General features: G+C 42.5%; 1 pseudogene; it reads right to left on the bottom strand.

The window, feature by feature from the left end:
* Positions 1 to 6,214: 6,214 nt before the first annotated feature.
* Positions 6,215 to 63,616, bottom strand: LOC111962213 (protein phosphatase 1H-like; annotated as a pseudogene).
* Positions 63,617 to 66,533: the final 2,917 nt, after the last annotated feature.

Here is a 66,533-nt window from a genome sequence, read left to right as displayed (position 1 = left end):
GTTATTGATTGTGAGGTGCCTACTGCCTGCCTGGGCGTACCTGTACCCTCATCGCATTCACAGCGGCAGGCAGGGATGATGAGAATCAACCCTTGCCTTGCTTAGTCAGCTAGCTACTCCCTTGGTTCTGTTCTCTGRTGTGGAGCTATGTGACGACCTTGGAAAAACAATTCACCCAGACGAGAGTGACTGACTGTGTCATCGCTGTTAAACAATCTGGACCACACACGCATGGGGAGAGTAGGAGTGGATTGCCAGATCAATGCTGGTCTGACTATGGGAAAGGGTGGGGTAAGMGTTATGAAGCAGATGGCTTTCAGACTCCTGCAGAGGACCTGGGAGTGTCAGACTCCCACTACAGCACTTTGATATCCAATATAGATTGTCTGTGTGCATATGTACATGGGTGGATGGGTGTGTGTGCATATTTTAATCACTACTCAAGGATAGGATAATGTAGTCTGATAATAACAATACAGTATAATGGCCACTGGTGCTCCATAACTCAAGGTTACTTGCGTAACCCCAATTCTATGAGAATATGAGTGAGATGTCGCACTATGGGATTTGCCTGGGCGTGTCCAGAGGTTCAAAGTATCCAATCACACAGTGTCTGTTGAGACAGACAACTCGAGTGGCGAATGAGGTAAGCCCCTCTCCTCCATAAACGTAGCCACTCGCCCGCCAACTGGTCACTATCAAGCATGCCTCTCTTCCTGTGGTAAGACATCTCACTCATATTCTCATAGTAACCTTGAGTTCTATTTCAAATTCTCGTTTTGATGTCTAACTATGGYATATGGCCAACTCCTGTAACACAGATATGCTCTCCGAAGCCAGGGTAGTACCAACAGCATCGCTCCAAAGAAGGTGRATTGACATCAAGTCGGTAAAGACCTCATAAAAGTATGAGGGGTGGCCACACATTCAAAAATGCAAATCTCCCATAAGGAGATGCCTTAAAAACAGTGCCCAAGAGGTAGCCCTCTGAGCTGTAACTATTGCTATTACATTTTCCAATACAATATCCTCCACTATCCAAAGATAGCCGTTAATAAGGTAGGGGGCCTCCCGTTACAGAAAAACGCAGGGGTCGTAGCCGCTGTAGCGCAATACTCTTGCTTTTATCCAAGAAAATGCGCTGGACGCCTGCTGGACACAAACGGTGGAGACACTCTACTTCTGTAAACGGTAAGAGRGGTGGGTGTAACCACAAGCTCCAGCCTGCTACAAGACGATTGCCGCTGACCCTAGCCATAAAGGAGGTGTTTGGGTACCAAGGTATCCAGGAGGACCCCGGGGCAAACTGAAGGCACGAACGGTGGGCTGACAGTGCGTGCAGCCCACTCAGTCGCTTTGCAGGCATAAGATAGATGGCAAAGCTGGTTAGAATATAAATATTACAACTCACCGCTTTCCAGCGGCTCAAAAGGCTTCCATGGGAAAGCCTCAAGCACAATAGACGGTCCCATGTGATGGGCTAAAGGCTTGGAGACTGGTTTTGCGTAAGCAACGCACACCCTTAAAAACGACACAACAGTGTCACCCTACTGTGTAACAAGACCTGCATGACAGGCGAGATAGCAGTTCATTGGACCTTTGGAGATCTTCCCTCTGTTTCCTAGGGATGATCTACAGTTGAAGTCGGAAGTTTACATACACTGTGCCTTTAACAGCTTGGAKAATTCCAGAAAATGATTTCATGGCTTTAGAAGCTTCTGATAGGCTAACTGACATCATTTGAGTCAATTGGAGGTGTACCTGTGGATGTATTTCAAGGTCTACCTTCAAACTCKGTGCCTCTTTGCTTGACATCATGGGAAAATCTAAAGAAATCAGCCAAGACCTCAGACAAAAGAATTGCAGACCTCCACAATTCTGGTTCTTCCTTGGGAGAAATTTCCAAATGCCTGAAGGTACCACGTTCATCTGTACAAACAATAGTATGCAAGTATAAACACCATGGGACCACGCAGCCATCATACCGCTCAGGAAGGAGATGCGTTCTGTCTCCTTGAGATGAACGTACTTTGGTGCGAAAAGTGAAATTCAATCCCAGAACAACAGCAAAAGACCTTGTGAAGATGCTGGAGGAACCAGGTACTAAAGTATCTATATCCACAGTAAAACGAGTCCTATATCGACATAACCCGAAAGGCCGCTCAGCAAGGAAGAAGCCACTGCCATAAAAAAACAAAACCGCCATAAAAAAGCCAGACTACGGTTTGCACTGCACATGGGGACAATGATCATACTTTTTGGAGAAATGTCCTCTGGTTTGAGGAAACAAAAATAGAACTGTTTGGCCATAATGACCATCGTTATGTTTGGAGGAAAAAGGGGGACGCTTGCAAGCCGAAGAACACCATCCCAACCGTGAAGCACGGGGGTGGCAGCATCATGTTGTGGGGGTGCATTGCTGCAGGAGGGATTGGTGCACTTCACAAAATTGATGGCATCATGAGGGAGGAAAATGTATGTGGATATATTGAAGCAACATCTCAAGACATCAGTCATGAAGTTAATGCTTGGTCGCAAATGGGACTTCTAAATGGACAATGACCCCAAGCATACTTCCAAAGTTGTGGCAAAATGGCTTAAGGACAACAAAGTCAAGGTATTGGAGTCGCCATCACAAAGCKCCGACCTCAAATCCTATAGAAAATCTGTGGGCAGAACTGAAAAAGCATGTGCGAGCAAGGAGGCCCACAAACCTGACTCAGTTACACCAGCTCTGACAGGAGCATCTGACAACACTGGGAATGTGATGAAAGAAATAAAAGCTGAAATTAATCATTCTCTGCTATTATTCTGACATTTCACATTCTTAAAATAAAGTGGTGATCCTAACTGACCTAAAACAGAGAATTTTTACTAGGATTAAATGTCAGGAATTGTGAAAAACTGAGTTGAAATATATTTGGCTAAGGTGTAAGTAAACTTCCGACTTCAACTGTATGTAGGTCACACCACTTCTCTCAAATGCATCGGCTGTTTTAGTAAACAGTGGGCGGGCACTGGCACTCTGGACCATGAAAAGGTCTTGAGTAMCCGGCTTGTCGCAGGCAAATCTCTGCTATCGGCAAGTTGTTCAAGTCGCAGTAACTGTCTCTTATTCACACGCTGTTGCTGGTGGAGAACAGCAGGCAGGGGYAGCATTAGAGTCGGCTGCTAGTTGCTTAGCCACAGAGCCAGTCTTTCCGTTTATAACACCCAGATTGAAATGATCGTGTTACTTTCTGGCCCTTCCTTTGATCAAAGTCCCTAAAATCAGATGTTGGTCTTCCATTCCCWATCAACCCCTAGAAAATCCAACTTTGAAAACTGTTTCAGATGCAATYTGTTAGCCATCCTGCTCAGTTTACTTTAGCTAGCAGCAAATCGACATAACCACCAAAAGGCGGCAGATGACGTGTGAAGAGATGAWGCGTGAAGTCCATAGGCAGTAGTGAGCTCTGCCTAACCCATTACTTTTTACACACCAATATGCATTATTTGAGAGCAATGAAAATGAATGGGACATATTGACACATGAAAGGCATTGAAGCTCTCTGCCTGCCTTTCCCCGTCCGTTAGCTGGCAGTATAAAGTAAAAACAAGRTTGCGCAAGTCATGTCAATGCCTTGCATTGAGTTTGAAGGGGCGGGACACATGGCTAGGCTGTCTTTKCCCTGGCATCCTTGCGRATTTTGTACCAGATCACCGAAAATTTGGGAAGTATTAGAAATCGATTTTATCATGCAGAAAAAACATGAATATGACAAAATTATTGATAGAACGTATGTTTTTTTCATACATTTTCACAGGATAGACACTTTCCGGCAAGGAGTCTGGATGTGAGGAATCACGGAGAGACAAATTGAGAGCCCTGGTATCAGAACAGTCAGACAGTCGACCTCCCTCCTTCCAGACAGGTCTKCAGCACTCCAGCTGTCTGCTCCCCCAGGGGGCCAATCCTCCCTGCATGCCACACAGGGCTCACCAAAGCACTGCTCTACTCAGGAATCAATCACCACCTTCCATCTGTCTATAGCAAAACGTCTAGTGCCATCTGGTAATTGAGCCCTAAACACTCCCGAGACACAAAGGCTTCCTATACGAGTCCTGTGTAGTATGTACTGTATCCATCTGATTTACATAATGTAGGTCTATCTAAATCTGTTGTTGTAGATATACACAATGGTACGTTGTGTTGATGTGTGTACCCATTGTACATTTATTTTGACTTCTAACATTTACAAGAAAAGAGGCTTTGGAATGATAGCTCACACAGCATTTTTTATAAATTGTAAAAGCAATCCTTAATTTTTTAGACTGCACATACGTTTTGAAGACATTACCAATTCCCGATTACTTCATTTAGTGTTTTTTGGAGTCACAAAAAATGTCCAACACAGTATTACAAAGGATAGACTTGTTTCCGACTTGTGTCTTTTTACATTGTACTGTATTTACAATWATTTTTTTACTTTCTGCTTGAGTCTCTTTCTGCATTGTTTTGAGCGAGTCAGTCATAGAGCAATTGAGCAAAGTCTGTGTGATCAAAACAGAAACACTTTGAAACAGCTTGAAAAGAAACATACTAACACAAAAGTAAAAGGAACAGTGATAAGAGTTAACATGGAATATGCACGACTGGAGACTGATTTGTCTGGATTAGAAACCGTGCGGTTGTAGACGTCAACACCTCCCTAAAAACGTTTTTAAAACAACTCAGATACGAATCCACTTAAAACTCCACAGACACATCTTGCAAGTCCCAAGTTCTGACATCATTAGTGACTGTATGGGTTTATCTTTAGAGCATCAACGTCATCAGTAGAGGTCCTACGTGAGGTGGAATGCCTATTAATGTAGCTCCTGACTGGTCATCCAGGAGACATTGTCAGCCKACTGTATTGAATAAAGAATATACATACTACATTGACTGAAGTGCATCAAGCATTTAAATGGATGCTTTTTTTATAGATCCTCTGATCCATAAAAGGGGAAACAGGTGGGAACCCAAGACACTGTAGATCCTTCATACTGTATCTGAACAGAAATTGATTCAGGTCAATGCCATAAATGGTTAGTTTGCAGAGTATRGTTCAGCAAAGTCTAAATACCAGACTGCATAATAACACAAGGATACAGGATAAAATACACTCTGTACAGAGAAAACWTTCTATTCAACATCCGGCATGAGAATCAGTCACATAGCTCCCTGAGTTGTGTGACATAGGAACAGTAAACTACAAGTAAACATCATTTCAAAATGACAAAAAACACAGAGCGTTGAGTTTCATTCCAACATCCCAATGCATCTTTTGTGTTTCTCCCAAAAACTTCCTAATACATGTATCTGATGTAACTCTGGTCTGAATGTTAATTTGAGAGATACACACTTGTTGTAACTTGAACTTTTGATTAAATCAAGCATTTGTTTCAAGATAAAATTACACAACCATGTCTCAAGTAAATATTCTTCCCTCACAACATTCAGTAAACCATTTATACTTATGTCATATTCATGTAATACATGACAGATAGGGGAGTTTCCCCTAATACAGGGATGGGCAACTAGCAACCCTCCTTTTGAATGCCCTTTGATCACATTTCTTTTTTTGGGGGGGGAGGGGGAACCCAGTCGGGGTCTCAACTTATGGTTGAGAGTTAAAATAGTAAAATACACATGGTGCAATTTAAGAAATGTGGTTGTGCATCAACAGTTTTTATCTTATGTCAGTCAGAGTCAGTAAATTAGCCAATGACAGCTAAATAATTGTTGATTGCTAAGTTAGCTGGCTGCTAAACTATATAAACTTATTATGGTCGAATTACCATCAGTGGGCCCCGATGTACTTTGTTAAATCAGTCTCACTCAGTTATATATTAAAAACTACAAACTGTAGAATTGCAGCAAAGTTGCTTTAGAACTGCAACATTTTCTCTACACCCCATAGCAAAATGTGTAGATTCTCAAAATGAACTCTTAATTTTTTTATCTCCGCTCTCAGGGGGGGGGGGGGCACTAAAATGTTTTGTGTGTATGCGAGCGCAACTGTTGCCCCTCGTGATAAGTTGCCCATCCCTGCCCTTATACAATGTTGAACAGAGCTAGACTAAGCCATACTAGTATGAAAACGAGTGACATGACATTATTTAAGTAAAGAATGGCACATGCACTGTACCTATGCAGTTTCATATTTCGAAAGTAAACAAGCACGCAACACAGGATGATGCAGACATGTATTTGACATATAGAAAAAATGCACAGGTGAAACAAGGACAAGGGATTGGATCTCTTGTTTAAAACAAACCAAAAGCATGGTAGATGTTTCACTATTATGTATCAAATGTAGGGTTGCAAAGCTACCAGTAATTTACCAAAGTTACCACAATCTTCAGTAATTTGGATAATTCACAGAGAATCTTTCACAATCTATCATAACTTTGGTAATTGATACTAGAACTGTAAAAAAATATATATCATAGTATTAATTTATTTGATTTGTGTCCATATTGTCCATGGATTTCTAGTAGATAGATCTTATGCTTCAAGAGAAAATACCCTAATTAATTTWAAAAAAGCATCTAATCAACAACAGAATTTTTTTCAATTATAAACTGGGCGGTTGAGCACTGAATGCTGACTGGCTGAAAGCTGTGGTATATCAGACCGTATACCACGGGACTGATAAAATATTTATTTTACTCTTCTAATTACTTTGGTAACCAACTTATAATAGCAATAAGGCTTCGTGGTACAGTATATGGCCAAAATACCATGGCTAAGGGCTATATCCAGACACTGTGCTGCGTTGTGCTTAAGAACAGCCCTTAGCTGTGGTATATTGGCCATATACCACATCCCCTCGGGCCTTATTGCATAACTATACCATAGCATTGTTGAAAACTTGTTTCTGATTGGCATTCTAGAGCATGCATCATTTCCCTATAAAGGCACGGTATATCAACACCGTAAAATTCAATGGCTATAGTTCACTCCTACATGTTTTGTTTGAGCTGCTTTTGAAAGCAAAAGTCGAATTGAAAACATTATTGGCATTGCTGAATTCGATTTTCATAATAGCAAGCTAGGACTGATGGTTTGGTTAGCTAAACCAGCAATTCTGTTGGGTTATCACGGCAACTTGAACACATTTCTACCAGCAAATTAACACATTTCTGGCAAATGTGTTAAAATATAGCTATGGTATAAAATGGATAATCAACTCGGGGCTCTATGCATTCTCTGGGAAATAATCCAACTCCGTGGAAGGTCAGTTTACGCCACTATCGCGTCTTGGAACACACCTTCCACGTTGTTCATTATTTTGCATAGAACGCATAGCCCTTCGTTGATTATCCCTCAACTCTGCAACTCTTCCAACTTACTTTTTTCCCACAACTGACACCAGTTGGAAGCCAATAAATACATAGTAATATAAATACAAGTTTGTAAAATATTTTATAAAAATAAAGATATTTAATGCTGAAACCCTCATTAAAACACCAATGGTATTCTCTAAATGTATATTTAGGATAATGTTTTACAGCTTTCTCATTCTATACTTCATCATCTTATTCAATTATTTCATATATTGTACATGTGATAAAGCCACACAGAGGGCCAGAGATTATTACAGACCCCTGTGATAATCGAATGTACCCAAAATGGCCACTAAATGTCTTGTGATGGATAGGATAAAATACTTGAAAGATACCAAAAAACGTAGAACGTTTCCAGTAATATACATGCCGTTTGCAACCCTAATCGAGCGGGAAGATGTGTCCCTTCATAACCTCTAAGTAAATTCAGATTCAGGAGTACAGCAATGACAAAGAAAATACAAACTCATCAAAATGGAGAAAAGGTAAACAATGTGAGAAACAGTCACWGGCAATAAAACCAGTCTGACTTCATTCCTTTTACACTTGGAGAGAAACACCCAAACCATGGTTCTGACAGCTATAGTATGTTTGTGGTAGGATTGTACAGTCTAGGTCAGAAGAGTCAGTCATTTTGCTAGTCATATATTTTTTAATTATTTCCTAGCTGTCAAATTGTGGTTAAAAAAATTGTCCTCTATCCATTGTTTTTGGAATTTGATTCTCCCTGACTGTCTAGCTTTCATTTAGGTGATTATTAGCAAGTTGAACACAGTCAAAAAACTGTATAAAATGTAGATCCATTATCATTTCTAAACATAAAACAGATTTTTACTAAAACCACCGTCAGGCCAGATTGTATGTTTGACACCCCTAGTCTAGGTCAGTGATTTATGGATGGTTGACCTTAGTCAGAAAAGACACACAGAACATCATAGGAACAAAAACAGGTTCCATAACGTATACTGTACACACAACTCAAACAGGGTATATAACTGAAATCCACATCTAAAATCCATTCATGTTTAAGCTTATTTACATGTTCATAATCAGTAATATATTAACAATATCTCATCTAAATAGGCTAAAAACCAACACCATAAAGCATTGCACTTCGAAAGACGGTCCCTTTGCCCTTCATTTAAAATTGTCCCATGCGAGATCCAAAAGAGTAGGATCGCCTTTGTGAAAGCTATAGCCTTCCATTGTAACAGAAAATATTTGGCTATGCAGAAACCGTAGCCTACTGAATAGTTTCAAATACATGGCCCTCATAGGCCTCTGATTCCAGAATTGTCAATTTTTCATTTGCAGCACAGAAACAAAAGAAGAAACTGAAGGTACTGTATATTGTAACATCCTGAGAATTTCCTTTCACAAGAGAGAAGCACAATCATGCTACCCTGTACTGTAATACAACCAGGTGCCATTTTGCTTCCCCAGGAAAACAATCCAGGATTAAGCACGGTGTGAGCACCAGGGCATTGATTTAAGGAAAGGGGGGTTAGGATAGATGGGAGAGGGGGAGCAGCCTGTCTGGAGTCCCATGGTGGGTGGTTAGCTGGGCCTCAGCTAGGTCTGCCACTTGGGCGAGTGCCTAAAATTGCATCCTATACAGTGCACTACTTTTTATGGACTTGGCTAAAAGTAGTGCAGTGCACTATATAGGGAATAGGGTGCCATTTCAGACACAATCTATGTCTTGAGTCCCATGGTGGGTGCTGGCGAGCTGGGCCTGGGCTAGGTCTGCCGGTTGCCGTACATCAGACAGATGATGTAGACAGAGATGTCATCTCCAGAGCCCAGCCGGTCGTTGGCTATCCTCCAGCCTCGGTCCTTCAGAACCCCCCGCGCCCTCATGACCAGGTCCTGAGCTGCCATCGTGTACCTGGGGCACAATGGAAGAGACAAAGGACAGTATACTGAGACATAAAGCAGACAGCTAGTTGTGTTAATCTCCAGTGTGTGTACAAATAGCAAGAGAATAATGACATGACAGCCTACCTTTCAGAAAGTCTTTAAACTCTTCCACTAGCCACCTGAAGCGAACTTACTAATCCCCAAACTAAGAAAGACTTGAAGGGGTAGGACATTTCGGAAACGATTGGAATGTTTTTCCTGTTTTGATGACTGAAATCAACCACCATGCCATCCTCAAGAAAGGAATCTTTCCATTACTAGTCTCACAAGCTCTTCATCAACTTCAGAAAGTACTTATCCAAATGTTTAGAAAAGTGTGTAATTACGACAAGATAACAACGTTCATCCTCTCCAAATAAGAGCGGGGTGAGTGGAAGTTCAGGCTTGTGACAACAATATTTATCTGTCTATCTGACTGGGGGCAGCAGCTGTGCTACAGTAGAATGAGCAGAACATGCCTATGCTGGTCATCAGGGTCACAGTTGGCCAGGAAGCAGGTGACTGCCTCGGTAACCTCCTGGTTGGAGAGAACGTCCCACAGCCCGTCTGTCCCCATCACCAGGACGTCATCCGCCCTGTGTTCGTACTGAGTCAGAGGGTAAACTTTGACCTGTAGATGGGTGTAGAGGCAGGTAATGGTTATGTTATTCCAGAGAGAAGATCACAGAGGCACATCCTGTCTGTAAATCATTTGTAACATGTCTCCACCACTATCAAATCAAAGTTTATTGGTCGCGTACACAGTTCAGCAGATGTTGCGGGTCCAGCGAAATGCTTATGTTACTAGCTCCTAACAATGCAGTAAAGTGTCACAGTACACAATATTAAAACGTATGCAATTTTTTTTATCAAAATGTCAGAATAAATTCAATTAACAACCAAATAGCACTGTAACAGTAATCCAAATGCAATCTGTACATATATGCCCATGATGTACTAAGAATAATATGTACAGCAGTAGATAGAGTGGCTTATGAATCCAGTATAGAAATAAATATGCAGTGTGTACAAACAGTGTAACTAAAATGCAATGTACAGTAGTAGAAATATTAGAATGAGCTACAGTTGAAGAAGTCGGAAGTTTACAATACACCATAGCCAAATACATTTAAACTCAGTTTTTCACAATTCCTGACAATTAATCCTACAAAAAAATTCTGTCTTATTTAAAAAAATATTTAACCAGGTAGGCTAGTTGAGAACAAGTTCTCATTTACAACTGCGATCTGGCCAAGATAAAGCAACACAAACAACAACACAGAGTTACACATGGAATAAACAAACATAGTCAATAACACAATAGAAAAATTAAGTCTATGTACAGTGTGTGCAAATGAATTAAGATAAGGGAGGTAAGGCAATAAATAGGCCATAGTGGCGAAATAATTACAATTTAGCAATTAAACACTGGAGTGATAGATGTGCAGAAGATGAATGTGCAAGTAGAGATACTGGGGTGCAAAGGAGCAGAAAAAATAAATAACAGTATGGGGACGAGGTTGTTGGATGGGCTATTTACAGGTGCAGTGATCTGTGAGCTGCTCTGACAGCTGGTGCTTAAAGTTAGTGAGGGAGATATGAGTATCCAGCTTCAGTGATTTTTGTTCCAGTCATTCGTTCCAGTCATTGGCAGCAGAGAACTGGAAGGAAAGGCGGCCAAAGGAGGAATTAGCTTTAGGGGTGACCAGTGAAATATACCTGCTGGAGCGCCTGCTATGGGTGGGTGCTGCTATGGTGACCAGTGAGCTGAGATAAGGTGGGGCTTTAACTAGCAAAGAAAGGTCTGACTTAGGTCAGTTAGGATCACCACTTTATTTTAAGAATGGGAAATGTCAGAATAATAGTAGAGCGAATTATTTATTTCAGCTTTTATTTCTTTCATCACATTCCCAGTCGGTCAGAAGTTTACATACACTCAATTAGTATTTGGTAGCATTGCCTTTAAATTGRTTAACTTGGGTCAAACATTTCAGGTAGCCTTCCACAAGCTTCCAACAATAAGTTGGGTGAATTCTGTCCCATTCCTCCTGACAGAGCTGGTGTAACTGAGTCAGGTTTAAAGGCCTCCTTGCTCGCACACGCGTTTTCAGTTCTGCCCACAAATTATCTATAGGATTTGAGGTCAGAGCTTTGTGATGGCCACTCCATTACCTTGACTTTGTTGTCCTTAAGCCATTTTCCCACAACTTTGGAAGTATGCTTGGGGTCATTGTCCATTTGGAAGACCCATTTGCAACTGATGTCTTCAGATGTTGCTTCAATATATTCACATGATTTTCCTGCCTCATGATGCCATATATTTTGTGAAGTGCACCAGTCCCTCCTGCAGCAAAGCACTCCCCACAACATGATGCTGCCACCCCCGTGCTTCACGGTTGGGATGGTATTCTTCAGCTTGCAAGCATCCCCCTTTCTCCTCCAAACATAACGATGGTCATTATGGCCAAACAGTTCTATTTTTGTTTCATCAGACCAGAGAACATTTCTCCAAAAAGTATGATATTTGTCTCCATGTGCAGTTGCAAACAGTAGTCTGGTATTTTTATGGCGGTTTTGGAGCAGGGGCTTCTTCCTTGCTAAGCGGCCTTTCAGGTAATGTCGATACAGGACTAGTTTTACTGTGCATATAGATACTTTTGTACCTGTTTCCTTCAGCATCTTCACAAGGTCCTTTGCTGTTGTTCTGGGATTGATTTGCACTTTTTGCACCAAAGTACGTTCATCTCTAGGAGACAGAACGCGTCTCCTTCCAGAACAGTATGACGGCTGCGTGGTTCCATGGTATTTATGTTTGTGTACTATTGTTTGTACAGATGAACGTGGTACCTTCAGCCGTTTGGAAATTGCTCCCACGGATAATCCAGACTTGTCGAGGTCTACAATGTTTTTCTGAGGTCTAGGCTTATTTCTTTTGATTTTCCCATGATGTCAAGCAAAGAGGCACTGAGTTTGAAGGTAGGCCTTGAAATACATCCACAGGTACACCTCCAATAAACACAGTCATTTTTCCAGCCAAAGACAGGAGTCACAAAAAGCAGAAAGAGATAAGATGAATCACTAACCTTTGATGATCTTCATCAGATGACACTCATAGGACTTCATGTTACACAATACATATATGTTTTGTTCGATAAAGCTCATATTTATATCCAAAAACCTCAGTTTACGTTGGCGCCAATGCCTCAAATATCCAGAGAAATTGCAGAGAGCCACGTCAAATAACATAAATACTCATCATAAACTTTGATGAAAGATACATGTTTTACATAGAATTAAAGATACACTTGTTCTTAATGCAACCGCTGTGTCAGATTTCAAAAAGCTTTACGGCAAAAGCACAATATTCAATAATCTGAGAACAGCGTTCAGCCACAAAAGGAAGCCATATAGTTACCCGCCAAATTGTGCAGTCAACAAAACTCATAAAAAGCATTATAAATCTTCACTTACCTTTGCTGATCTTCGTCGGAATGCACTCCCAGGACTCCCACAAGAAATGTTCGTTTTGCTCGGTAATGTCCATCATTTATGTCCAAATAGCTATTTTTGTTAGCGTGTTTGGTAAACAAATCCAAAGTTAGAAAGAGCGTTCACTAAAAGCTGACGAAATGTCAAAAAGTTCCGTAACAGTCAGTAGAAACAAGTCAAATTATGTATTGAATCAATCTTTAGAATGTTTTTAACATAAATCTTCAGTAACGTTCCAACCGGAGAATTACATTGACTTCAGATGTGCGATAGAACAGAGCTCCCTCTCATGTGAACGCGCATGGTCAGAGCATGGCCAGGTCATGGTAGACCTGACTATTTCCTGTCTCCTTTGGCCCCCTTCACAGTAGAGGCATCAGACAAGGTTCTACAGACTGTTGACATCTAGTGGAAGCCGTAGGAAGTGCAAACTCATCCATATCCCACTGTGTGTTCTGTAGGGGCTGTGTTGAAAATCGACCAACCTCAGAATTCCCACTTCCTGTTTGGGTTTTTTCTCTGTTTTTTGCCTGCCATATGAGTTCTGTTATACTCACAGACATTATTCAAACAGTTTTAGAAACTTCAGAGTGTTTTCTATCCAATACGAATAATAATATGTATATATTAGCAACTGGGACTGAGGAGCAGGCAGTTTACTATGGGAACCTCTGTGCACCTTTCATCCAAGCTACTCAATACTGCCCCTGCAGCCATAAGAAGTTAACAATACATTCGTGGAGTGGTTGAAAAACTAGTTAATGACTCCAACCTAAGTGTATGTAAACTTCGAAAATACATTTACTGGAAGAACTAAACAGAATTTCAGTAAAATCTGTTTTTGTATGTGTCCACATTTACCCAAAACTCTTAAATATCTGATTCAATGATGTCTGCAGAAAAACATGGCACAATAACTTTGAAAAAATATATTTTGGTTATTGAACTACAGTAAGTGAAGTGGATGCTATTCCACACTGACTATTATTTTATTGAGCTCTGCCCCCAAACAAGACCAAATTTGGTTGGTCCAGACCAAATCTGAACCATTCATAGACGTCTATGTTTCACAAGTTTGGACATCAAAGTACAGCACAGTAGATCTCAGTAGAGTACAATATAGTGTACTCAACTAGTGTACACAAATGTGGTTGGTTGCTACTACGATTTCCCATTGTAGCCATTTCAATTGCATGAATTTTAGGATATTCTATTACAGATTTGGTAATGGAATTGAGTTTTAAATCACTTAATAATTCATAAACAAAATTGATATTACTAAAAACATAACTGATTGATGGGTCTACCTTTACTTATTACTTCTGTGAACTTTCATTATCCTCCCTCATGAGGATGAGACATTTGAAAAAAATCTTAAAGATATGCAGGTTTTTGGTAAAATAGTTTCAAACATTTCTCCAAAACTAAATATAAGTTAATATTAGTTGGCAGGAGTCTTCAACATTTTTCTGTTTCGATGCATTTCTAATACCTTAAGACTTTTTCTGCTAGATGTTTCTAAGACCCATTTTCCATCTGTTTGACCAGAAATCAAAGCCTTTGCTTATTCCAAATCTTCAGGATAGAAAATGGTTGAAAAAAGTATATATGCCTTCATTTCTCACAAATATAGACTCTTAGCTTTCATTTGACACCCAATTTGAGATGCTCCTATGAACTTCACGTTGGTGCTCATGGGTCCTTTTACATGGAAATGACCATATGGTCTTCCTTTCCTTGAGCTTGATCTCATCTTTTATGATAAGACAGCTAAAGCCTGCAGGTTCCACAAAGCGTTACTGCGTTACTGTGCCCATTACCTCTGCTACAGCACACTCTATGTATCTTCTGGAAAATATGCCGCCGACAGAGAGGGCTGCCTCGCTTCTAGTCCTTAGGAAACTTTGCAGTATTTCGTTTTTTGATGTTTACATTGTTAGCCCAGAAAATCTTAAGTGTTATTACAGACAGCCGGGAAGAACTATTGGATATCAGAGCACCGTCAACTTACCAGCACTACGACCAGGAATACCACTTTCCTGAAGCGGATCCTTTGTCCGAACCACGCAGGGCATTTGAATTGATTCCAGGGGCTGACCCAAAACAACGCCGCCAGAGAAGAGGCAGACGGAGCGGTCATCTGGCCAGACTTCGGAGGCGCACACACTACCCACCGCTTCCAAGTATATTACTCGCTAATGTCCAGTCTCCAGATAACAAGGTCGACAAAATTAAGGCACGGGTTGCTTTCCAGAGAGACATCAGGGATTGTAGCATACTCTGTTTCACGGAAACATGGCTCTCTCGGGATATGCTGTTGGAGTCGGTACAGCCACCTGGATTCTTTGTGCATCGCACCGACAGGAATAAACAGTAGGGTGGGGGTGTATGTTTCATGATTAATGTCTCATGGTGTAATTGTAACAACATACAGGAACTCAAGTCCTTTTGTTCACCTGACCTAGAATTCCTCACAATCAAATGCCGACCATATCACTGGACTTTATGTAATCTGGAAACTATATATCCTGAGGCTGCATTTATTGTAGCTGGGGATTTTAACAAAGCAAATTTGAGAACAAGGCTACCTCAATTCTATCAGCATACTGACTGTAGCACTCGCGCTGGTAAAACACTGGATCACTGCTACTCTAACTTCCGCAATACATACAAGACCCTCCCCCGCCCTCCTTTCGGAAAATCTGACCACGACTCCATTTTGCGCCTCCCTTCCTATAGGCAGAAACTCAAACAGGATGTACCTGTGCTAAATACTATTCAATGTAGGTCTGAACAATCGGAATCCACACTTAAAGATGGTTTTGATCACGCGGACTGGGACATGTTCCCGGGTAGCCTCAGAGATTAATATTGACATATACGCTGATTCGGTGAGTGAGTTTATAAGGAAGTGTATTGGATTATTAAAACGTACCCTAACCAGAAACCGTGGATAGATGGCAGCATTAGTGCAAAACTGAAAGCGCGAACCACCGCATTTAACCATGGAAAGGTGACTGGGAATATGGCCGAATACAAACAGTGTAGTTATTCCCTCCGCAAGGCAATCAAATAAGCAAAATGTCAGTATAGAGACAAAGTGGAGTCCCAATTCAATGGCTCAGACATGAGACGCGTGCGGCAGTGTCTACAGACAATCACGGACTACAAAATGAAAACCAACCACGTCACGGAACCTACGTCTTGCTTCCAGACAAACTAAACACCTTCTTTGCACGCTTTGAGGATAATACAGTGCCACCGACGCGGCCCGCTGCCAAGGACTGGGGTCTCTCCTTCTCCATGGCAGACGTGAGTAAGACATTTAAACGTGTTAACCCTCGCAAGGCTGCCGGTCCAGACGGCATCCTTAGCCGCGTCCTCAGAGCATGCGCAGACCAGCTGGCTGGTGTGTTCACAGACCTATTAAATCGCTCCCTATCCCAGTCTGCTGCCCTCACATGCTTCAAGTTAGCCACCATTGTTCCTGTACCCAAGAAGGAAAAGGTAACTGAACTAAATGACTATCACCCCGTAGCACTCACTTCTGTCATCATGAAGTGGTTTGAGAGACTAGTCTAGGATCATATCATCTATACCTAACCGGTCACCCTAGACCCACTTCAATTTGCTTACCGCCCCAGTACTGTAGATCCACAGATGATGCAGTCACAATCACACTGCCCTATCCCATCTGGACAAGAAGAATACCTATGTAAAAATGCTGTTCATTGACTAAAGCTCAGCATTCAACACCATAGTACACACCAAGCTCATCATTAAGCTTGAGGCCCTGGGTCTCAACCCCGCCCGGTGCAATTGGATCACGGACTTCCTGACGGGCCGCCCTCAGGCGGTGAAGGTAGGAAACAACACCTCCACTTCACTGATCCTCAACACTGGGACCCTCCACAAGTGTGCGTGCTCAGCCCCCTCCTATACTCCTTGTTCACCCATGACTGCCTGGCCATGCATGCCTCCAACTCAATCATCAAGTTTGCAGACGACACAACAGTAGTGGGCTTGATTACCAACAACGACGAGACAGCCTACAGGGAGGTGAGGGCACTCTGAGTGTGGTGTCAGGAAAACAACCTCTCATTCAACGTCAACAAAGGAGATGATCGTGGACTTCAGGAAACAGCAGAAGGCGCACCACATCGACGGACAGCAGTGGAGAAGGTGGAAAGTTAAGTTCCTCGGCGTACACATCACAGACAAACTGAAATGGTCCACACAGACAGTGTGGTGAAGAAGGTGCAACAGCGCCTCTTCAACCTCAGGAAGCTGAAGAAATTTGGCGTGTCACCTAAAACCCTCAAACTTTTAGACGCACAATTGAGAGCATCCTGTCGGGCTGTAGCACCACCTGGTACAGCAACTGCACCGCCCACAACCGCAAGGCTCTCCAGAGGGTGGTGCAGTCTGCACAATGCATCACCGGGGACACACTACCTGCCCTCCAGGACACCTACAGCACCCCATGCCACAGGAAGTACAAAAAGATCATCAAGGACAACAACCACCTGAGCCACTGCCTGTTCACCCCGCTACCATCCTGAAGGCGAGGTCAGTACAGGTGCATCAAAGCTGGGACCGAGAGACTGAAAAACAGCTTCTATCTCGAGGCTATCAGACTGTTAAACAGCCATCACTAACACAGAGAGGCTGCAGCCTACATACAGACTTGAAATCATTGGCCAATTTAATATATGGATTCACTAGTCACTTTAATAATGTTTACATATCTTGCATCACTCATCTCATATGTATATACTGTATTTTATACCATCAATTGCATCTTGCCTATGCCGCTCTGTCATTGCTTATCCATATATTTATATGGATATATTCTTATTCCATTCCTTTACTTAGATTTTTGTGTATTAGGTAGTTGTTGTGGAATTGTTAGATATTGCTGCAGTGTTGGAAGCAGAAGCATTTTGCAACACTCGCAATAACCATGTGTATGTGACCAATAAAATGTGATTTGATCTGGTATAATAAAAAGGCATCCTGCTGCATGTCACACTCCGAGAGCACCAAGTAATGCCTTGGGCTTTGGTCTCCGGACAAAGTGCCATGGTTTTGATGTATTGTTGTTTCTATGTGCTGGTAGAGGGGGTACTGTAATGGCAATGACCAGGGGCATTTTACAATGTTGTTACTTCATAAGAGGCGCGTCCTTCACCTCACAAATAGAGTACTAGTCAGTCAATGAACAAACACTGCATGATGACAGTGTTGTAAAAGTGGTTCTGAAAGAATCAAAGACTTATCGCAAATGTATCATCGGTCATCCGTGACATGTTGTTGACCTTATGATCACAAGTCAAAAAGCTATCGTCAGAACAATAATGCCTCTGTCTGACTGGAATAACAACCAGTCGGAGAAACAATAAAGAATCAATTTCACAATATACAAGAGAGACTCCGACATTGAGATGCCTTACTGTAAAACAATGATGACACTCCCACTAACCGCATCTTACTTTTGACCTACAAGCACCACTGTTTGAAAATATGATCAACAGGAAATGCCTTGAACTTGGGTTCACCGAGTCTGAAACTGCAGAAACCACTGATGACCGGATTCCATAGCAATTTACAACCTCCATCTTATATACAGTGCATTCGGAATATTCAGAGCCCTTTACTTTTTCCACATATTGTTATGTTACAGTCTTATTCTAAAATGGATTAAATCGTTTCCCCCCCATCATCAATCTACACCAATAACCCATATTGACGAAGCAAAAACAGGTTTAGAAATTTTAGCAAATATATAAAAAAATAGATATAAATAAACAGAAATATCACATTTATGTAAGTATTCAGAACCTTTACTCAGTACTTTGTTGAAGCACCTTTGGCAGCGGTTACAGCCTTGAGTCTTCTTGGGTATGATGCTACAAGCTTGGCACACCTGTATGTGGGGAGTTTCTCTCATTATTCTTTGCAGACCCTCTCAAGCTCTGTCAGATTGGATGGGGAGCGTCGCTGCACAGCTATTTTCAGGTCTCCCCAGAGATGTTCTATCAGGTTTCAAGTCCGGGCTCTGGCTAGGCCACTCAAGGACATTGAGACTTGTCCCGAAACCACTCCTGCGTTGTCTTGGATGTGTGCTTAGGGTCGTTGTCCTGTTGGAAGGTGAACCTTCGCCCCAGTCTGAGGTCCTGAGCGCTCTGGAGCAGGTTTTCATTAAGGATCTCTCTATGTAGCATTTCGCTACACTTGCATTAACATCTGCTAACCATGTGTATGTGACAAATAAAATTTGATTTGATTTATACTTTGCGTGGTTCATCTTTCCCCTCCATGCTGACTAGTCTCCCAGTCACTGCCGCTTAAAAACATCCCCACAGCATGATGCTGCCACCACCATGCTTCACCGTAGAGATGGCGCCAGGTTTCCTCCAGACATGAGGCTTGGCATTCAGGCCAAAGAGTTAAATCTTGGTTTCATCAGACCAGATTATCTTCACGGTCAGAGTCTTTAGGTGCATTTTGGCAAATTCCAAGTGGGCTGTCATGTGCCTTTTACTGAGGAGTGGCTTCCATCTGGCCACTCTACCATACAGGCCTGATTGGTGGAGTGCTGCAGAGATGGTTGTCCTTGTGGAAGTTTCTCCCATCTCCACAGAGGAACTCTGGAGCTCTGTCAGAGTGACCATCAGGTTCTTGGTCACTTCACTGACCAAGACCCTTCTCCCACGATTGCCAAACTGAGCAAAGGCGGCCAGCTCTAGGAAGAATTTTGGTGGTTCCAAAGAATGATGGAGGCCACTGTGTTCTTGTGGACCTTCAATGCTGCAGAAATGTTTTGGTACCCTTCCCCAGAACTGTGCCTCAACACAATCCTGTCTTGGAGCTCTACGGACAATTCCTTCGACCTCATGGCTTGGTTTTTGCTCTGACATTCACTGTCAACTGTGGGACCTTATATAGACAGGTGTGTGCCTTTCCACATCACATCCAAACAATTGAATGTACCACTGGTGCACTCCAATCAAGTTGTATAAACATCTCAACGATGATCAATGGAAACAAGATGCACCTGAGCTCAATTGAGTCTCATAGCAAAGGGTCTGAATACTTAAATAAGGTATTTATGTTTGATAAATTTGCTAGAATTTCTAAAAACCTGTTTTCACGTTATCATTATGGGGTATTGTGTGTTTTTTAGAATAAGGGTGTAACCTAACATAATAATGTGGGAAAGGGTCTGAATACTTTCCGAATGCACTGTACATACTGTCTGCACATGTATTTACAGTCGCTTTAAAGTTTAGAGCAACAGCAAGGGAAGATAAGACAGCAAGGATAGAGGTTCAAAACAAGAACTCTTCAAAACAAGCACACTGTCTGAACCATGACTGAACTCAGAGGGCTTTGAAATAAAAGATCAAGAGAGTATTGAGAGCTTGTGACTATCAGGAGTCAGAAGGTAATTGTTCAGTAGAAAGTTGGTTGGGAGCTGAAAACTCCTTTTAGGACGATGAGTTGAAATATTTGTATGTCATACGTCAATGTTGGTATGTCACTAACTTCAATGCAGACAAGATAATGGTTGGATGGAATGATGGGCCCTGATCAAAAGTAGCACACTGGCCAGTTGGTGGTTTTATTTGGCCCCCAAAAATGTGTGGAGTTTTAATTGTTGCACATAAGAAACTGTAAAAAAAAAGAAGAAATCAGCTCAAAGTTATTTTAATTTAAGAAATCTGTTTCCAAGTTCTCCCATGCATAAGAGAGACACACGATGTGACCGTATTCAAATGTAAGCAAGGTTTGAAATGATTATGTTTTAGTCAAACTGTTTGGGCTTTTTGTGGTCAATTTGCAGTCTACAAATGATTTGTAATTATGTTCCGGCCCCCCGACCAGCTGGCTGAATCTCGTTTATGATCCCTGATATAGAATAGGGAATAGGGTGCCCTTTGGAACACAGATGCAGTTTCCTGTCATTTGATCGTGATGACCTTGGTCAATAAGGTCTGATGCACTGTTATGGCACTATTATACTCTCCAGGTTATTGATAGACAGGAAATAGAGAATAAGTAGTACCGTACTCTACCTCTGGGCAGCAGGACAAAAAGGGCTTGATGTAGATGTTGGAGTCATGCACTTTGAGCTCGTGGTCTCCCAGGCCCCTGGTGACCCCGATGGTAGCCAACACACGTGCCTGTGGAGGGATGAGACCATCAAAGAGAGGAACTATAAACATCACCTCCCTCTGACTCTATGATCCTCACTCCCCGACTCTGTTTTGGCAACAAGTATTATTTCAAACCAATGTTTGGGTTCATTTGATCCATTGAAGTCCTTTGATGTGTTTGGACCTCAGGGTCAGAGTCAATTCTACCGGTTTTTCAATTCGGTCTGTCAACTTCACGGGAGAGGGAATTTAAATTCCAACCATGAATTGAAAGAATCCTCTTTGAAAAAAAATCTCCCTATTAAATACATGGAATGAATTTCAATTCACTGCTAGAATCAACTGAGTTGAAATTCTATTTACCCTGGCCCAGATGAACACTACTCTCCTCTGTCATTTAGGGAAAAACTTCAACTGGACCAATGATGGCCTCATGACTTTAATAATGATGACCCCCCCAATGATATCTCCCTGGAGACTGCTCTATGCTACAAGATACAGGACTACAAATCTTATCTTCATAAACACACACACCCTAGAGGTTAGAGAGGCGAGTCAGCAACCGGAAGGTTGCCAGTTCGAAACCCGGGAAGTGAGCCAACAACCAGAGGGTTGCTGGTATCTAATCTTAGATGCCATTGCCTGCTGTTGTGCCCTTGAGCAAGGTACTTAACCCCCCGCAACAACAGCTCCCTGGGCACCCAGCCCTCCGCACCTCTCCAAAAAAACTGTGTGTGTGTGTTTAGGAGGGGTTGGGTTAAAATTGGAAGTAAAATTAGTTGGACCTTGTGTGCAATTGACCAATAAAGTCATTTTAATCTTCACACACAAACACCATTTAAAAAAATAAAGGCAAATAAACACAAGCACTGCTGCATAATCCAAGTTGCCACCTCGAATGCAATGGAAGCGATTGTTCATTGTACAATGAAGCAAAGCACCACATCACGACATGTTCCGGTTGTGTGAATCCTTAATGATCTCTCTCCTCTCTACCTAGTCTGAGACACCGACGTTGTCTACGGTCTCCCTCATTTGTAAACTGTGTGAAATTCCTTTTGATTCCTACTGTCTGCACATATCGCCTCTGCCTCTGAAAAAGGCTAGCTGCTTGGAGCTGGGGAGCAGTGCTAATTGTATAAGGAGCCATGTGAGGAGAGAGAGAGGAAGGAGGTGGCGAGAGAGGAGCGAGGAAAAGGAAAGAGAGGAGGGAAGACAGAGGGGGCGAAAGAGTATAAAGGGGGAGAGAGGAGAGAGGGGAGCGAGGAGGCAGTCGTACAGTCAGTTGGGCTGAACTGTGATCAGTATGCAGTGCAGATGCCGCAACAAGAGCGAGATGAGAGAGAGGAGAAAAAGAGGAAGAGTCTAAGGGGTAAAGACAGAGATAAAGCTCCTCGGGTGGAGGAGAAACATCCTGGGATTAATTGTTGAGCGTAGGTACTGCCCCGACAGGCTGTGCCGGTCTTTGAAGTGCGGTGGTGTTTCTCCAGCACAACCCAATCCTCTCCCCTCCTATCACTCTATATCGCTCTCCCCCTCACTTCAAAGGAAGGACTCAGCTTGGCCGGCACTTGATGTCGTGGGCACAGCCGACTGTGATAGGAGGCTTACTGTGGTGTGGTAACAGACTGCACTTGGGTGACATCTGCCTGGTCCTCATCTAACGACACAGCTGACTACTGCCTGCATGCCAGATGAGTGGCAGAGGCCCTAATATGCAGGGTAGCATACGCTGATAACCAAACTTTGGCTTTGCATCTCAGGAACCACAATAACAGGATATAGGCTAGCAATCTTATTGGGTGTTCAGTGATACTGTTATAAAGATGGTCTGAAATGCCACCACAGTGAGCCTTCTTGCAGACAAAGACTGCTCCTTCCTCTACAGAGTGACAGTGGGCTGACTAATGGTGCCTTGGTGGAGCTGTGATTACAGCTCCTCAAAACAAGGCTGTGGGAGTAACCCCATTAACAGGCTGGGTCCGGGGCGGCTGAATCACGGGCTAACGGGTGAGAGCAGTCTTACCTTCTTCCCTTCGCCATAGATTAGGGGAAACTTCAGGTCATCGTCCTCAATGGTTTTATATGCCCTGCACACAGGAGAGAAGACTCATGTTTTTTTTATTTTATGGCAGCCAGGCAGGGAGGCAGGCAGCGGTTCGTATGCAGTGTGCTATGGAGATGCACCGCCTCATAGCCTCCCTCAGGGCCTGCAGCCTAGACGAGTGAGGAGACAGAGATAGGAAGAAAGGATCAGAGAAAAAAAACACACGCAAACAATACAGAAAAGGAGCGATGGATAGATTACTTAGCATATTTCTCTAGTTGATCTTGTGAAAATATCCCCTTGTGACAAAATGGTAATTGCCAATGAATGTATGAGATGAGGTGTTACCGTTTCAGATTGTTTTGGTGTGTGTGTGTGTGTATATATACACTGCTCAAAAAAATAAAGGGAACACTTAAACAACACAATGTAACTCCAAGTCAATCACACTTCTGTGAAATCAAACTGTCCAATTAGGAAGCAACACTGATTGACAATAAATTTGACATGCTGTTGTGCAAATGGAATAGACAAAAGGTGGAAATTATAGGCAATTAGCAAGACACCCCCAAAAAAGGAGTGATTCTGCAGGTGGTGACCACAGACAACTTCTCAGTTCCTATGCTTCCTGGCTGATGTTTTGGTCACTTTTGAATGCTGGCGGTGCTCTCACTCTAGTGGTAGCATGAGACGGCGTCTACAACCCACACAAGTGGCTCAGGTATGTGCAGTGTCATCCAGGATGGCACATCAATGCGAGCTGTGGCAAAAAGGTTTGCTGTGTCTGTCAGCGTAGTGTCCAGAGCATGGAGGCGCTACCAGGAGACAGGCCAGTACATCAGGAGACGTGGAGGAGGCCGTAGGAGGGCAACAACCCAGCAGCAGGACCGCTACCTCCGCCTTTGTGCCAGGAGGTGCACTGCCAGAGCCCTGCAAAATCCCTATATATATATATATATATAGGGAGGGGTGATCTACCACCCTTGTATATTCCCCCATATTCTCATTCTGTGGGAGTCGATGAAGGTGCTACGGAAAGGTCCCAACATTCCCATTCCATTTGAATCTGGGTATCTATAGTACATTAAATGTTAAAAAGTCCATACTTTCTCCAATGTACTCGTGAGTCATGAACACGACACTTACTTCCCATAATTTTTCAATGTAAACCTTCCACCTTCCTTGCTTAGCAGCAGTTATGACCATATCGAAAATAACCACCCGCTTGCCACAAATCACACACCGTTATACTGACTAAAATTATTTGGGGTTTCCTACTCTAAATTCACACCTGCGTGTTAATGTGAAAAACACCGGCTTGGTAATGGAAGCAGTCTCTCCATACCTTGTCAGATGCATTTCAGCTGTGCTGGTGTAGAGAGAAGAGGGTTAGACAAGACTGGAATGGTTTTCGGTTTACAGGTTCCACTCGGGGAGGGGAGACCATATGTTTCCACCCTGGGCCAGCAGGTCTCACACTCAGCACTTTCTGCAGAGTGCAGAGCTAGAGCTGAGGCCAGGTTATCCAATCATCCATTTGGCATTACATGAACTCTGCATGTAAGGCCGTGAACAGAAATGCTGTCATGCGCTTTAGCCCTTTAATCTATGGTCCTTTATGACTCTGCTGAACTAAAACTAGAATAGAGAATAACTAACTATTATAGTATCATACTGTAGTTCTTTTCATTCAACATTTTACCTGAATAAAATTTTGAATTCTGTACAGTTGGCAATGGAAATAAGTGGGAAAATTATTGTTGTCCATCAATAAAGAGAAACTACATGGTATTGACAATTTAGATGGAAAACTACGGAGGATGGTAGTGGACTATATTGCCACTCCTGTTTGTCATATCTTTAATCTGAGCCTCGAGAAAAGTGATTGTCCTCAGACCTGGAGGGAAGCTAAAGTTATTCTGTTACCCAAGAAAGGTAAAGTGCTCTTTACTGGTTCTAACAGCCGACCAATCAGTTTGCTGCCAGGTCTTAGCAAACAAAACAAAAATAAATTGGGACCAGATACAATGCTATTTCTCTGTGAACAAATTAAACAACAGACTTTCAAGCATGCTTATAGAGAAGGGCACTCAACATGTACTGCACTGACACAAATGACTGATGATTGGCTGAAACAAATTGATAAGAATATTGCGGGAGCTGTATTGTTAGACTTTAGTGCAGCATTTGATGTTATTGACCTTCATCTGTTATTGGTAAAATGTACACTACCGTGCAAAAGTTTGGGGCCACTTACAAATGTCCTTGTTTTTGAAAGAAAAGCACATTTTTTGTCCATTAAAATAACATCAAATTGATCAGAGATACAGAGTAGACATTGTTAATGTTGCAAATGATTATTTTAGCTGGAAACAGATTATTTTTAATGGAATATCTACTTAGATGTACAGAGGCCCATTATCAGTAACAGTCACTCCGGTGTTCCAATGGCACGTTGTGTTAGCTAATCCAAGTTTATCATTCTAAAAAGGCTAACTGATTAGAAAACCATTTTGAAATTACGTTATCACAGTTGAAAACTGTTGTCCTGATTAAAGAAGCAATAAAACTGTACTTCTTTAGACTAGTTAAGTATCTGGACAATTAGCATTAGTGGGTTCGATTACCGGCTCAAAATGGCCAGAAACAAAGATCTTTCTTCTGAAACTCGTCAGTCCATTCTTGTTCTGAGAAATGAAGGCTATTCCATGTGAGAAATTGCCAAGAAACTGAAGATCTCGTACAACGCTGTGTACTACTCCCTTCACAGACCAGCGCAAACTGGCTCTAACCAGAATAGAAAGAGGAGTGGGAGGCCCTGGGGGCACAACTGAGCAAGAGGACAAGTACATTAGAGTGTCTAGTTTGAGAAACAGACGCCTCACAAGTCCTCAACTGGCAGCTTCATTAAATAGTACCCGCAAAACACCAGTCACAACGTCAACAATGAAGAGGCGACTCCAGAATGCTGGCCTTCTAGGCAAAGTTGCAAAGAAAAAGCCATATCTCAGACTGGCCAAGAAAATGAAAAGATTAAGATGGGCAAAAGAACACTGGACAGAGGAAGATTGGAAAAAACTGTTATGGACAGACGAATCTAAGTTTGAGGTGTTCGGATCACAAAGAAGAACATTCGTGAGATGCAGAAAAAATGAAAGATGCTGGAGGAGTGCTTGACGCCATCTGTCAAGCATGGTGGAGGCAATGTGATGGTCTGGTGGTGCTTTGGTGGTGGTAAAGTGGGAGATTTGTACAAGGTAAAATGGATCTTGAAGAAGGAAGGCTATCACTCCATTTTGCAATGCCATGCCATACCCTGTGGACGGCACTTAATTGGAGCCAATTTCCTCCTACAACAAGACAATGACCCAAAGCATAGCTTTAAACTATGCAATAACTATTTAGGGAAAAAGCAGTCAGCTGGTATTCTGTCTATAATGGAGTGGCCAGCAGTCACCGGATCGCAACCCTATTGAGCTGTTTTGGGAGCAGCTTGACCGTATGGTACGTAAGAAGTGCCCATCAAGCCAATCCAACTAAATCATTATTTATAACCTTGTCAACGTCTTGGCTCTATTTCCTATTCATTTTCCAACTCATTTCATGTATGTTTTCATGGAAAACATGAAAATTTCTAAGTGACCCCAAACTCTTGAACGGTAGTGTGTTAAGGCTTTACATCCTCTCCCAACACCATGGGTTGAGAGCTATCTATCCAAAAGAACAGAGAGTTTTCTTTAATGGAAGCTTCTCTAATGTAAAGTGTACCAATCCTATCTATAGGCTAACCACGCTACCCTAAGGGGCCCCCGTGTTGAGGGTCAGCGTGGCGGATGTGTTGTTGCCTACCCTCACCACTTGGGAGCATCCCGTCAGGACATCCAGGATCCAGTTGCAGAGGGAGGTGTTCAGTCCCAGGTTCCTTAGCTTAGTGATGAGCTTGGAGAACACTATGCTGTAGTTAATGAACAAACATTCTCACATAGGTGTTCCCTTTGTCCAGGTGGGAAAGGGCAGTGTGGAGTGCAATAAACATTGCGTCATCTGTGGATCTGTTGGGGCGATATGCGAATTGGAGTGGGTCCGGGATGATGGTGATGATGTGAGCCGTGACCAGCCTTTCAAAGCATCTCATGGCTACAGATGTGAGTGCTACGCAGCGATAGTCATTTAGACAGGTTAACTTGGCATTCTGTGGCACAGGGACTATGGTGGTCTGCTCGAAACATTACAGAATGGGTCAGGGAAAGGTTGAAAATGACACCCAGTGAAGTTAGTGTTTAGAGCGAACTCCCCCCGTCTCGGAGCTCGTTCTATCTCTGTCTTGCTGGAGATAAAGCATCTGTGACAACGTGACATACACACAATCCTGTTCTAATATCTGTTCCCACTCACACCTCTGGGACCGTCAGGAACAACACTTTAGTTGCTGCAAACAGCACCAGACATTCACAGGCTCATTTTCCTGACAAAGACCCAGTTTGGCATCAAAACGTTGTCTGATTAACCTACCCCCCGGCGCATATACCAGTGTGTGGATTTATTTTCTGTCTGTCATTGTTAGTTAAAGTAGACTATTGTTTTATTCATAGGATTTTTTACAACCACCACAGTGTGATGTGTGACTGAGGGAGGGGAGGAAAGGTGGTGGGTGTAGCTGCTTGTCTGTATGCTCTCTGCTCTGCTGATGATGAGAGATGGGCAGGAGTGCAGTGATCTCATCTCTTATGAGCGGGCAGGGCCACACTCATTAGCTCTACATGCTTAGAATTCTAACCACACACAATTTCTTACCTGGGCCACGCCAATCGCCGGTTGAAGGTGTTTTTTAGGACGCTAAAGGCGCGTTACGGGTACAGGGGTGGTAAGATAGAAAGGGGTGTTGTCCCTGATACTAGGTGTCTAGCAGCTTGATCATCATGGTACTTGTTGATAGTAAGTGAACAGGCATATATTACAGTAAGTATAATTTAAACCTGTATCTCATTCTGGTAAGTGGTGAAATAAGTACAGCTAGTTATAATTGTAATGGCTTAGCAGATAAAAAAAATGACAAATCAGTCTTTACATGGTTAAAAGGGAAGGAATATAATGTATATTGTTTAAAGGAAACTCACTCTACAATTACAGATGAAGTTGTATGGAAAAAGGACTGAACACATTAGAACTAGTGGATATAGGTAGGCTTACAAATCCAGACTTTCCACTAGATGTTGTAACATTGCTGTGGGGACTTGTTTCCATTCAGCCACAAGAGCATTAGTGAGGTCGGGCACTGATGTTGGGCGATTAGGCCTGGCTCGCAATCGGAGTTCCAATTCATCCCAAAGGTTTTGATGGGGTTGAGGTCAGGGCTCTGTGCAGGTCAGTCAAGTTCTTCCACACCGATCTCAACATACCATTTCTGTATGGACCTCGCTTTGTGCCCAGGGGCATTGTCATGCTGAAACAGGAAAGGGCCTTCCCCAAACTGTTGCCACAAAGTTGGAAGCACAGAAATGTCTAGAATGTCATTGCTGTAGCGTTAACATTTCCCTTTACTGGAACTAAGGGGCCTAGCCCGAACGCAGGCCATTATTCGTCCTCCACCAAACTTTACAGTTGGCACTATTGGCACTATTGAGGCAGGTAGCGTTCTCCTGGCATCCGCCAAACCCAGATTTGTCCGTCGGACTGCTAGATGGTGAAGCGTGATTCATCACTCCAGAGAACGCATTTCCACTGCTCCAGGGTCCAATGACAGCGAGCTTTACGCCACTCCAGCCGACACTTGGCATTGCACATGGTGATCTTAGGCTTGTGTGCGGCTGTTCGGCCATGGAAACCCATTTCATTAAGCTCCCGACGAACAATTATTGTGCTGATGTTGCTTCCAGAGGCAGTTTGGAACTTGGTATTGAGTGTTGCAAACAGGGACAAATGATTTTTATGCGCTACGACACTCAGCGGTCCAGATCTGTGAGTTTGTATGGCTTACCACTTTGCGGCTGAGCAGTTGTTGCTCCTAGACGTTTCCACTTCACAATAACAGCACTTACCGTTGACTGGGGCAGCTCTAGCAGGGCAGTAATTTGACAAACTTACTTGTTGGAAAGGTGGCATCCTATGAAGGTGCCACATTGAAAGTCACCGAGCTCTTCCGTAAGGCCATTCTACTGCCAATGTTTGTCTATGGACATTGCATGGCTATGTGCTCGATTTTATCTCAGCGGGTGTGACCGAATCCACTAATTTGAAGGGTTGTCCACATACTTTTGTATATATAGTGTACATGGAGAAGGCTTAATCAAGCTAGTTGTCTTGATTACTTTCTTGTATCGTTTGCACTGGCACCAAAAGTAAAACAAGTTTTGATAGGGGTCAGAATGCGGTCGGACCATWAAATAATTGGCATCCACATTACTCTAGGTTTCTTCCTAGGTTTTGGCCTTTCTAGGGAGTTTTTCCTAGCCACCGTGCTTCTACACCTGCATTGCTTGCTGTTTGGGGTTTTAGGCTGGGTTTCTGTACAGCACTTCGAGATATTAGCTGATGTACGAAGGGCTATATAAAATAAACTTGATTTGATCTTACAGAATTTCCACGTTGCTGCAGATATTGACAACATGTTTTTACCCAAGACAAAGGATTTTATGAGTGACTTTTTCCTACATAACATAGGTAGAGCAGATCCACTTATTGTATGGGACACTTTTAGAGGTCATGCAATTCAACACTTCTCTTTAAAACAAAAACTATTTAGGTCAAAATAGTTACATCAAGTATAATCTATTATAGAAAATAAAGCGAATTCGAGGAAAATTATGAACAATTTACCAAATTCCTTTTGAATCTTTAACATAGAAATGCTACCAGAAAGAGTCATCCATGATTCACCTAATTATGCTTTGAAAGATGAAGCAAAGTACTTTAAGCATACGTTCCCTTTTCAGTCTCCTCCATTTCCACTAACTGTAAGGATTTTTTTCCCTAATAATAGTGTAAAATTAACAGTTGTACAGAAAGACTTGTGTGAAGGCAAAATTGCAGAGGAGGAACTTCTTGATGCAATTAAAGCCTTTAGGCCAGGGACAACTCCAGGGCTGGATAGCATACCAGTTGAGGTACAGTTGAAGTCGGAAGTTTACATACACTTAGGTTGGAGTCATTAAAACTGGTTTTTCAACCACTCCACAAATTTCTTGTTAACAAACTATAGTTTTGGCAAGTCGGTTAGGACATCTACTTTGTGCATGAAACAAGTAATATTTCCAAAAATTGTTTACAGACAGATTATTTCACTTTTATAATTCACTGTATGACAATTCCAGAGGGTCAGAAGTTTACATACACTAAGTTGAATGTGCATTTAAAACAGCTTGGAAAATTCCAGAAAATGTTGTCATGGCTTTAGAAGCTTTTAATAGTCCTGGTCAGGTCCTGGTCAGTCCCTGAATGGGAGACCAGATGCTGCTGGAAGTGGTGTTGGAGGCCAGTAGGGGCACTCTTTCCTCTGGTCTAAACAAAGATCCCAATGCCCAGGGCAGTGATTGGGGACACTGCTCTGTGTAGGGTGCCGTCTTTCGGATGGGACGTTAAACGGGTGTCCTGACTCTCTGAGGTCATTAAAGATCCCATGGCACTTGTCGTAAGAGTAGGGGTGTTAACCCCGGTGTCCTGGCTAAATTCCCAATCTGGCCCTCAACCATCACGGTCACCTAATAATCCCCAGTTTACAATTGGCTCATTCATCCTCCTCCTCCTCCTCTCCCCTGTAACTATTCCCAGGTCGTTGCTGCAAATGAGAACGTGTTCTCAGTCAACTTACCTGGTAAAATAACGGATAAATAAAAAATATAAATAAAATAGGCTAATTGACATCATTTGAGTCAATTGGAGGTGTACCTGTGGATGTATTTCAAGGCCTACCTTCAAACTCAGTGCCTCTTTGCTTGACATCATGGGAAAATCAAGAGAAATCAGCCAAGACCTCAAAAAAAAAAAATTGTAGACCTCGACAAGTCTGTTCATCCTTGGGAGCAATTTACAAATGCCTGAAGGTACCACGTTCATCTGTACAAACAATAGTACGCAAGTATAAACACCATGGGACCATACAGCCGTCATACCGCTCAGGAAGGAGACGCATTCTGTCTCCTAGAGATGAACGTACTTTGGTGCGAAAAGTGCAAATCAATCCCAGAACAACAACAAAGGACCTTGTGAAGATGCTGGAGGAAACAGGTACAAAAGTATCTATATCCACAGTAAAACGAGTACTATATCGACATAACCTGAAAGGCCGCTCAGCAAAGAAGAAGCCACTGCTAAAAAAACAGCCATAAAAAAGCCAGACTAAAGTTTGGAACTGCACATAGGAGCAAAGATCATACCTTTTGGAGGATTGTCCTCTGGTGTGATGAAACAAAAAATATAACTATTTGGCCATAATGACCATCATTATGTTTGGAGGAAAAAGGGGACGCTTGCAAGCTGAAGAACACCATCCCAACCGTGAAGCATAGGGTGGCGGCATCATGTTGTGGGGGTGCATTGCTGCAGGAGGGACTGATGCACTTCACAAAATAGAGGCATCATGGAGGCAGGAAAATTCTGTGGATATATTGAAGCAACATCTCAGGACATCAGTCAGGAAGTTAAAGCTTGGTCGCAAATGGGTCTTCCAAATGGACAATGACCCCAAGCATACTTCCAAAGTTGTGGCAAAATGGTTAAGGACAACAAAGTCAAGGTATTGGAGTGGCCATCACAAAGCCCTGACCTCAAATCCTATAGATAATTTGGGGCAGAACTGAAAAAGCGTGTGCGAGCAAGGAGGCCTACGAATCTGACTCAGTTACAGCAGCTCTGTCAGGAGGAATGGGCCAAAAGTCACCCAACTTATTGTGGAAGGTTGTGGAAGGCTACCCAAAACGTTTGACCCAAGTTAAACAATTTAAAAGGCAATGCCACCAAATACCAATTGAGTGTATGTAAACTTCTGACCCACTGGGAATGTGAAGAAAGAAATTAAAGCTGAAATAAATCAGTCTACTATTATTCTGACATTTCACATTCTTAAAATAAAGTGGTGATCCTAACTGACCTAAGACAGGAAATTGTTACTAGGATTAAATGTCAGGAATTGTAAAAACTGAGTTTAAATGTATTTGGCTAAGGTCTATGTAAACTTCCAACTTCAATTGTATGTGTAACATTTTTTGATCTACTCAAAGATCCACTATTAACATGTTTTAACCACTCCTATATAAATGGTCAACTATCAGGTACTCATCAGAAAGTTTGAGTTCACTACTACTGAAACAGGACCCAGGTGGTAAATATAATCTAATATATACAGTCCATAAAAAAAAACTGGAGGCCCCTTACACTTACTTCTGTGTTGTGATGCAAAATTGTCAGATATTATTCATCCTAACCAGACAGTTTTATTTTTACATAGACAATACATTGAAGATAATAAGACAAGTACTTGAAAAAATAAAACACCATGAAAAATCTGGAAACCAGGCCTGGTATTCATAGCTGACTTCGAAAAGGATTTTGAAAAAATACGATTGGAATTTAATTAAATGCCTGAATATTTCATTTTGGAGAATCTCTTATACAATAGGTTAAGTATAGTAACCCCAGGTGCAAAATAGTCAATAATGGCTCCTTCTCAGACAGTATTAAACAGCCATTGAAATGTTAGCTATTAAAATCAGATCCAACAATAATATCAAGGGGCTAGAAATTCAGGGCTTAAAAACAAAAGGTGTCATTATATGCTGATGATTCATGTTCTTTTAAATCCACAATTTGGATCCTTCCAGTCTCATTAGAGGATCTAGATACTTTTTCTAACAGTCAATTAAACCAGCCCAGAATCACTGTTCCCCATTCTCCACCCAGCCCAGCCTCCATACCTCTCTCTTACCTTCCTTTTCTTTTCTAGAAGAGAGAGCGCGCCGACACAGAGAGCGAGAGAGAGCGCGACACAGAGCGCGAGAGAGAGCGCGACACAGAGCAGCGAGAGAGAGCGCGACACAGAGCAGCGAGAGAGAGCGCGACACAGAGCAGCGAGCGAGAGCGCGGACCACAGAGCAGCGAGACGGACACAGAGCAGCGAGAGCGACACAGAGCAGCGAGAGCGACACAGAGCAAGCGAGAGCACACAGAGCAGCGAGAGCGACACAGAGCAGCGAGAGCGACACAGAGCAGCGAGAGCGACACAGAGCAGCGAGAGCGACACAGAGCAGCGAGAGCGCATGCGAGGCGAGCGGTGTGGTTAGCATGTTATTCAGTACATACTGTAGTTATTGTTTGCTTTTCTAAAGTCGATCAACCTTGCCAGCTAAAATACTGTAGTTAGAAAAGCTAGCTAATCTAACTTGAAATTACTTATTGGTAGCAAGTTATGAGGTTGGGAACCTACAGTGTTTCTGGGCTAGCTAAAACCAACACCATGAAAGTGGCTGGTAGTATTACAGGAAAATTCTGAGTGGGATGTGTCCCTGTGCCCCATATGGGCATGACAGCACGCGCACACATCTATTTTTCTCTGTACGCTTAGAGGCCAGTTCTGAAAAAGGCCCACTTCACTGTAAAGGAATCTGTTAAAAATACATCACAGATATCAGTTCTGTTCCGAGTTCTGGACTCAGTGAGCAGCACTGCCCTGTCCTACATCGGCACATCTTAACAGCACAGACAGAACCGCCTTGAGAAAGAGCCAGCACTGATAAATCTCCCCTTAATCACCACCACCGTCTCTGTCTGTCCCTCTCTCACTCTCCTCAGTCTGCCTCGGTTCTCTATGGAGTGAATCAAAGACGCTATGATGGGCCCTAGTWCAGTCCAGGGATCACTGATGAGCTGAACTGTCCCAGTCATTCACACAGATGACACAGAATGTCTGAGTCCATCAGAGCATGTCCTGTCAATCAGCTGGCACTCAGTACATTGATAAGAATGGGGGGTTCAGATAGACAAAATGATTGCGGACAAAGGACATTATTTCAATAGCGGAGCGTAGTTGCTCGTGATAATGTGAAATTTCAATGACAAATCATGCAAAGATGCCTAATCTTGATTATCTCATGATTATGGTAAAATGGTGGGGGTATGATAGGTGCTGCATTGAGGAATGTAGCACCTGTCTGTAACTTATCACAATGAGAGGACCAAGGCCCGTCATTATTTGAGTAGCAGTAATCAAACAGATAGATGGATGGATACCCACCAGCCAGACATAGTGAAGTCCCTATAGAGCATCCTCTTCCCCACCTCCTTCCTCTGTACTCGTCTGGGGAACTCCAGATGTGTAAACTCTCCCCCTAACAGGTGTGGCTGCATGTAGGCCTTCACATAGAAAGAGGAGAGAGAGGAGCGTGAAGAGATTGTCTTCCTATCCCCTGGGCACGCCAGTCAATTAAACCAGCCTAGACACCAGGCAAAAGAGCTAAGCTTAGTAACTGTCAGTGAGTAACTGAGCAGACCTGGGTTCAAATACTATTTGAATTCTTTAAAYTTGTTTGAGCGTTTTCTCTACTCTGATAAGTGGGGTTTGTTATTTTTTGTCTATTGGTTCCATTGTGCCAGTCAGGCTCAATCAAGGCCAGCTAAAATATTTGAAATGATTTCAAATACTATTTGAACCCAGGTCAGGGACAGAGAACAGCCCGGGTTCACTGTGATTCAGAGGGTTGTGGTAGAGTTCCTCCTCTTACCAGGAACTGTGGGCGTTATTACACCAGCACGGACCAGGTAGGAAGCAGGTGGCAAGCATAGTGAATGTCTGAAGAGGGAGGGAAGGTCATGCATTGTGATACAGTGTCTGTTGAGTTCCTCCACTTACCAGGAACTGCAAGCGCTGCCGCTCTGACTCGGGTGTGAACTCTGTAGACATGGGGATAACCTCTCCACCTCGGATAATGATTGCTCTGTGCAGGACAAAGCAATCGGTGTTAATTCAAACAGTTTGAGTGTTTATTTCAGTGTGTGCGTCTGTGTCTCACCTGCTGTCCCCGGCATTTCCAACGTAGAGCTTTCCGAGTAAAAAGAGCGCACACAGAGCAGTACAGCCTCCTGAGACGTTAAACACAGCCTTGTCTCTCTCAATCTGGGCATCCTGAAAACCAAACACATAAATATACATTGAGAGTACAAAACATTAGGAACACCTTCCTAATATTGAGTTCCACCCCCTTTTGCCCTCAGAACAGCCTCAATTTGTTGGGGCAGGGACTCTACAAGGTATCAAAAGCTTTCCACAGGGATGCTGGCCCATGTTGACTCCAACGCTTCCCACAGTTGTGTCAAGTTGTCTGGATGTTCGTTGGTGGGGGACCATTCTTGATGCACACGGATTCACCTGGTCAGTCTATGTCACGGAAAGAGCAGATGTTCCTAATGTTCGTACACTCAGTGTACATATACACGTCACAATAACACAACACATACATATATCATAAATACACATACAACACACTCACATAAATACACATGAAAACATACACTACCAATCATAAAAGAAAACACTTTTTTCCCACACTACAATATAGCACAAAGACCTGCTATGGATTAAAATCCTTGCTACAGTAACATACTGTACATAACATGAGAGGAATACGTCAAGGAGAGATAAAAAATGATGGAAACCTGAAGACAAGGTGACGTTTGAGGGAGTAATCGTTATTACACGGCTTAATTAGGTCGATTATTTCAATACTAATTAAACCAAGAGAATTATTTAAAAAATCTATGATATTAATTAGATTAATAATTAATCCGTTACTGAATTAATCAAAAAGGTYACATAAAAAGTTGAACCAACCAAGCTATAGTTCTCAACCTATATATTATGTACGCTCACTAGTTAACCCTTTGTTATCTAAAACTATCGTAAAAGTGTCGTGGAAGAGTTGAATTGGTTTGAAGCGCAAAAGGCTCCGGCTCGGTGGGCCCATCTCATATTTCTGTAGCGTGAAGCAGCTTGATGTACAAGTACACCCCCTGGGCAGGACGCTCGTCTATCAGGGTCAACAATCCTACTCTGAGACGTTGGCTGTATAAATACAGGCCGAGACCAGGAGGTGATGAGTAAAAATGTGTGTATTTTGGGTTATAGCAATGTCATGAGTCTCTAGCACAATGTTAAGAGTGACAAAATAATGTCCGCTAATTTACTCTGTCCCTAGCTTGTAGTCCCCCTGTGGAAAACACACTCACGCTAGAACACTCTGCCTTGCGCACTTCTGCTGGCTATCAACTATCTGATGAAGCACACTGTGTGTGTTTCTGTGTAACAAGGCCCTAGTGACACCCCAGCACCCTCCACCCTGGCCCCACCACTGCTGTCACCTTGGAGGAGAAACACATTGCTCAGGAATGTGTGTGTGTGCATTAGGGAGGGGGAACTTAGTGAACAAAATGTGTCCTTCACCGAGGGTAAGTTATGACTCTGTAGCAGTGCATACCTACGTATCCTGCTATCAAACGCCTGTGGCTGCAGGGAGGAAAGGCTTCAATAATGAAAATGTCTGCATAAACAACTAGCTACACCCCCCCCCCTGCAAAAAATGTTTTTAACACCCTTGCCTATCTTACACTAACACTCGCACTTGTCTTGTCTCGTCTCACTAGCGCTGGTTTAATGAGGACATTTTTGTTGTTTACTATGACTGGGATATGTAGTTGTATCACCTAGCCACCTTAAGACGAATGAACTGTAATACAATGTAATCAAAGTTCATGTGTCACGTGCACAGGATACAGGGTGTAAACGATACAGTGAAATGCTTACCGCAAGCTCTCCTCAACAGTGCAGTACACTTTCAAATCGCTCTCATCTGCTAAATGACTAAAATAGGTCAATGCAAGACAACAGTTAGGATTATGGTTTGCACCCTATTGCAGGTTCATTTGACTGCAGCTTTAGTAGGGTGTATACACAGTACATGTCTTTACAGGGCGGGAGACTAGGCCAAAAATCGGATCTCCCCCAGTTATTTCTGTCCTTCTCAATGTAAACAGTGTCGTCATCGTGAGCCACGTTTCTTTTTTATGTTTGAACATCTCCGTGTTTATTAGGCTCTGGCAGCCTCCTCCAGAAACAGCCCGTGGTGGTGATTCATGTCAACCTGAGAACTAGAATCAGAGCCAGTGGTTCTGATTCTAGTCTGAATTATGCACCACCATCACCCAAATCAGTGACAGATTTCACTTGAGAATGAGGTTCATTAAAAATAAGAAGCAAGATTAACGAAGAGATGGGGAGCAAAGCTCCAGACAAGAGCCAGACAAGAGCCAGAGGGGATGAGGAACAAAAAAAAGATGGGAGAGAAGAGGGATACGGATTGCCTGTGAAAAAGAGTGAAGAGCGAGAGAGAGGGGCAGAAAATAGCTTTATCACGCTATGAAATCAAGTATAGGAATGAGCTGAATATAATGTGGAATATCATGGTGAAGGTTTTTGACTCTATAACGATCAAAAGGCAAACATCTGCATGACATACACTCAACTGCATCGACACGACAGTGAACTGCTTTCTGATGAAATTGTGCATTTATATATAGACGTTTAATCTTAAATCCTTGTACGTCACACATTCATTACAACACAATCGTTAAGCATCGACACAGTCTGAAATGTGCACAGGTGCATGGGAAATGGTGCATTATCACAGTTGATAGTTTGGGTTGACAGTGACACTGGACTTGGAAAATTACACTAACTCACTCAATGGATGGCCGCACACTGCCATCTAGTGGTGATGACGAGAAAAACAACAGCTACTGCTGCAGTACCCAGGTTTGTCTGAAGTCATGTGAGTTATTGTAAGGAGTTGTGTGAAACAGATGAGACCAGAATGCAGTTGGCACTAAGTGATCAACATTTCAGACTTAGATTGTATCAGTGGACTAGACACCAGGTGGTGAACTCCTAGCTCTCAAGAAAGGAAACACAACAGCAGAATTTAGCGAGTGCCAAAATTTGTCTTGAAGCCAAAGCCAGAATCCTCAACAACAAGATGAAACAATGAGGCTAATAACCAATGACCTTTCTGACTCCTCATTGGCCAAAGCCTGTCAAGACCACACTCTTGATTGGCTGTGTGTCCGACCACTGGGCCACTCAGTGAGCTAAGTCGAAGTCCACACATCCTCTTACAGCACCACAACCAGATGGTGAGCAGCACTGAAACCTTTGGCCTGCGGGTTAGAAGGGGAAAAAGTCCATAAATCGTGGTGCTGTGGACTGACTGGCACCATATGCTGCTGATTTGAGGAACAGCCACAGATAATGGATTAGAGAGACTGGGAGGGGGGCAACATGCCGACACTAAACGCACCCTTATCACTGGCAGCCAGCTGTTAGACGCCACTCAACTCTCAGTGCCAAAGAACTGCTGAGGAAAGCAGACACAGCTAAAGATGGAGTTAATTCAAATCAAACCAGGAGCGATGACACAATCTATTTCAGACATACAGTTGAAGTTGGACGTTTACATACACCTTAGCCAAATACATTTAAACTCAGTTTCACAATTCCTGACATTTAATCCTTGTAAAAGAAATCCCTGTCTTATGTCAGTTAGGATCACCACTATTTTAAGAATGTGAAATGTCAGAATAATAGTAGAGAGAATGATTTATTTCAGCTTTCATTTCTTTCATCACATTCCCAGTGGGTCAGAAGTTAACATGCACTCAATTGCCTTTAAATTGTTTAACCTGGGTCATACGTTTTTGGGTAGCCTTCCACAATCTTCCCACAATAAGTTGGGTGAATTTTGGCCCATTCCTCCTGACAGAGCTGGTGTAACTGAGTCAGGTTTGCAGGCCTCCTTGCTCGCACACGCATTTTCAGTTCTGGCCACACATTTTCTATAGGATTGAGGTCAGGGCTTTGTGATGGTCACTCCAATACCTTGACTGTCCTTATACCATTTTGCCACAACTTTGGAAGTATGCTTGGGGTCATTGTCCTTTGGGAATACCCATTTGCGACCAAGCTTTAACTTCCCGACTGATGTTTTGAGATGTTGCTTCAATATATCCACAATTTTGCCATCTATTTTGTGAAGTGCACCAGTCCCTCCTGCAGCAATGCACCCCCACCCCCGTGCGTCACGGTTGGGATGGGGTTCTTCGGCTTACAAGCATCCCCCTTTTTCATCCAAACATAACAATGGTCATTATGGTCAAACAGTTCTTTTTTTGTTTCATCAGACCAGAGGACATTTCTCCTAAAAGTACGATCTTTGTCCCCATGTGCAGTTGCAAACCGTAGTCTGGCTTTTTTATGGCGGTTTTGGAGCAGTGGCTTCTTCCTTGCTAAGCGGCCTTTCAGGTTATATCGATATAGGACTCGTTCTACTGTGGATATAGATAGTTTTGTACCTGTTTCCTCCAGCATCTTCACAAAGTCCTTTGCTGTTGTTCTGGGATTGATTTGCACTTTTCACACCAAAGTACATTCATCTCTAGGAGACAGAATGCGTGGTCCCATAGTGTTTAGACTTGTGTACTATTGTTTGTACAGATGAACGTGGTACTTTCAGGCATTTGGAAATTGCTCCCAAGGATGAACCAGACTTGTGGAGGTCTACAATTGGTTTTCTGAGGGCTTAGATGATTTCTTTTGATTTTCCCATGATGTTAAGCAAGAGGCACTGAGTTTGAAGGTAGGCCTTGAAATACATCCACAGGTATACCTCCAATTGACTCAAATGATGTCAATTAGCCTATCAGAAACTTCTAAAGCCATGACATAATTTTCTGGAATTTTCCAAGCTGTTTAAAAGGCACAGTCAACTTAGTGTATGTAAACTTCTGACCCACTGAAAATTGTGATACAGTGAATTATAAGTGAAATAATCTGTCTGTAAACAATTGTTGGAAAAATTACTTGTGTCATGCACGAAGTAGATGTCCTAACCGACTTGCCAAAACTATAGTTTGTTAACAAGAAATGTGTGGAGTGTTTGAAAAATGAGTTTTAATGACTCCAACCTAAGTGGATGTAAACTTTCGACTTCAACTGTACAGGCAGAGGACAACAACCGGACAGTTCTTCTTAGAAATAAAAAAGAAAACTGTATTTAGACAATGCTTACTAGTCCTATTCCCACTGCCCAGTAAGCTGTGACGTTGATCTTATTATGCCAACTGCATATTTTCAGAAAAAAAAACTAGTTGCTAAGCAGATAATGATGGGAATGATGGGAGCGCTGCAATGTCTCTTACAATGAATGTGCAGTAATTAAATCGATGCTGCAGTGTCCCTTATATACTGTAATTAATTCAGGATGGTTAGTATGTTCTTTCAGACCAGGGCTGAATTCACCAGGGCACAGCATACTGAAACGTTCAGAAAGAAATAGATCATGTACAACAGACATGCCTGTCTCAGATGTAGAACAGGGAATCACATCAACTCTATTCATGACATTTCTATCTGCAACAATCCACAATGTTAACCTACTGAACATGGCAATGAACTCACCATCTCTTTGAAGGCATTCTCGATGGCTCCCATCACCAGGCTCTCATGATGGACCTTCTTCTCTGTGAAGAACCTGGTGGGAGGGGGGTGACTGGGGGAGCCGGGTGCCCCTGCGGCCCCCCGCAGTGAGGCGGTCCTGGTGATGCCCCTGTGGGTGGTGGGGGTGAGGTTGGTGGGCTCTTCCCCGTGGATGATGGGGACCTGCTGGGCCGGGTTCCTCAGGACATCCAGGACCTCTCGGAGGTGTTCTACGATGTGGTGCTGGAGCAGCTTAGACGCCACCACCGCCGCCCCTGAGCCCGCATGGCCGTCAAACAGCCCCCAGTAGTGGAAGATCAGTCCGGGCACTGCATCCTGGACACACAAACACAGACACACACATTTTGCAATGTCAAAAGCTGGCACGCACAAACACAGGAGAATAAGTAGAACAAAACACAAACAATTAGCCAAATCAACATTTTTATAATTTACAAATATATATATATATATAAACTCAGCTAAAAAGAAACGTCCCTTTTTCAAGATCCTGTCTTTCATAGATAATTCGTAAAAATCCAAATAACTTCACAGATCTTCATTGTAAAAGGGTTTAAACACTGTTTCCCATGCTTGTTCAATGAACCATAAACAATTAGTGAACATGCACATGTGGAACGGTCGTTAAGACACTAACAGCTTACAGACGATAGACAATTAAGGTCACAGTTATAAAAACTTAGGAAACTAAAGAGGCCTTTCTACTGACTCTGAAAAACACCAAAAGAAAGATGCCCAGGGTCCCTGCTCATCTGCGTGAATGTGCCTTAGGCATGCTGCAAGGAGGCATGAGGACTGCAGATGTGGCCAGGGCAATAAATTGCAATGTCCGTACTGTGAAACGCCTAAGACAGCGCTACAGGGAGACAGGACGGACAGCTGATCATCCTCGCAGTGGCAGACCACATGTAACAACACCTGCACAGGATCGGTACATCTGAAAATCACACCTGCGGGACAGGTACAGGACGGCAACAACAACTGCCCGAGATGCACCAGGAACGCACAATCCCTCCATCAGTGCTCAGACTGTCTGCAATAGGCTGAGAGAGGCTGGACTGAGGGCTTGTAGAACTGTTGTAAGGCAGGTCCCCACCAGACATCACCGYCAACAATCACCGGGACAAACCCACCGTCGCTGGACCAGAAATGACTGGCAAAAATTGCTCTTCACTGACGAGTCGCGGTTTGGTCTCACCAGGGGTGATGGTCGGATTCGCATTTATCATAGAAGGAATGAGCGTTACACCGAAGCCTGTACTCTGGAGCGGTATCGATTTGGAGATGGAGGGTCCGTCATGGTCTGGGGCGATGTGTCACAACATCATTGGACTGAGCTTGTCATTGCAGGCAATCTCAACACTGTGCTTTACAGGGAAGATATCCTCCTCCCTCATGTGGTACCCTTCCTGCAGGCTCATCCTGACATGACCCTCCAGCATGACAATGCCACCAGCCATACTGCTTGTTCTGTGTGTGATTTCCTGCAAGACAGGAATGTCAGTGTTCTGCCATGGCCAGCAAAGAGCCCGGATCTCAAGCCCATTGAGCGAGTCTGGGACCTGTTGGATCGGAGGGTGAGGGCTAGGGCCATTCCCCCCAGAAATGTCAGAGAACTTGCAGGTGCCTTGAGAGTGGGGTAACATCTCACAGCAAGAACTGGCAAATCTGGTGCAGTCCAGGATGAGGAGATGTACTGCAGTACTTAATGCAGCAGGTGGCCTCACCAGATACTGACTGTAACTTTGGATTTTGACCCCCCCCCCTTTGTTCAGGGACACATTATTCAATTTATGTTAGACACATGTTTGTGGAACTTGTTCAGTTTATGTTGTTGAATCTTGTTATGTTCATACAAATATTTACACATGTTAAGTTTGCTGAAAATAAACGCAGTTGACAGTGAGGACGTTTCTTTTTTTGCTGAGTATATAGAGTTGAAGTTGGAAGGTTATAAACACCTTAGTTTAAATGTAAATGTTTTAAATGTTTCACAATTCCTGACATTTAATCCCAGTAACAATTCTCTGTCTTAAGTCAGTTAGGATCACCACTTTATTTTAAGAATGTGAAATGTCAGAATAATAGCAGAGAGAATTATCTATTTCAGCTTTTATTTCTTTCATCACATTCTCAGTGGGTCAGAAGTTAACACACACTCAATTAGTATTTGGTAGCATTGCCTTTAAATTGTTTAACTTGGGTCAAACGTGTTGGGTAGCCTTCCACAAGCTTCCCACAATAAGTTGGGTGAATTTTGGCCCATTCCTCCTGACAGAGCTGGTGTAACTGAGTCAGGTTTGTAGGCCTCCTTGCTCGCACACGCTTTTTCAGTTCTGCCCACAAATGTTCTATAGGATTGAGGTCAGGGCTTTGTGATGGCCACTCCAATACCTTGACTTTGTTGTCCTTAAGCCATTTTGCCACAACTTTGGAAGTATGCTTGGGGTCATTGTCCATTTGGAAGACCCATTTGCGACCAAGCTTTAACTTCCTGACTGATGTCTTGAGATGTTGCTTCAATATATCCACATAATTTCCCGCCCTCATGATGCCATCTATTTTGTGAAGTGCACCAGTCCCTCCTGCAGCAAAGCACCCCTAACATGATGCTGCCACCCCCGTGCCTCACGGTTGGAATGGTGATCTTCGGCTTTTCAAGCCTCCCCCTTTTTCCTCCAAACATAACGATGGCCATTATTGCCAAACAGTTCTATTTTTGTTTCATCAGACCAGAGGACATTTCCCCAAAAAGTATGATCTTTGTCCACATGTGCAGTTGCAAACCGTAGTCTGTCTTTTTAATGGCGGTTTTGGAGCAGTGGCTTCTTCCTTGCTGAGTGGCCTTTCAGGTTATGTTAATACAGGACTTGTTTTACTGTGGATATACTTTTGTACCTGTTTCCTCCAGCATCTTCACAAGGTCCTTTGGTGTTGTTCTGGGATCGATTTGCACTTCTCACACCAAAGTACGTTCATCTCTAGGAGACAGAATGAGTCTCCTTCCTGAGCTGTACAATGGCTGCYTGGTCCCATGGTATATATACTTGCGTACTATTGTTTGTACAGATGAACGTGGTACCTTCAGGCATTTGTAAATTGCTCCCAAGGATGAACCAGATAAAAAAAAATTCTGAGGTCTTGGCTGATTTCTTTTGATTTTCCCATGATGTCAAGCAAAGAGGCACCGAGTTTGAAGGTAGGCCTTGAAATACATCCACAGGTACACCTCCAAATTGACTCAAATGATGTCAATTAGCCTATCAGAAGCTTCTAAAGCCATGACATAATTTTCTGGAATTGTTCAAGCTGTTTAAAGGCACATTCAACTTAGTGTATGTAAACTTCTGACCCACTGGAAATGTGATACAGTGAATTATAAAAGTGAAATAATCTGTCTGTAAACAATTGTTGGAAAAATTACTTGTGTCATGCACAAAGTAGATGTCCTAACCAACTTGCCAAAGTTGGTTTGTTAACAAGAAATTTGTGGTGGTTGAAAAACTAGTTTTAATTAACTCCAACCTAAGTGTATGTAAACTTCCAACTTCAACTGTATATACAGTGGGGCAAAAAAGTATTTAGTCAGCCACCAATTGTGCAAGTTCTCCCACTTAAAAATGTTCATCATAGGTACACTTCAACTATGACAGACAAAATTAGAAAAAAAAATCCAGAAAATCACATTGTAGGATTTGTAATGAATTTATTTGCAAATTATGGAGGAAAATAAGTATTTGGTCACCTACAAACAAGCAAGATTTCTGGCTCTCACAGACCTGTAACTTCTTCTTTAAGAGGCTCCTCTGTCCTCCACTCGTTACCTGTATTAATGGCACCTGTTTGAACTTGTTATCAGTATAAAAGACACCTGTCCACAACCTCAAACAGTCACACTCCAAACTCCAGATGTGTTTTTCAGCGGCAGGGACTGGAAGACTGTAACGATCGAGGCAAAGATGACCGGAGCAAAGTACAGAGAGATCCTTGATGAAAACCTGCTCCAGAGCGCTCAGGATCTCAGACTGGGGCGAAGGTTCACCTTCCAACAGGACAACAACCCTAAGGGCACAACAAAACCTATTCCCCATCAGGAGACTGAAAAGATTTGGCATGGGTCCTCAGATCCTCAAAAGGTTCTACAGCTGCACCATCAAGAGCATCCTGACAGGTTGCATCACTGCCTGGTATGGCAACTGCTCGGCCTCCAACCGCAAGGCACTACAGAGGGTAGTGCGTACGGCCCAGTACATCACCGTGGCCAAGCTTCCTGCCATCCAGGACCTCTATACCAGGCGGTGTCAGAGGAAGGCCCTAGAAATTGTCAAAGACACCACCCACCCAAGTCATAGACTGTTCTCTCTGCTACCGCACGGCAAGTGGTACCGTAGCGCCAAGTCTAGGTCCAAGAGGCTTCTAAACAGCTTCTGCCCCCAAGCCATAAGACTCCTGAACAACTAATCAAATGGCTACTCAGACTATTTGCATTGCCCCCCCTTCTACACTGCTGCTAGTCTTTGTTGTTATCTATGCATAGTCACTTTAATAACTCCACCTACTTGTACATATTACCTCAATTACCTCAAAAGGGTCTGAATACTTATGTAAAATATAATTTCAGTTGTTTTTTTATATATAAATTTGCAAACATTTCTAAAAACCTGTTTTTGCTTTGTCATTATCATCTAACCTGACCTATGCCCAAACTCACTGCTGTCATGTTGACTTGTACCAGACCGTGTCTCTTCTCCTCCCATAGGATCCCTGATGTCTGACAATAACATATATTTGTAGAATGTAAACATTCTGCAATCCCCTCTCTCCTTTGGTGACATGAATAAGGATATTTCATATTTTCAACAAACTCCAATTCCCATGTTAGTCCGTTATAGTTCGTTAAAACAGCTTACAGAAACAAAATACCAACATTTAGTAAAATCTTTGCTAAATATGTTAACTTGAACCTGTTTGCAGCCCAAGTTGTAAGTAACACATGGCTTCAGTGTGGAAATATATACATAGCATTCACACTGATATAGGGGCAAGGCCTACCATAAATTGCATTATGGCTGAGCACGGACATGCCAAACATTGGTCAAAAAGCAAGATTAAATTCACAAAAAAAAAAAAGAGCGAAAAATTCTAATCAAATTCTAAACAAAACAACTTGCTGTAAATAGGTCAAAATAAACTTTGAGGCACCATAATCGCTTCCTGTGGGCATATCATATTAAAACAACGCAGACTATGGAGGGTTTTACACACATCTAAACCTTTCACAGTAGCTGGACAAAGAACCAATATAAAGACAAAGGGAGAATGTCCACTCCCCGTTATACTGCTCCTAAATATACATGTTTTATATACATATTGGAACCATCTGACAGATCACACTTCTTCAGAAGTTGCATTGCATGCGTGCCACGGACATTCTCGCCATAAAGCCAGGACAGTGAATCATTCTAGTAAGTTTGGGTTRAATKAAATTCAATGAAAAACAAGCAAACAATAAATACATGTAAAATGTAATGATATAAAARCGTCAGCATAAAAAAAAAGACACGACGCATTGCTGTTGAACCAGCCTTCGTTGTAGTAGGCCTAGGGTAAGGGTAGCCTACGGAGGGCTTGGGTTTTAAAAATGTGAAACGGAAAACCAAAAATTGTTATGCGGTTCACCAGTATTCACGTCTCTCGTTTCATGATGGGCATGGACACATGTAACCTACATCATGGAGGGGGTTTTAAGCACATCCAAAGCATGGCTAAAATGATGTAGGCCTGTCTACAATACATAGATTAAAAGGGAAGGTCAGCTCACTGTTTTGCTCCTCTAAAAATTGATATTTTAATAAAGCTTTGGTGATTAAGATGCATTTTCAAGCCGTCTCACAAGCCAAACACTTTATCAACAGTCTTGACTAGCCGACTTGATTACATTGGGCAGGACAAAAAWAAAACAGCCTTCATTGAGAGGAGGGGAGGCTATGCTTAGTTTTTAATCCCAAAAAAACTGTGTTTTATGTTTCCAAATACGATGTATACATGCACCAAATCAGATCTTGTTCCATGCGCATATGGGCCGTGTGCGTCACGGCTGGATAGCCTGTTTCCGTTGTAAAATTCATGCCATAACCAACTGTGTTACCGCTAAAACCAGCTTTTGGTTGGTCTTAAATATCCCTACCAGCGCTGCCTAAAATGAGCATTTTGGATCATGTTTTTAAGGACACCCCTCAAATATTTCCACCCCTCTCATCTGAGCGCAAACCTGCTGATGTTAGACAGGTAAATTGCCAAACCTGGCATTAGGGCTGGAAAATGCCAGTGAGACAGTTTTTACATGACAAAATTGCAAACTAAAGTGCATTTGACTCTCGCGCCGCCATAACGCCAGACGAAAATAGAACCTTATGACGGATGTGAGGCTGGGGAATAAGGGTTAGGTTGGTGACCACTAAAGTAGCTGAAAGGCAGTACTGTAGCCTACTAAGTACTGTAGCCTGACACTCGTTTACCAGGCTTATAGGTCGTGCTGGGGAACAGACTATGACTGATGTGAGGGAAGAGAAGAGTCAACAGGTCCTGATGTGACAGAATGGGGGGGGGGGGGGGGGCAAGGGGTTAAGACTAGGTCTGGAGTGTGTGTGGGAAGGGGGGGGGGGGGGTACTCACAGAGTCCTCCCTGATCCCCAGTCCCTCTCCATTGGGCAGGGAGGACCTCCTCCGTGTGGTGGGGGTCATGTTGGGGTGGAGATCCCCCCAGCACTGAGTCTCCTCCTCACCAGCACCACCTCACAGCATGCCTGGTCCTCGTTCAGAAGGCTCTTCCCAGCATTGATCACCCTGTAGAAGGAGAGAAGAGCACAAGAATGTGAGGAGCAGAACCAGACACACACTGTGGGAAAGGTATAGCAGATTTCAATGTAACAATGTGTGGTTTGTGACACCCTACTACAGAATTTTCCAAACTCATCATTACGCTTTGATTATTTGAATCAGCTGTGTATTGATATGGTAAAAAACTAAACATGCACCCCTCGAGTTTGAGAAAGTTTGAGAAACGCTGCCCTAACACATATAGTGCATTCGGAAAGTATTCAGACCCCTTGACTTTTTCCACATTGTTACTTTACGGCCTTATTCTAAAATGGATTAAAGTGCTTGTTTTTCCCTCATCAACCTACACACAATACCCCATAATGACAAAGCAAAAACAGGTTTAAAAACTGAAATATCACATTTATATACGTTTTCAGAACCTTTCCTCAGTACTTTGTTGAAGCACCTTGGCAGAGATTACAGCGTCAAGTCTTCTTGGGTATGACGCTACAAGCATCTCTGCATAGCTATTTTTTTTTCTTTTTCAAGTCTCTCCAGAGATGTTCAAATGGGTTCAAGTCAGTGCTCTGGCTGAGCCACTAAAGGACATTCAGAGACTTGTCCCGAAGCCACTCCTGCATTGTCACGGCTGTGTGCTTAGGGTCATTGTCCTGTTGGAAGGTGACCCTTCAACCCAGTCTGAGGTCCTGAGCTCTCTGGAGCAGGTTTTCAGCAAGGATCTCTCGGTACTTTGCTCTGTTCATCTTTCCCTCAATCCTGACTAGTCTCTCAGTCCCTGCTGCTGAAAAACATCCCCACAGCATGATGCTGCCACCACCATACTTCACTGTAGGCCTGGTGCCAGGTTTCCTCCACACATGAGGCTTGGCATTCAGGCCAAAGAGTTCAATCTTGGTTTCATCAGATCAGAGAATCATGTTTCTCATGGTTTGAGAGTCTTTAGGTGCCATTTTTCAAACTCCAAGCATGCAGTCATGTGCCTTTTACTGAGGAGTGGCTTCCGTCAGGCCACTCTACCACAAAGGCCTGATTGGTGGAGTGCTGCAGAGACGGTTGTCCTTGTGGAAGGTTCTCCCATCTCACAGAGGAACTCTGGAGCTCTCTCTCAGAGTGACCATCGGGATCTTGGTCACCTCCCTGACCAAGGCCCTTCTCCCCCGATTGCTCAGTTTGGCCGGGCGGCCAGCTCTAGGAAGAGTATTGGTGGTTCTAAACGTCTTGGAGGCCACTGTGTTCTTGAGGAACTTCAATGCTGCAGACATTTTTTGGTACCCTTCCCCAGATCTGTGCCTCGCTTCAAGAAAAAAATAAAAGAACATCTAATGCGATATACCATATGACTGGACAGGAAATAAAAAGTATCAACTGAATGTTAAATGTGTCCCTGTCAGGTGTTTTAATTGTCTGTATTGTCTACTTGTTTAATGTTTGTGAAGTCTTGATTTATGGTTGTTTGTAATGTCTTGCTAATTGGTGTTGGACCCCAGGAAGATTAGCTCGCGTTACAGCATTAGCTAATGGGGATCCTAATAAAAATTACAATCCTGTCTTGGAGCACTACGGAAAATTCCTTCGATCTAATAGCATGGTTTTTGCACTGACATGCACTATCAACTGTGGGACCTTGTATAGACAGGTGTGTGCCTTTCCAAATCATGTCCAGCAATTGAATTTACCACAGGTGGACTCCAAGTTGTTGAAACATCAAGGATGATCAATTGAAACAAAAAAAAGCAAAAGGTCTAAATACTTAAAGTATTTCTTTTTTATTTAAGGAATTTGCAAACATTTCTAAAAACCTGTTTTCGTTTTGTCATTATGGTGTATTGTGTGTAGATTGATGAAAAAAAATTATTTAATCCATTTTAGAATAKGGCTGTAACATAACAAAATGTGGAATATACTTTCCAAATGCACTGTACATATAAAAAGACCTGGGCAAATAATTTCCATCGTACATGAAGGACTGGGCCGCAGAGAAATCTGAACTAATGGACACATTTTGTCTGCTTTTGTCCAGTCTAGACTCCAGTGTTACAAAATATGAACATTTACTTTTCACATGCACTAGCCTCGGCTTCCATTGCAAATGGCAATGAAAACATTCATGGCAGGGTATGTACATTAGTTGTTACATAATCTGTACTTGAGGGTTTGTTATAATGAACTGACTGATAAGAGAGACAAAGCAGGGCTCCATTCTCTAGTCTCAGCTGACTACAGACACACTGGAGAGAACAGGACATTGGCAGGCAATTGGCAGGAAGAGAAGCTGAAATTCACAGTCAGATCACTGATAATTGGTCTCCTTGTAAGGCTTTTACAAAATGGGTGATCTCCCAGGACCCTATAGACTCAAATCATAGAGCCCTCACAGTGGCAAAAGACCTGTAGTAAAGTGATAGCGCTCTAATGAACTGTTTTCATTGGTAAGCACTGGTGTGCTCCCAATTTAAAAAGGTGAAGAGCACCAAACAGTATAGGAGCAAGAGACTAGGCTTAAAATACTAATCCTACCTCAAACAAATATCCTAGCTATCCAATTCCTTTCTTTCATTTTAAACCATACTGGGCAAGTTACCAGGTTGTTAGAGCCCATGATACTAGGTTTGAATAGCTAAATTGGTGCGCAGAGCTTGATTCAATGGTTTAATTATTGTATGGGCCATATACAGTAGAGGTCGACCGATTATGATTTTTCAACGCCGATACCGATTATTGGAGGACCCAAAAAAGCCGATACCGATTAAAAGGATTTTTTTTWAATAAAAAATAAATAAAAAATAGGCAATTTAAAAAAAATGTTTTATAATAATGACAATTACAACAATACTGAATGAACACTTATTTTAACTTAATATAATACATCAATAAAATAAATTTAGCCTCAAATAAATAAACATGTTCAATTTGGTTTAATTAATGCAAAAACAAAGTGTTGGAGAAGAAAGTAAAAGTGCAATATGTGCCATGTAAGAAAGCTAACGTTTAAGTTCCTTGCTCAGAACATGAGAACATATGAAAGCTGGTGGTTCCTTTTAACATGAGTCTTCAATATTCCCTGGTAAGAAGTTTTAGGTTGTAGTTATTATAGGAATTATTGGACTATTTCTCTCTATACGATTTGCATTTCATATACCTTTGACTATTGGATGTTCTTATAGGCACTTTAGTATTGCCAGTGTAACAGTATAGCTTCCGTCCCTCCCCTCGCTCCTACCTGGGCTCGAACCAGGAACACATCAACAACAACCACCCTCGAAGCAGCGTTACCCATGCAGAGCAAGTGGAACAACTACTCTAAGTCTCAGAGCGAGTGACGTTTGAAACGTTATTAGCGCGCACCCCGCTAACTAGCTAGCGATTTCACATCGGTTACACCAGCCTAATCTCGGGAGTTGATAGGCTTGAAGTCATAAACAGCGCAATGCTTGAAGCATTGCAAAGAGCTGCTGGCAAAACGCACTAAAGTGCTGTTTGAATGAATGCTTACGAGCATGCTGGTGCCTACCATCGCTGAGTCAGACTGCTCTATCAAATCATAACGAGCCTTAGGTCATTAATATGGTCGAATCCGGAAACTATCATCTCGAAAACAAAATGTTTATTCTTTCAGTGAAATACGTTACCGTTCCGTATTTTATCTAACGGGTGGCATCCATAAGTATAAATATTCCTGTTAAATTGCACAACCTTCAATGTTATGTCATAATTACGTAAAATTCTGGCAAATTAGTTCGCAACGAGCCAGGCGGCCCAAACTGTTGCATATACCCTGACTCTGCGTGTAATGAACGCAAGAGAAGTGACACATTTTCACCTGGTTAATATTACCTGCTAACCTGGATTTCTTTTAGCTAAATATGCAGGTTTAAAAATATATACTTCTGTGTATTGATTTTAAGAAAGGCATTGATGTTTATGGCGGCCCAAACTGCTGCATATACCCTGACTCTGTTGCAAGAGAAGTGACACAATTTCCCTAGTTAAAAGAAATTCATGTTAGCAGGCAATATTAACTAAATATGGAGGTTTAAAAATATATACTTGTGTATTGATTTTAAGAAAGGCATTGATGTTTATGGTTAGGTACACGTTGGAGCAACGACAGTCCTTTTTCGCGAATGCGCATCGCATCGATTATATGCAACGCAGGACACGCTAGATAAACTGGTAATATCATCAACAATGTGTAGTTAACTAGTGATTATGATTGATTGATTTTTATAAGATAAGTTTAATGCTAGCTAGCAACTTACATTGGCTTCTTACTGCATTCGCCTAACAGGCAGGCTCCTCGTGGAGTGCATTGTAAGGCAGGTGGTTAGAGCGTTGGACTAGTTAACCGTAAGGTTGCAAGATTGAATCCCCGAGCTGACAAGGTAAAAATCTGTCGTTCTGCTCCTGAACAAGGCAGTTAACCCACCGTTCCTGAAAATAAGAATGTGTTCTTACTGACTTGCCTAGTTAAATAATGGTGTACATTGTTTTGTTTTTTAAATCGTCCAAATCGGTGTGCAAAAATACAGATTTCCGATTGTTATGAAAACTTGAAATTGGCCCCAATTAAATCGGCCATTCCGATGAATCGGTCGACCTCTGACCTCTACAGTGTAGGGTTTCAGTGTTCACTAAATTACCATACACCTGTTTCACATTGAAACTCACCCAACACCTTCATCAAAGTGACACTGGTCTGATACATGCAATAACAGGCCTAATCTTTCGTTTGTCTGAAAATCTGTTTAACCAGAAACTGTCTTATTGTCAGACAGACATGTTTGGCATTGCACTGACATCCACCTCAGCAGAGTTTCCCATAGAGGAATAGAGAAGATACGGTAATGAATGATCCCTTTGTGTTTGAGCCCAGACTGTCTGAGGCTGAGCCGGAACCCCGACCACAACAAGTGTTACACTTGAGCGTTAAGAAGTCTTTAATCTCTGATCTGAGCGGAATGGGCAACCATGCACTGGCCTAAGAGATGAAGAGTTTCAAGTTTATTCGCCATGTGCACAGGATACAACAGGTGTAAAACAGTAGTGACATTTTTACCTTAAGAACTCTTTCCCCAACAATGCAAAGATAATAATAATAAAAACAAGATTAAAGAAACATGAGAATGCAAGTATATAAAAAGGTCAGTGCCAGTACCTTATTCAATGTGCAGGGGTACTGGAGAGGTTGAGGTGGGTTTATAAATAATATTTAAAAAATGGCAGTAGGATATACAAATAAACAGCTGAAAAGTGACTGGTAACAGGAATATATACACATTTTCATTGTAATATAGTAAATGGTACTATATACAATACCGGTCAAAAGTTTTAGAACACCTACTTATTCAAGAGTTTTTCTTTATTTTTAGCATTTTCTACATTGTAGAATAACAGTGAATACATCAAAACTATGAAATAACACATATGGAATCATGTAGTCACCAAAAAAAGTTTATTATTCTACAATGTAGAAAATAGTAAAAATAAAGAAAAACGCTTGAATAAGTAGGTGTCATAAAACTTTTGACAAGTAGCGTACATGTACACAGGCTTAATAGTGACCAGTAGCAGGATAAATAGTTAATAACGAATGGTAATGACAATCAATAATCATTGGACAGCAGCTTAATGGATTAATACATCTAATCAATATTCATTTTAGCAGCAGCGTAGGTTGTGTCTGAGTGGGTAGAGACCTGTAGATGGGCATAGTTGTTAGCCTTATGGCCAGGGGAAATAAACTATTTAGGTGTCTGTTGGTCTGAGCCTTGGCCTTGATGCACCGGTACCACCTGCCGGACGGGAGCATGGAGAACAGCCTTTTCTTAGACGGCGCCGGAGAAGATGGCTGACGTTTTACGTGCTCCTCCTATTTTGTACGTTACGTTGCTGCTACCATCTCTTATGACTGAAAATAACTTCTGGACAGTGATCACTCACCACTAACTGGCAGAAGCTTTTTTTCCCATTAACGAGTCTGACGAGCCCGACGTGAACAACATACTCCTTTCCCGCGAACAGGCCCAAATCCCCGTCATTTGCTTCAAGACGACGAGAAGAAGATAAAAACGGGGTCGGGCTGCTTTCAGAGAATTTGTAGGCGATCGAATAAACCTTCCGTTCTACTAGCTGACGTGCAATCATTGGGAAATAAAATCGACGACCTATGAGGAAGATTAAACTACCAAAGGGACATTCAAAACTGTAATATCTTATGCTTCACGGAGTCGTGGCTGAACAACGATGTATCGGCAGGATAGAACAGTGGCGTCTGGTAAGACAAGGGGCGGCGGACAATGCATATTTGTAAACAACAGCTGGTGCATGATATCTAAGGAAGTCTCAAGGTTTGTTCGCCTGAGGTAGAGTATCTCATGATAAGCTGTAGACCACACTATCTACCTAGAGAGTCATCTGCATTTTTAGTAGCTGTCTACATACCACCACAGACCGATGCTGGCACTAAGACTGCACTCAATGAGCTGTATTCCGCCATGAGCAAACAGGAAAATGCTCATCCAGAGGTGGCGCTCCTAGTGGCTGTGGATTTTAATGCAGGGAAACTTAAATCTGTTTTACCAAATTTCTATCAGCATGTTAAAATGTGCAACCACTGGGAAAAAAGCTCTCGACCACCTTTACTCCACACACAGAGGCGCGTACAAAGCACTCCCTCGCCCTTCATTTTGGCAAATCTGACCATAATTCTATCCTCCTGATTCCTGCTTACAAGCTAAAATTAAAAGCAGGAAGAACCAGTGACTCAGGCAATAAAAAAAGTGGTCAGATGAAACAGATGCTAAGCTACAGGACTGTTTTGCTAGCACAGACTGGAATATGTTCCGGAATCCTTCCTATGGCATTGAGAAGTACACCACATCCGTCATTGGCTTCATCAATAAGTGCATGGATGACGTCGTACCCACAGTGACCATACGTACATATCCCAACCAACATCCGCACTGAGCTAAAATGCTAGAGCTGCAGCTTTCAAGGAGAGGGACTCTAACCCGGAAGCTTATAAGAAACCCCGCTATGCCTTCCAACAAACCATCAAACAGGCAAAGTGTCAATACAGGACTAAGATCGAATCATACTACACTGGCTCCGATGCTCGTCAGATGTGGCAGGGCTTGCAAACCATTACAGACTACAAAGGCAAGCACAGCCGAGAGATGCCCAGTGACACGAGCCTACCAGACGAGCTAAACTACTTCTATGCTCGCTTCGAGGCAAATAACACTAAAACATATATGAGAGCACCAGCTGTTCCGGAGGAATGTGTGAACACACTCTCCGCAGTTGATGTGAGTAAGACCTTTAAACAGATCAACATTCACAAGGCCGCAAGGCCAGACGGATTACCAGGACGTGTACTACGAGCATGCGCTGACCAACTGGCAAGTGTCTTCACTGACATTTTCAACCTCTCCCTGTACGAGTCTGTAATACCAACATGTTTTAAGCAGACCACCATAATGTCTGTGCCCAAGAACACTAAGGTAACCTGCAGAAATGACCACCGACCTGTTGCACTCACATTTGTAGCCATGAAGTGCTTTGAAAGGCTGGTCATGGCTCACATCAACACCATTATCCCAGAAACCCTAGACCCAATTTGCATACCGTCCTAACAAATCCACAGATGATGCTATCTCTATTACACTCCGCACTGAACTTTTCCCACCTGGACAAAAGGAACACCTATGTGAGAATGCTATTCATTGACTACAGCTCAGCGTTCAACACAATAGTTCCCTCAAAGCTTATCAATAAACTAAAGAACCCTGGGACTAAACACCTCCCTCTGCAACTCGATCCTGGATTTCCTGATGGGCCAACCCCAGATGGTAAGGGTAGGTAACAACCCATCCGCCACGCTGATCCTCAACACAGGGGCCCCTCAGGGGTGCGTGATCAGTCCCCTCCTGTACTCCCTGTTCACTCATGACTGCATGGCTAGGCACGACTCCAACACCATCATTAAGTTTGCCGATGACACAACAGTGATTAGGGGCCTGATCACCAACAACGATGAGACAGCCTATAGGGAGGTCAGAGACCTATCCGTGTGGTGCCAGGACATCAACCTCTCCCTCAACGTGATCAAGACAAAGGAGATGATTGTGGACTACTGGAAAAGGAGTACCGAGCACGCACCCATTCTCATCGACGGGGCTGTAGTGGAGCAGGTTGAGAGCTTCAAGTTCCTTGGTGTCCACATCACCAACAAACTTACATGTTTTTTATTTAACTATGTAAATAAGAACAAACTCTTATTTACAATTACAGCCTACCGGGGAAGAGTGGGTTAACTGCTTTGTTCAGGGGCAGAACGATAGATGTTTACCTTGCATTTGGAACCGTCCGTGTCCTTTCACACTAATCACACCAAGACAGTCGTGAAGAGGGTACGACAGAACCTATTCCCCCTCAGGAGACTGCAAAGATTTGGCATGGGTCCTCAGATCCTCAAAAGGTTCTACAGCTGCACCATGGAGAGCATCCTGACTGGTTGCATCACTGCCTGGTATGGCAACTGCTCGGCCTCCGACCGCAATGCTCTACAGAGGAAGTGCGTACGGCCCAGTACATCACTGGGGCCAAGCTTCCTGCCACCCAGGACCTCTATACAAGGCGGTGTCAGAGGAAGGCCCTAAAAATTGTCAAAGACCCCAAGAAGCTTCTCAACAGCTTCTACCCCCAAGCCATAACACTCCTGAACATTTTATCAGATGGCTACTTTGACAATTTGCATTGCTCCCCCTCCCTTCTTTTACACCATTGTTATTCTCTGTTATCTATGCATAGCCACTTTAATAACTCTACCTACATGTACATATTACATCAATTACCTCGACTGGTCGGTGCCCCCGCACATTGGCTCTGTACCAGTACTGCCTGTATATAGTCTCACTATTGTTATTTTACTGCTGCTCTTTAAACTACTTGTTACTTTTATTTCTTATTCATATTTTTTAAACTGCATTGTTGGTTAGGGGCTTGTAAGTAAGCATTTCACTGTAAGGTCTTCTTCACCTGTTGTATTCGGCGCATGTGACTAATACAATTTGACGTCTCGGGTGGCTGGAGTATTTGTTAATTTTTCAGGCCTTTCTCAGACACCGCCAGGCATGTGATTGTTGCATTTGGTTTGTTATCTCGTTCCACTTCCTCTACACTTGGGCCTCACTTGCTCTGTCTGACCTTAATAGATCCGAATGCATTTGGAACCGTCAGTGTCCGTTTGCTTGGTCCTAATAACGGGACAGTGGATCTGTTCCAATATCCACAGTCCACACTAGCATAGCACTAGCACTTAGAAACAAAGTCAATGTATTGGACACTACTAAGTGTGCGCTAGTGCGGATATGGGGATATGGGAACGTAGCCAGTGATGCTCGGGCCTTGACAGTTAGGCAGTAGAATAGTACAACCAAAGTGCATGTGAAGGGTGTGATTATTGTGCAACCACAGTCATTGTCAGAAGCCAGCCAACACAGTGCAGAGAAGAGCAAATCAACAGCCCTCACGCTGAAATTTGCATCTGAGGAGAAGTATGATTCTCTCATCACCAATAATCTTACCTCACAAGCAGACATTGATCATTAATCAGAATAGACATCTCTTACTAGTCCTCTCTTATAGACGCGGTAAAGATGTCAATAGTACGTAGACCGTGGGGGATAGAAGGAGGATGCCAGATTAGGGTTGGGTGGAATCCAGATTTTCATACCGTCCTTCTCTCATCCCTGGATTTACGGTATTACCTGCTTAGTACACAAGGGGGCTCCCCCCAAAAAATCAAAAGCCTATTGGGTGTCTGTTGCATGAAACTAAGAAAATTAGCAGAAGTAATAGAGAATTTCTATGGAGGCTGCTAGCTAAAGAGTGCAAACGAAAATAAAAACAAATTCATAATGTTAGACATATAGGTAGGAGCTACTGAAAGTCATTTTTGGTGACTTTGGACATTTACAATCGAATGTGAATGAGAGACATTCTGCAAATGAACAAAGTTGAAGCATGCTTGTCTTAAGGAAGAACAGTACTAGCTCTGAAGCAGCATGTGTACATGCTGTGTCTGTGTGGAGTCTGGAGCCGCAGCTTCGGAGAAGAGGGGGCAGGCGATCAGAGAAGAGAAAAAAACAAGAAAATGAAGAGCAGTGGCAGCTGCAGCTGCACAGATAACTCATCCAAAGGGCTTTGACTTGATGGCAGAAAGATACCTCTATATGATGCCTCGTCTCCTTATCTAAGTAAGTGGCTGAATTAATAACTAGCAAGTTAAACTTAGGGGTCGCGTTAAAACCTTAGAATGAATCCAGCTACATTTCCTATGATAAACATTAGAAACACCCTGTGTATACAAAACATTAAGAACACCTGCTGGGGGGTAGATCAGCTTTAATATTGCATATTGATAGAAGCCACAATCTATGTAATCATCCGCCTCATTTCCAATCCCCCATTTATATATTCTCCTTCTTTATGATTTTCCCCTAAAACTAAAACCCCTCCCCTAATTGGAGTAAACTAGAGGGGTTGGGTTAAATGCGGAAGGCATTCAGTTGTATAACTGACTAGGTATCCCCCTTTCCACTTCCAGCTTATAAATACTACATACATTTCATGGACAGTATATTTTACATGAGTTATCTTTTGTTTGTTTTTAGTCCCAGCCTTGAGCTACCCTCAACCCCTCCCATCTATCTCTGAAGACCATCCATTTCTAGCTGCCATATATCTTTCCACTGTGCTGTTTCACAATAGTCCTTTCTATTCTCAGAGTTACTACAGATTCTAAATGAAAGATAAACACCTGCTCTTTCCATGACAGACTGGCCAGGTGAATTCAGGAAAAAGTTATGATCCATTATTGATGTCACTTGTTAAATCTACTTCAAATCAGTGTAGATGAAGGGGAAGAGACAGGTTAAAGGAGGATTTTTAAGCCTCGAGACAATTGAGACATGGATTGTGTATGTGTGCCATTCAGAGGGTGAATGGGCAAGACAAAATATTGAAGTTCCTTTGAACAGTGTATGGTAGTAGGTACCAGGCAGTTTGTGCCAAGAACTGCAACCTTTCTGGGGTTTTCCACGCTCAACAGTTTCCTGTGTGTATCAAGAATGTGCCACCACCCAATGGACATACAGCCAACTTGACAGAACTGTGGGAAGCAGTGGAGTCAACATGGGCCGGCATACCTGTGAAATGCTTGACACCTTGTAGAGTCCATGCCCCGACCAATTGAGGCTGTTCTGACGATACAACTCAATACTAAGAAGGTGTTCCTAATGATTGCCATGCATCGTTTTTTTGCTAAAAATACCTTGCTTTTCATTGTAAGTTCATTTACTTGTGGCTGCCAGCTAAATAGCGTTGCACTTCAGTTGTCATCTGATGAAAATTAAGCAATTTTCTGCCAAATGTGTTGCACTAATGTATTTTCTGTGAAGTAAAACTGGTTGCACGCCTCTGATCACTCTATATAAAAAGAAAATATAAAAAAAGTGACTTTCAATATAAAAACGTCAATACTCACCTGCTCCTGCTTTCTACAAAATATGAACATTTATTGAAAAACTTCAAAATAAATAGTTAGAATTGAAAAACCACCCCGTGGCCCTTTCCAAATACCCCGGGATACACGGTATACCGCCCAAGCATTTGCCGGATTGGTGCACATTCAACAAATCTGATCTAACAAAGTGGATATTTGTCAAATCAATCATGATTGATGTATTGTAACAGGTCCACAATCTAATTAATAAAGTCAGATTTTGATATATTTGGTTGTTTTTCAATGTATAAGATTTAGAACACTCCAGTCCTCGGGGGCCGGAGGTGTCACTTTTTCAACATCCCTAGCAAACACAGCTGATTAAACTAATTGCATTCTAAACTGAAGATCATGATTGGTTGATTATTCGAGTCAGGTGTGTTAGCTAAGGCAAAAGTGTGACACCAATCAGGCCCCCGAGGACTGAAGTTTCACGTCTCTGATTTAGAAGTGGTCCCGTTTCAGGTTTAGAAGAAATAACTGCTAACTCCCGTTTATATAAGCTGGTAGCATAGAGAAAACGGTGGTGGTCAGAAGTCATTTAACTGTAATGCAGTTGATTGGTGATGATGACATGAACATGTATTGGGGTTGAAAAAGCATTACACTCCCGATTTTCACCTCAACATAGTGTGTAATACATAAACAATACATAAACAAAAGCCTAAATGTAAGCACATTTTGCTGGGGGCAAAGAGGCGATTCGGGATCTTTCCCACACGCGTTTCCATGGCCTTTCCATTGTTTTTGGTCAAGTTCCATCTCTTACATTCTGATTACGTTGTCAGGATCTATTTAACACAAAAAGGCACAATTGATTGATCATTCTAACCCAACGTAAGTGACTGATCACATTCAAATCATTATATTAGGAGAAGAGAACATATGACTCTGATCCAGTTCCTGTGTATGGTCGACAATATGAACTGAAACCACTCATTTCCTTGTGGCCATCTAAGTTACCCTGCTACTGGCACCCTTACAAGATAGAAAGACAAACACGTGCTACTACATCATGTGATTGCCCACTATCCAAGTGTGTACAGTGATGTGCACTTCTCTGTGACATTCACTTAGATATGCATGTCTGCCACCCTCCAGTCATCACATTAGCAGTGTTCATTCTACACAGACACATATTGACTAATGTATTGGTCCTCTTCCATTCAGTTCATGAGTACTATGTAGCTGCAGGACAGGAAGAGGGAGGGAGGGAGGGACAGAGAGAGAGCCATAGCGATAGATAGACAGTCATATAAAAGGGGGTGAGTAGACTTCATGTAGGCCTACGGAGGGGAACATGAGTAAGAGAAAGAGAGGTGGGGACATAGAGAGAGCAGGACTCTGCCCTTCTGAAATGTTGGCGCTCACAGGACCTGACAGCAGACCAGGAGAAAGTGTGCAAAGCGGCCAGGTCAGGGGAGGATTGTTGTAGTGCCACTTCTATTCTTCCGCCACCCATCGCCAATCTGTGAAATACAACAACTCGAGTCCAGCTCTTATAACGCAGCCTCTGACTATGTTATATCACAGTTAAGAGGGTGATTCCTTGGCACGGGACACTGTTCTCAGTGGAGATCACATCATCTTAATATGGGCCTGGCTGCTGGCTGAGAGGGGAGGGAGGGGACAGATCTCACCACAACAACAGAGCCTGCTGGTCAACCAGCTGTTGACAAATCCACAGCAGTGTAGCAGTGCCATCCCTACACAGACAGCTGGGAGAAGCATGTCAGCCATAGCCTGACGGACTAGATTACACGCCACTCTGATAATAAAAGCAATCTAGCGCTGTGCTGCATGCATGCTGAGTAGGTGCTGAATGACCACGGTTGTCCAAATTTGGCTGCTAGTCCTTTTTTCATTCTTGTGATGGAAGCCTAAGGGAATGCACAGATATCACAGTTAACATTCAACGGTCGAGGGATGCAGACTGGAAGGTTTGTTTGTTTAGGAGGAACACAGCAGCCCCAATATAAAACTTTTTTTTTTTTTTACTTTGAAGTTCAAAACATTACCATCTTCAACATCACCACTGTGCGGCAGATCCGAAGGGTCCCTGGTTCGAATCCCCGAGCCGACTAGGTGAAGAATCTGTCGATGTGCCATCGAGCAAGGCACTTATTCATAGCAATTAGGGTTAAGAGTGTCTGCTAAATGACTCAAATGTAAAATGTTAGGCAGTATCTTGTACTTTGCTGCACTGGGGGAAAATGTTATGCTCATTTGTGACATTGAGGTGGATTTGTGCCAGTATCCAACTTGAGATGGAGAAGCATGTGCACATCTAAATTGGGTTCATCGTCAGGACACGGGAGTTAAAGTTGTAACAACAGATGCAGAACGAGAGCCCTTCTTCCTGCACAAAGTATACTTGTATTGCAAATGGCTAAATGTACCCTATTATCACAATGTGTCATTCTACCAGAGCTGAAAAGAAACTGAAAACTCAGGAGGATCGATGGACAGATTAAGCTTGAGGAAAATAAACAAGTATTTAAATGGCTGACAGGGAACAGAACAGACTTCAAAGTCATTTTTCCACTTCCCATCTTGGCACAATCCACACCTGTGTCTCTCTGTGAACACATAATGTCTCATTTAGGTGGGTCTGAAAATGCAGTGTCCTTCACCAATCAATGACAAATATAGCTGCTTCAGAAGAATGACATGCGTATAACGTGCGTTTCAAGTTATTCTCCGTGCCTTCTCCTCCACACAATTAGCATTTCATTGGCATTTGAAATAGTAAAAAACATTTCATGATTTGTTTCATTTAAAAAAAATGTATATAGCAGCACAGACTACTCTCTTCATTGAAGCACTGAACAAGTTAGCTTTTTCATAAGGCAACCTGCAGCAGTAACTGTTGCTTTTACAGTGTGGTTTAACAGTGTGTGCAAAGGAAAGTGTTTATGAACCCATGTCCTGAAACTATCCACAACCCCATGATAGAATCTGCCTGTGCACTCGAAATGGGGCATGCATAAATAATGAAACTGTAAAGGGAAGTGATAATCCATCATCCCCTGACAGACACAAGGATATATAGCATGGCAAAGCAACTATTAAATGCCATTATAGTTCACATGTAGGCCTAACTCATGGTACTGAAACTACAACTAGTTGCACTATATCCATCATAATATTTTAGCCATGATGCACAATGGCATGCAACAGTATATTGTAGGGCTAGGTGGTGTAGCAGACAGCAGGTATGGTATGGGTAAATGCTATAGCAATAGGATACTAAAGCATCTTTCTGTTGTGTCACAACAACATTTCCATGCAAATGTCATTTAGTAGCCTAAATAGAAACCGTGTTCATCTCTGTTTGCGTTTCATACATCAAGGGGCAACTTTTGCACCCACTGGTGAGATATATATTTACTGTTCATTTTACTTTTGTATATGATCTACTTCACTTGCTTTGGCAATGTTAACATATGTTTCCCATGCCAATAAACCCCCTTGAATTTAATTAGAGGCTATGCTGACAGACCGTATAGCCCAGGGATGGGCTACTTCCGTCCTCGGGGCTGGGGAGCTGTCACCTTTTTCCTCATCCCTAGAAAGCATAGCTGATTAAAAGTAATTATGTTCTAAACTGATGATTAGTTGATAATTGGAATCAGGTGTGTTAACTGGCGTTGAGGCAAAAGTGTGACAACAATCAGGCCCCCGAGGACTAGAGTTGCCCATCCCTGGAATAGCCTATTCACATGGAAATAAATGGCGCTAATTATTATGTTTATGTTTCTGACTCTGGTCCAGGGAGCGTGCTGAACCTACCGCTTTAAATGCTGCTATAGCTTGCTACGACTTAAAGATGGACGCATACTTACTCTGCATAACCAGTGGCCCATGGCAGCCTCTTCGTCTCTTTCAGAATGAGGATCGGCCGAGAAATATGATCCGCCGAGCACTCGATTTCATCCGGTGACAGTCCCAGAAACTCCGGTCTTGTGTACGGATATTTCAGCGGTAAATCGGGGCCACCGAAATGGTCAACGTTTGAACTGCCAGCCATCATACCTCCCATAAAATTGGCCACAGCTGATTTCATCCGTGTGAGCATGTTCTTGCCGCAGCGTGTCAGGGCGATGGTAATGTGCGGGTCCCCTTGCCCGGAATATCACCTTGGCTCGGCGGCGCGTTTTGCGGACCGCAACAGTTCAGATATGCCCCTCTCTCTCTCTCTCTCTCATATTCAGACGCGGAAACAAACTCATGATGAGCACAGTCATGTGACAAACCGGTTGTTTTCTGGATTTGGTTGCACAGCCATCGCGCTGTGATCAGTTTAAACGATTAGCAGCACGTCAGGCAGTAGGTCAAAGGTAGGCTAGTTGTTATCCTGGAATGCCGTCCAGTGGCAGGTACACTACAAAAGCATATAAGGAGTCACTTCAATCCAACGTTTGCTTGCCCTCTGAAGTGCTCCTTGCTCATACCCTCGAAATAGGGTAAGTGCAGTCAGCTGACACATACATCCTCTTTGGAGTGGCCTAGTCAGTCTCCTTTTCTGTCTGACAAAGCATTTTCAGTTCATTCTATTTCACATTCTATCTCCCACATGCCCTTCTCAGACATTTCCAAGTTATCGCATTTGTGTATAGGAATAGAACGTCCAATTACAGTAGGGACTATGCCTATGTGTCAACTGCAGTGGAATAACCTAACCAGAAAATGAGGGGTATTTCACACCGAATTGGTTTGGAACGGGTTTTCCAAACTCTGGCGAATTTCCCCCCCTAGGTCTGTTCGTTGGAACTGATGTGAGCACTCTATCTGCACTCGGGAGCGCAATAAAAACACACCGTGGTTCGCTCAAAAAGGGTGGTCTCGGTCCCATCCCATACCTACAATGGTGCTTTTCCCTGCAGGTAAGAACAAAGTCTGGACCAAACACAGGAAACCCACCTAGCAAAATGTCGAAAACACAACTATGTCCGATGTCCAATCTATGTTCGGTTTTAGTGGAATGTGAAAGTTTAAAATAGATATTCAAAACAAGTTAATTTCAATGTACTTGCAGAATATACACATGGATGCAGTATAACAAATTGGTCTATGAATTTTTTAAATTAACATTCATACATCACTCCGGTATTTACACACAGTATTTATTTTCAACAATTCAAGTGCTAGTTGTCAACTCTATTCCACTACAGAAGAAGCAAGACTCAAATCATCATACCTACTCATATTTCACATTTTGAATGTCCAGCGAGACAAAATATACATTATTATTATTATTACATACCTCACCATTAAGTGAAGTTTTGCCAATATATATTAACAAAAGGTTTTCCATTAGGTTCTTATATTAACATTTCATGTAACATTTAGTTATCATCATTATTATTCGTGCAACCAGCATTTCATTTTTTTTATTATTTTTTTACAATTATATTGTTTACAAACAATGGAGTAAAACAAGTTTATATTTTGGGTTGGACATCCTGTTCTTACTCTTAATCAATGGCAACATATTGCAAAACCAATGAACCCAATGAACCAACCGACTCTTTCAAAACCAATGAACCCAATGAACCAACCGGCTCTTTCAAAACCAATGAACAAATACAGTATATGCAAAAGCAACACATACAGTTGAAGTGGGAAGTTTACATCCACTTAGGTTGGAGTCATTAAAACTCGTTCTTCAACCACTCCACAAATGTCTTGTTAACAAACTATAGTTTTGGCAAGTCGGTTAGGACGTTGTTTACAGACAGATTAGTTCACTTATAATTCACTGTATCACAATTCCAGTGGGTCAGAAGTTTACATACACTAAATTGACTGTGCCTTTAAACAGCTTGGAAAATTTAGAAGCTTCTGATAGGCTAATTGTCATCATTTGAGTCAATTGGAGGTGTACCTGTGGATGTATTTCAAGGCTTACCTTCAAACTCAGTGCCTCTTTGCTTGACATCATGGGAAAATCAAAAGAAATCAGCCAAGACCTCAGAAAAAAAAATTGTAGACCTCCACAAGTCTGGTTCATCCTTGGGAGCAATTTCCAAACGCCTGAATGTACCAAGTTCATCTGRACAAACAATAGTACGCAAGAATAAACACCATGGGACCATGCAGCCGTCATACCGCTCAGGAAGGAGACGCATTCTGTCTCCTAGAGATGAACGTACTTTGGTGTGAAAAGTGCAAATCAATCCCAGAACAACAGCAAATGTCCTTGTGAAGATGCTGGAGGAAACAGGTACAAAAGTATCTATATCCACAGTAAAATTAGTCCTGTAGTGACATAACCTGAAAGGCCACTCAGCAAGGAAGAAGCCACTGCTCCAAAACCGCAATAAAAAAGCCAGACTACGGTTTGCAACTGCACATGGGGATAAAGATCGTACCTTTTGGGGAAATGTCCTCTGGTCTGATGAAACAAAAATAGAACTGTTTGGCAATAATGACCATTGTTATGTTTGGAGGAAAAAGGGGGTGGCTTGCAAGCTGAAGAACGCCATCCCAACCGTGAAGCACGGGGGTGGCAGCATCATGTGTGTGGGTGCTTTGATGCAGGAGGGACTGGTGCACTTCACAAAATAGATGGCATCATGAGGCAGGAAAATTATGTGGATATATTGAAGCAACATCTCAAGACATCAGTCAGGCAGTTAAAGCTTGGTCGCAAAACGGTCTTCCAAATGGACATTGACCCCAAGCATACTTCCAAAGTTGTGGCAAAATGGCTCAAGGACAACAAAGTCAAGGTATTGGAGTGGCCATCACAAAGCCCTGACCTCATTCCTATATAACATTTGTGGGCAGAACTGAAAAAGTGTGTGCGAGCAAGGAGACGTACAAACCTGACTCCGTTACACCAGCTCTGTCACGAGGAATGGGCCAAAATGCACCCAACTTATTGTGGGAAGCTTGTGGAAGGCGACTTGAAACATTTGACCCAAGTTAAGCAATTTAAAGGCAATGCTACCAAATACTAATTTAGTGGGTGTTAACTTCTGACCCACTGGGAATGTGATGAAAGAAATAAAAGCTGAAATAAATCATTCTCTCTACTATTATTCTGACATTTCACATTCTTAAAATAAAGTGGTGATCCTAACTGACCCAAAACAGGGAATTTTTACAAGGATTAAATGTCAGGAATTGTGAAAAACGGAGGTTAAATGTATTTGGCTAAGGTGTATGTAAACTTCTGACTTCAACTGTATATTGCTCTATCTTAGCATGAAGAACAGTATAAATTCAGTATGTATCATCCACTTTATCAAAATTGTTTAGTATTACTTTTTAACCAATCCAGTTCATTTTTGTTGAAAATGAAAAATGTTTAAATCAACAATATGTCAAAGGATTCAACTACTGAAAACTGAAACAAATGGATCAAACAAAGACAAACAGATAAATCCCATTTTCCAGCCTGCTGAAGACTTCATTGTACACTCACCTGTATAGGTAGTGATATTCACATGGAGAAGTCCACAGACCCACTCCAAAAGTCTTTCGGAGCCATCATCGACTCAGTGGGTTTTGTCCAACATGTCTCTGGACCTACTCACTGCCACAGTCATACTCTGGACCTAGTTTTGTCCCATGGAATAAATGTTGTAGATCTTAATGTTTTTCCACATAATCCTGGAC

This window comes from Salvelinus sp. IW2-2015, linkage group LG4q.1:29 (assembly GCF_002910315.2).
Source record: "Salvelinus sp. IW2-2015 linkage group LG4q.1:29, ASM291031v2, whole genome shotgun sequence".
Taxonomy (NCBI): domain Eukaryota; kingdom Metazoa; phylum Chordata; class Actinopteri; order Salmoniformes; family Salmonidae; genus Salvelinus; species Salvelinus sp. IW2-2015.
The sequence above is the reverse complement of the archived record's forward strand: the minus strand, read 5'-3'. Positions and strand labels throughout refer to the sequence as shown.